Source organism: Staurois parvus, unplaced genomic scaffold (assembly GCF_062004578.1).
Source record: "Staurois parvus isolate SC_StPar_1 unplaced genomic scaffold, SC_StPar_1.0 ptg000149l, whole genome shotgun sequence".
NCBI lineage: Eukaryota > Metazoa > Chordata > Amphibia > Anura > Ranidae > Staurois > Staurois parvus.
Window position 1 is genome coordinate 6,374,092 of NW_028317945.1, and position 62,556 is coordinate 6,436,647.

The following is a 62,556-nucleotide window of genomic DNA, read 5'->3' on the forward strand; positions in this document are numbered from 1 at the left end:
TTTAGGCCTGGGCCCCCCAGGTCTGACCACCAACATTCTCCAGGGTCCAACCACTGGCCATCCCACGAGTCCTTTCAGTGCACTCACTTTTATTTTAACACTTTACAACTTAATGTATGAAAATGAAAGCTGTATGCTATGAAAGTTGTAGTCATCAATCATCAGTGCTTTAAAAATTTAACAGTAGGGAATTATATTTTGGCCAAAGAGCAGCAAAGAGAAAGCCCCATATATTCAGCAAAGAGATGGCCCAAATGGCGCAAGGCAGTAAAGAGACATCCCAAAATATTCAGCAAAGAGATGACACAGCCCCATATATTCAGCAAAGAGAAAGCCCAATCCAGCAAAGAGACATCCCCATATATTCAGCAAAGAGACATGCCAATCCAGCAAAGAGATGGCCCGGTCCAGTAGAGAAATCCCCATATTATCAGCAAAGAGACATTCCCATATAGCAAAGAGACAGCCAAATCCAGCAAAGAGACATCCCATATAGCAAAGAGACAGCCCAATCCAGCAAAGAGATAACCCAATCCAACAGAGAGACATCCCCATATAGCAAAGAGACAGCGCAATCCAGCAAACAGATAGCCCAATTCAGCAAAGAGACATCCCCATATAGCATGCATCAGTATCCCCCTCATTAGAGGTCCCTCCATCAGTGTCTCTCTCATTAGAGGTCCCCCATCAGTGTCCTCTACATTCAATCACTTTAGTCCGCCCTTACCGAGGGTTGGATAGCAGTAGTCGGGACTCTGCGGGCAGGACTTGGTAAGCAGGATTTGGTGGGCTCAGGAGCACAGTATTTTTTTTTAAATGCAGTGCAGTTAGTGCAGTCCTGTCTGAGTCCTCAGCTACACTTGAAGCAGGGAGACAGGCGGGGCACAGGTAGCAGCCAGATCTGGAGAAGGAAGTTCTGTTGTCTTCCACTAAATGCTGGTGGTGGACCAACCACGTATATATAAAAAACCTCCTGCGCTAAAGTGGAAAACTACCGAGTAGCTGCTATCACCTGACCTGACTAGGTAAAATACAATTCTTAAAGAAATGGTGAAGCGCTAGCAATATACTGCAAAATACAAGAAATAATAACATATAAAATAAAGCATATAAAAAAACAAAATATGTTCATCACGTGACATGGAACAGTGCAGTAAACACTCAGTGTGCTGAACCAATCGGATCTCATAAAGTGCTGCTATAGGTGAAACAGGTAAAACCTGTAGCCATAAAAGTGGACCCTTTTTCCTGATGGGAAAAAACCACACACCAGCCTCCCCCTGTCCACATAGGGGACTAATAATAGATGATTACGTGACCCCTCAGGGGGTAAAAACACAACACAATGTGACAAATGCCAGTAGTGAATGATACAAACAGTACCATACACTATAATACATACACATGCATAAACATAAATGTCCAGAAAGCACTATATGCCAACGCAAGAATGCATGTAATCAGTATAAACGTCCAAAATGCAGAATACCTGCAAGCCAACAGACTGGTGCTCATGATAAGGTGATCTTCACAATAGGTGACAGGAATCCTAAATAGCAGAAATGCCCCCTCACCACAAGGGCCAACTCGCCTTATAAATCTCACCACGATCCCAGAGAACAGGCCTCGTCCAGATAAAAATGTTGTATAGGATCCTTCCCTATCATAATCTCAGGTCACATTCCCATCAGAGCCATGCCATCAAAAACATAAGCAAAGAACATCCTCCATAGTGTAATATGTTTATTAAACGTTAAGAAGTAAAATAAAATTGCCTACTCACATGAGATAATAGTTAAAATAGCATTGCTACCACTTAGTATGGGTGTACTGCATGGATCCTCATACCAAGCCAAAAATGGCGTCCAATCAGAAGTGCGTCACCACAACTGACATACCGGCGCGTTGCGTCACGATCACGTGACTTCCTCCGGGTATACCAACCACGTAGTTGGTCAATAGACGCCAGGTGGCCCTAGCAACCAGCCACTAATACTGACAGGTGGAAGCCAGTAAGTGGGACTGCACCAGCAGAGCTGCAGCTAGACCAACAGAAGAATCATTGAAGATTGAAGCACATCCCCCCCCCGTTACTCCTACTAGAACAAATCTTAACCCGTCACCCCCCCAAATACCCCCTCCCAGCACAAATCCTTCCCCCCACCAGAGTCCCTTTCTAGCACAAATACCCCCCACACACCTAGAAGTAATCATGTTCTCCCCCTCCAGTACAAATATTCTCATCCTTACCACAAATTAATTTACCATCCTCCCCCCTTGTATCCCCAGTGCATTTCTCCGTTACCTCAAACACACAGACCTCAGACACAGCACGGCAAATAACTGTGTAATGCCCTTCTTCCTAGGCTCCTCTTCATTTTGACAGGTCAGAGCTGAGGACGAGCCTAGGAGAAAATGATGTCTAGCCACTTGCAGGCAGCTGGTGGGAGAGATGCCGCTGCTGAAGGGGAATAGGATTGCGGCTCGGGGACACCGCTGGATGTGAGATTGGGATTTTACAGAGTTTATTTACCTGCCTCCAACCTCTTTGCTGGGAGGAGATGGGGGCTGGTAAACAAACTGCAAAATCACAATTTCACTGTCCCGATGCACCAGTAGTGTGAAGCAGGAGAGGAGAGAGAACACATTCCGTACCTCCTCCGCTCTCTCCTCTTGTCCCAGCTCTGCTCCGAAGACATGTGGCCTGGCAGCCCTGTGTGCCCTGTGGCCAGTCTGGGCCTTCCAACAGATACAGTTGTGTCCAAAATTATTCAACCCCCACTGAAATTGAGTGTTTTGGCCAGTTTGACATTGCTTTTGATCATTCAGTCATCTTGCTTACATTTACATTAAAGAGGCACTTGTAGGTCAGACAAATATAACATAACAGTTATAATGAAATAACCACAAATGTCTTTTCTGTGCTCACAGCATTATCAGTTTTATTCAACCCCCAAGTGACATTCAATCTTAGTACTTAGTACAGCATCCTTTTACAGTTATAACAGCTTTTAAACGTGAAGCATAGCTTGACACAAGTGTCTTGCAGCGATCTACGGGTATCTTCGCCCATTCTTCATGGGCAAAGGCCTCCAGTTCAGTCACATTCTTAGGCTTGCGCACTGCAACTGCTTTCTTTAAGTCCCACCAGAGGTTCTCAATCGGATTTAAGTCTGGTGACTGCGATGGCCACTCCAAAATGTTCCAGCCTTTCCTCTGCAACCATGCTCTAGTGGACTTGGAGGTATGCTTGGGATCATTGTCCTGTTGAAAGGTCCAACGTCTCCCAAGCCTCAGGTGTGTGACGGACTGCATCACGTTTCCATCCAATATCTCCTGGTACTGAAGAGAATTCATGGTACCTTGCACACGCTGAAGCTTCCCTGTACCTGCAGAAGCAAAACAGCCCCAAAGCATGATTGACCCTCCACCATGCTTCACAGTAGGCAAGGTGTTCTTTTCATCATAGGCCTTGTTCTTCCTCCTCCAAACATAGCGTTGATCCATGGGCCCAAACAGTTCTAATTTTGTTTCATCAGTCCACAGAACACTATCCCACAACTTTTGTGGTTTGTCCACATGGCTTTTGGCATACTGCAGTCGACTCTTCTTATTCTTTGGAGACAGCAAGGGGGTACGCCTGGGAGTTCTGGCACGGAGGCCTTCATTACGCAGTGTGCGTCTTATTGTCTGGGCTGAAACTTCTGTACCCACATCTGACAAATCTTTTCTCAGTTCCTCAGCAGTCACACGGGGACTTCTCTCCACTCTACGCTTCAGGTAGCGCACAGCAGTCGAAGTCAGCATCTTCTTTCTGCCACGACCAGGTAGCGTTTCAACAGTGCCCTTTGCCTTGAATTTGCGAATGATGCTTCCTAAGGTGTCTCTTGGTATGTTTAACATCTTTGCAATCTTCTTATAGCCATTGCCCTTCCTGTGAAGAGAAATCACCTCTTCTCTTGTCTTCCTGGACCATTCTCTTGCCTTCACCATGTTTGTAACCACACCAGTAAATGTCTAGAAGGAGCTGAGTATCACAGTCATTTTAAAGCTGCCTAATTGGTGCTTATTATGCTTGATTGCTGCTCGGTGACATCCACAGGTGTTTTCAATACCTGATGGAAAGCACCTGTATGAACCTCTGTTCTTCAGAGTGGTAGTCTTTAAGGGGTTGAATAATTGTGGCAATGAAGAAACCACATAAGAACCATTTACTACTGTATTACATAAACAATTGATGTCATTTTAGTTGCATTTGGGTAGTTACAACGTCCTTGTAGGATTTGATTCTGAATACAATTCCAAATGTACACTATAGTCCCTAAACCCCTTTACAGCATTGGGGGTTGAATAATTTTGGACACAACTGTATATGGCAAGTCTATTTCTGTGTCCTGATGTTTGGGCCTGATGATGTGTATACTGCCATAATGAAGCTGCTCCTGAGGCTGCTCGGAAACATCATTACTAAGAGTGGAAGTTACTGCTCACTGCTCCTTGCTGCTTAGCCTGCTAAACTCTGTTATCTACTGGACTGGATGTGGCTATGCATAAGGTCACCCCCATCAGATGCTGCTGTCCCACCACTGCACACTACAACACTGAATGCTGATGTGCCCCCAATTCTCATTCACCCAAACAAGCAATGCTGCCCCTACCTCAACCCATCCCTGGCTTCCCCATTTCTTATTAGGCTTCCTTTCTCCCTCATCCTGGCCAACTCCCTCACCCAGGCCTACTCTTTTATTCTGGCCTACTTCCTCACCCTGACCTCCTGCCTCAACCTGCCCTCCTTCCTCATCCTAGCCTCCTGTCTCATTCTGGTCTCCTGCCTCAACCTGACCTCCTCCCTCGTCCTAGCCAACTCCCTCAACTTGGCCTCCTGCCTCAACCTGGCCACCTCCCTCATCACGGCCAACTTCTTCACCCTGACCTCCTCCCTCATACTGACAACCTTCATCATCATAGCCTCCCCCATTTCCCTTTGCTTTCCTCTCCTCTGCTTTCTGAATTATGTCTTCCAGTTCTGCTGCATTCTTCTTGCTCTCTGTTTTCATCGCCTCCTCTATTCTCCTGCTCTCCTCTCTCAACCTGGCCAGCTCCCTCAAAGCCGCGTCATCCTGGCCTTTTCCCTTATTCTGGCCTCCTCCCTCATGCTGTCCACTTCCCTCATCATGGCCTAATCCATTTCCCTCTTTGCTATCCTCTCCTCTGCTTTCTGCATTATTTCTTCTTGTTCTGCTACAGTCCTCTTGCTAAATACTTTTATTGCCTGTAGTATACTGTTAATTCTTCTGTAATCCATCACTATCCTCTCTCCATATCTCTTCACCTCCACTTTCATCATTTGTTCCTCACTTATCATCACTATTCTACTGCTCTCCTTTCTCAACCTGGAAAGCTCCCTCAACCTGGCCTCCTTCATTTCCCTCTTTGCTTTCTTCTCTTATTTCTGCATTATTTCTTTGAGTTCCACTACATTCCTGTTTGTCTGCTTTCATTTCCTGTAGTGTAATGTCAATTCATTTGTGCTCCATCACTAACCTTTCTCCTCCTCCTCTTATATTCTCACCTCCTCTCTCACCCTATGTTCCCCTTATCCCCACCGCCTCCCTTATCCTGGCAAACACCCTCATCCTGGCCTCCTCGCTTATCCTGTCTATATCCCTGATCATGGCTTCCTTCATTTTCCTTTTTGCTTTCCTCTCTGTTATCTGTATTATTTATTCCAGTTTTGCCACATTGCTCTTGCTGTCTGCTTTCATTGCCTGTAATGTACTGTAAATTCTGCTGTATTCCATCACTATCATCTTTCCTAATATACTCACCTCATCTTTCACCTTTTGTTCCTCTATAATAATCTGCTCTTTTCTGCTCTCCTCCCTCAACCTGGTCCCCTCTCTTATCTTGGCCTCCCCCCTCGTCCTAGTCTTCTGCCTCATTCTGGCCTCCTCCCTCATCCTTGTCTCTTCCCTCTACCTGTCCACCTTTCTCATCATGGTCCCCTCCATTTCCCTTTTTCCTTCCCTCTCTTCCACTTTCTGCATTTTTCTTCAAGTTTGGCCACATTCCCTTTTTATGTCTGCTTTCATGCCTGTAGTATACTGTCAGTTCTTCAATTTGCCTTGACTCCTCCCCCATCCTGGCGAACACCCTCACCCTGGCCTCCTCTATCATCCTAACCTCCTTCATACTGGACAATACCTTCATCCTAGACTCCTCCCTCATCCTTGCTTTCTCCTCTATCTTGCCTCCTCCCTTCTCCTGGCCTCTTCTTTTATCCTGGCCTCCTTCCTCATCCTTACCTCTTCCTTCTTCCTAGCAAACACCCTCATCCTAGCCTCCTCCCTTATTTTTGCATTGTCCCTTATCCTGGCTTTCTCCCTATTTTCAGCCTTTTTCTTTATCCTGTCCTCCTGTCTTATCCCTCTCTCCTCCCTCATCCAGGCCTCCTCCTTCATCCTAGTCAATACCCTCCTACTGGCCTTCCCCCTCATTTTGGCATCCTCCCTCATCCTGGCTTCGTCCCTTATTTCGGCCTCTTTCCTTATCCTGGCCTCCTCCCTTATCCTTGCCTCCTTCCTTATCTGGGCATCCTAACTTATACTGGCCTCTTCCCATATCCTGGCTCCTCCCTTATCATCGCCTTCTCTTTCATCCTGGCGAAGACCCTTATCCTGGCCTCCTTTGTCAGACTTACCTCCTCCCCTATCCTGGCTCCTTTCTCATCCTGGCCTCCTCCTTCATCCTGGTATTCAGCCTTTTCCTGGCTCCTTTTTCATTCTGGCCTCTTCCTTCATCCTGGCATTCAGCTTTTCCTGGCCTCCTCCCTCATTGATTTCCGCAACCCACATCATGGCGTCCCATATTTGCCTCTGTTTTTGGCATTATTTCTTCTATTTCTGCCACATACCTCTGACTGTCTGCTTTCATCGCCTGTAATATACTGTAAATTCTTCAGTATTCCATCACTATCCTCTCTCCGTACCTTCTCATCTCACCCTTTGTTCCTCTCTTCTCCTGCTCTCCTCTCTCAGCTTGGCCAACAACCTTGACCTGGCCTCCTCCCTCATCCTGTCCTTCTCCTTCATTCTGGCATCCTCCCTCATCCTGGCCTCCTCCCTAATTTTGGCCTCTTTTCTTATCCTGTCCTCGCTTATCCTGATCTCCTGCCTCATCCTGGCCTCCTCCTTCATCCTAGTCGATACCCTCACCCTGGCCTCCTCCCTCATCCTGGCCTCCTAACTTATACCAGCCTCTTCCCATATCCTGGCTCCTTCCTCATCCTGGCCTCCTTTATCCTGACCTCCTCCCTTATCATAGCTTCCTCTTTCATTCTGATGAACACCATCATCCTGGCCTCCTTTGTCATCCTTGCCTCCTATTTTTTTCCTGGCTTCCTCCCTTATCCTGGCTCTTTATCATCCTGGCCTCCTCCTTATTCCTGGCCAACACCTTCATCCTGGCACCCTCCATCATTCTGGCCTCCTCCTTCATCCTCACCTCCTCTCTCATCCTGGCCTCCTAGTTCATCCTAGCCGACACACTCATCCTAGCTTCCTCATCCTGTCCACCTCCCTCATCATGCCTACTGGTTTACCTAACCCATACATCACATGCCAGTCTATTCTTGTGTGCCCAGAACACGCTAAGAGATGATAATGAGGTTTTTACACTTCAATAATAATACCCAATGTTCTCTTTGAAATTATCCTGATTATGACAAGCTGTTAAAAATTCAGCCACTAACCAACTTTTTTTGCATTAAGTTCAAGGAAATGTTCACTCCCAACAAAAATATTTGTGTAGATGAGTCTTGCGCCCACTTCACCGGAAGGCTTCGCATTAAACAGTACATCCCTAGTAAATAGGCCAAATGTGGAGTAAAATTCTACAAGATATGAGATAGGGCCACAGGATATACTTCAAAATGTATTAGGGAAAGGACAGCCAACTACAACCCCCTGGATGCCCTACCTGTATAGGGACTAGAGGCAAAACTGTTTGGCAACTTTAGAACCACTGTCTAAAGCACACTGGGGCCTGTGGGACAGCGCAGGCCCACCACAAAGGCTTCCTGCAAAGTTTGGTCGCTACAACACTAAAATGAGGGGAAACAACCAGTTTGGGGAATGAAGTGGAGAGATAAAAGAGATGTCTATATCCTTTCCTCAATATATGATGACACTTTGGTGGAACTTTAGATAAGGTCCTGTCCAGAAAATAAAATGCACACACAACTATAATCAGTTCATGGGGGGTGGATATGAACAACCAGATGTTACAGCCCTACTTATCTACCAGGAGATCAAGGTATTGGTATAAAAAAAGTAGTCATCTACTTATTTCAGTTAGCACTGTACAATTCTTATGTTATCTTTTCTAAGTGCACACAAATATCCCTATCCTATCTGAAATACCGAGAGGACATTGTTACAGCACTTCTCCATCTGTATGGCCCTGCTCCTGAACAAATTTGCTCTGATTCAGTGACCACACTTCATGAAATACATTTCCTCGATATCCTCCCTCTTACCCAAAGAGGCCGCAAACCCCCCCAAAAAATGTCATGTATGTTCCAGTAACAGAATTTGCCGTGACACCCAATATTACTGTCCCCAAAGTCCCCCCCAGCCAGGCCTCTGTATTGAAGAGTGCTTCAGGATTGATCATACATCACTAGACTATTAGTGAAGTATATGTGAAGTTAAGATATTTTTCCAGTGTCCGCTATCTGCTATTTCCCTGTATGACCTGGACTGTTTATCGACAATGCCTCTGCCTGCCGCCTGATCTGACCCTGGACTGTTTGTTGACAATGCCTCTGCCTGCCACCTGAACTATCAACTACATTTCTGCCTTACACATGAACTGACCTTTGCCTCTTAATCGATCATGCTTTTTTCCTGCTGCCTGAACTGATCTTTTGACCTGCCACTGTATTAGTGGGATTCAAGATAACACAGGGGTCTCAGGTATGTGAGGGGCTCCAGAAGAGTTTTTCAGAGTGGAGAAAACAAAATTTTTTGTTTTCTCTGGGTTTGTAATTCTCCGATTAGGGTCTGCAGAGGCTTCAAAGAGATTGAGTGTCCTACCTGACCAAGTCCCTAAGCCTGATCTTTCTGCCGGTTGCCATCTGACCCTGGCCAACCATGCCTCTGCCTGGACCCTGTACTGTTCATGGACCATGTTTCTGCCTGCTTCCTGCATGTCAGCCTGCTGCCTGTACTGTATGGATCATGTTCCTGCTTGCTGCCTTGACCAATCCACTGACTATGCGAGACACCAGTCCCAATCATCCTCTGCCGACAACTGCACTACTAAAACCACAGATAGGTGTTTGCTTTCCAAAATGTGGTTATTTTGTGGGTGTTTCCATTGTCCTGGTGCTCCAGGGCCTTCAAAAATGTGATAGGTAGTCAGGAAATTAGATGTGTAATTTATGGCCCTAGAATGGCTATGCTTCTTAGATGTTGGGCCTCTCTATGTGGCCAGGCTGTGGAAAAGTCTCACATGTGCAGTATCACCATACTCAGTAGTAGCAAAACATATTTTAGGGTGTAATTCTTAGTATGTACAGTACATGCTATGTATTAGAAATGTCTTATAAATCAACTTTTTAAAAAAAAAAAATAAATCAACAATTTTTTGTAAAAAAAATATATTTTAATTTTCTTTCCACATTTTCCAAAAACTTGTGGAAAAAAGTATGTTCTAAAAACTCATTATGCCTCAGAATATACATGGGGGTGTTTTCTGTGGGTAATCCATTGTCTTGATGCTCTTGATTGTCTTGATATAACAAATGTGGTAGGTAGTCAGGAAATTAGATGTGCAATTTATAACGCTAGAACGCCTGAAGTTGCTGTTGGGCCTCTGTATGTGGCCAGGCTATGAAAAAGTCTGACACGGGCAGTGTCGCCATACTCAGGAGTAGCAGAATGTATTTTGGGATGTAATTGCATGAATGCTTTTGCTGTGTGTGTGAAATAACTTATTAATATGACAATTTTTGTAAAAAAAAAAAGTCTTCATTTTCCAAACAAATGTGGGGGGGGGGGGGGGGAATTACAACTTCTAAAAACTCACCATGCCTTTTACAAAATACCTTAGACTTTCTACTTTCATAAAAGGGGTCATTTGGGTTGTATTTTACTGTTCTGACATTTTATGGCCTCAGGAAATGAGCTAAGCCATCCTTACATCAGGATTGATCAATGATACTTAGCATAGCTTATAGACACTATAACTTTTACACAAACCAATATACACTTATTGGGATTTTTTTTACCAAAAACATGTAGCAAAATACATTATGGCCTAAATTTATGACGAGATTTGATTTTATTGGATATTTTTATAACAGAAAATATAGTTTGTTTGTTTTTTCAACATTTTCGCTTTTTTCAATTATCACAAAAAATAAAAAACCCAGTGGTGATAAATACCAGCAAAAGAATGCTCTATTTGTGTGAAAAAAAAAGATAAAAATTTAATTTTGGTACAGTGTAGTATGACTGAGTAATGCAGCATACCCCTGAAGAAAAGATATTCTCTCGAAACCCACTGGGTGCTGCTCACAGCACTCTACTTTATAGGTTCCTTTGAGGTATACAAATACTGATCATTGTTTTCTATTGTATGGTCACCTGTATATGTTTGTTTGGGTCTTCATTTCAAGAGATTTTTTTATATTACCTTAATAAACATACATTTTTAATATTACTGAATTAAAACTAAAAATTGTGGACATCTCACTGCACAAAAAGTCCCTTTAAGAGGGCCAATTCTTTGGTATACATGACTGTCATTTAAAGTGTGAGAGCACTGAAATCTGAAAATTGGTCAGTGTCGTGTTGGGGAGATATACCTTTACTTCCTGTCCCACAGCCAAAACAAGAAGTGAGAGAAAATCCCTGCAATTTAAGGAAATCCTTTGGCTTCCCAGGTCACCAGAACTAGTGTCCCCATTGGAAGGATTTCCCCTCAATTTCTTTTCTGGGGACAACCCAAATTTTGGGATCATATTTTACTGTCAATGATAATGGTAAACAGGACAAATAGCGAAGGCAAATCTTCCTAATGGGGGCACAGACAGTAATAAAAATTGAATAGGTGTTCTAGTCCATCTTCACTCTATCCAAAAAAAAAAAAAAAAGTAGTTTTACTTTTAGGTATACACTCTCCGGTCACTTTATTAGATACACCTGTTCAATTGCTTGGTAACACAAATTGCTAACTAGCTAATCACTTGGCAGCATCTCAATGCATTTAGGAATCTAGACCTGGTGAAGACGACTTGCTGAAGTTCAAACTGAGCATCAGAATGGGGAAGAATGGGTATTTTAGTGACTTTGAACGTGGCATGGTTGTTTGTACCAGACAGGCTGGTCTGAGTATTTCACAAACTGCTGAACTGCTGGGATTTTCACGCACAACCATCTCTATGGTTTACAGAGAAAAAGTGAAAATATCCAGTGAGTGGCAGTTGTGTGGGTGAAAATGCCTTGTTGATGTCAGAGGAGAATGGGCAGACTGGTTCGAGATGATAGAAAGACAACAGTAACACTCGTTACAACCAAGGTATGCAGAATACCATCTCTTAATGCACAGCACGTCAGAACCTTGAAGCAGATGGGCTACAGCAGCAGACCACATCGGGTGCCACTCCTGTCAGCTAACAACAGGAAACAGGCTACAATTCACACAGGCTCATCAAAATTGGACAATAGAAGATTGGAAAAATGTTGCCTGGTCTGATGAGTCTTGATTTCAGCTGCAACATTCAGATGGTAGGGTCAGAATTCGGTGTAAACAACATGAATGCATGGATCCATCTTGCCTTGTATCAGTGGTTCATGGATGTGCATCCGACAAATCTGCAGCAACTGCGTGATGCTATCATGCCAATATGGAGCAAAATCTCTAAGGAATGTTTCCAATATATTGTTACAAATTTGTCACAAAGAATTAAGGCAGGTTTGAAGGCAAAAGGGGGTCCAACCCAATACTAGCAAGGTGTACCTAATAAAGTGGCCAATGAGTGTACTTTAATTAGGTTTAGTCAAATACCTTAAAAATGTTTCTTTCCTCTTTGTCCAACAGATCACAAAGCTGCTGGTGCCCCCGTCTCTATTTGCAAATGCCTTCTTTAGAAATCTGCTGACACCCGCACATGTGCACTTCTACCTGCCATGCTATGCTCCTGCTCCCTTCTTCTCCTCCCAACAATATGACTGATGGCAGAAGGAGCCTATTGTTCAGTTGCCCTCAGTGCTCATTTAACTTGTGACAGCCCTTGCTGCCACTCTCTTTTAGAGAGCATTTAACAGGCAGCTGGGAGACAATACGATTATATACACTGCTCAAAAAAATTAAAGGAACACTTTGAAAACACATCAATGGGAAAAAATATCATGCTAGATATCTATACTGGTATGGACTGGGTAATGTGTTACGAAGGTAAGGATGCCCCATCGTTTGATGGAAATGAAAATTATCAACCTACAGAGGACTGAATTCAAAGACACCCCGAAACTGAAAGTGAAAAAAAAGCAGCAGGCTACTCTATTTTGCTGAAATTTCATTGCAGCAACTCAAAATGGTGCCCAGTAGTTTGTACGGCCCCCACGTGCTTGTAGGCATGCCTGACTACGTCGGGGAATGCTCCTAATGAGACAACAGATGGTGTCCTGGGGTATTTCCTCCCAGATCTGGACCAGGACATCACTGTGCTCCTGGACGGTCTGAGGTGCAACATGGCGTCGTCGGATGGACTGAAACATCATATCCCAGAGGTGCTCTATTGGGTTTAGGTCAGGAGAGCATGGGGGCCATTCAATGGTATCAATTCCTTCATCTTCCAGGAACTGCCTGCATACTCTCGCCACAAGGCTGGGCATTGTGCACCAGGAGGAACCCAGGACCCACTGCACCAGCGTAGGGTCTGACAATGGGTCCAAGGATTTTATCCCAATACCTAATGGCAGTCAGGGTGCCATTGACTAGTCTGTAGCGGTCTGTGCGCCCCTCCATGGATATGTCTCTCCAGACTATCACTAACCCACCACCAAACTGCTGAACAATGTTATAGGCAGCATAACATTTTCCAAGGCTTCCAGACCCTTTCATCTCTGCCTTGTGCTCAGGGTGAACCTACTCTCATCTATGAAAAGCACAGGGCACCAGTGGCAGACCTGCCAATTCTGGTGTTCAATGGCAAATGCCAATTGAGCTCTATGGTGCTGGGCAGTGAGCACAGGGCCCACTAGAGGACGTTAGGCCCTCAGGCCACCCTCATGAAGTCTGTTTCTGATTGTTTGGTCAGAGAAATTCACACCAGTGGCCTGCTGGAGGTAATTTTGTAGGGCTCTGGCAGTGCTCACTCTGCTCCTCCTTGCACAAAAGAGCAGATACCAGTCCTACTGATGTGTTAAGGTACTTCTACAGCCATGTCCAGCTCTCCTAGAGTAACTGTCTGTCTCCTGGAATCTCCACCATGCTCGAGACTGTGCTGGGAGACACAGCAAACCTTCTGGCAATGGCACGTATTGATGTACCATCCTGGCGGAGTTGGACTACATGTGCAACCTCTGTAGGATCCAGATATCACCCTCATGCTACCAGTAGTGACACTGACCCTAGCCAAATGCAAAACTAGTGAAAAACAGTCAGGAAAGATGAGTAAGGAAACAAATGTCAGTGGCCTCCACCTGTAAAACCATTCCAGTTTTGAGGGTTGTCTGATTGTTGCCCATCTAGTGCACCTGTTGTTAATGAAATTAACATCAAAGCAGCTGAATCTGATTAACAACCCCCTCTGCTACTTACCTGACCAGATCAATATCCCAGGAGTTTAATTAACTTGATGCTATACTATGATTAAAAAGTGTTACATTTTTTTGAGCAGTGTAGTTTCCTCAGAACCTGTGTTAACCCTGCAACCCTTTAGTACTGTGCTAACCCTGCAACCCTTTAGTACTGTGCTGACACTGCAGACATTGCATGCAGTTGAAGGGCGGTCTCAGCATGGCCCCATTCACCAGAAAGGGTTGCGTTCAGCTGCAAGCATAACAATTGTGGCTAAAGCTTCAGCTATGAAACAAAGCATTATATCATGTGTACAACCTGCCTGGCTGCCTTTGTAATTTATGCGGGTTTGGTAAAACCGCTGCTCACCTGTTTTTCCACCCTTTTGACTGCAAGTGTAAGCTATGCCTTAGTGTCTACTGCACAACAAAGAAGTTTGGGGAAAAGCACAGATAGTCTTGGAGCTGGCAGCAGTGAAAAAAAGACCACAGGTGTTTGGGGAAGAGGAGCTGCAAATCTACAGGAATGTTTTTTACCTTAATGCTGTGAATGCATGAGGGCTTATGCACACAGGCACTCAGCCCAATACACTGTAAGGAGCCCTTTGGTTACTTTTCTTCTTAGGCCCCATGTACACGGGACACTTCTGAACAATGGAAACTGACTGCTGGAAAATGTAGGTTAAAAAACGTGTTTAGCCGTGTCTGCATAATGCGTTTATGCACATTTGCGTTTAGAAGTGTTTTTTAAAGATAAAACACAGGAGAACCTCCCAAATGCCCAGAATCCACTGAAAAGTGCTAAACTATTAACTATTTCAGACTGTTTCAGAAAAATACAGAGAGTAGAAGCAGAGACAGCAGTATGTGTTGAGATTAGCTTAGGTGTGAGTGCTCATTAACATTTCTTTTGTTTCCAAGGGTGGGAAAGGTGTCTGCTGGAGTGAGTCATTAAGACCACCTGGCAGGGGGTCTTCATGAGGAATTTGAGGTGTGAATGGTCATTAGCATATCTTTTGTTTCCAAGGGTGGGGGAGGTCTGAGGTATGAATTAATCATTACAATGTGTGACAAGCTTGGTAGGAACATCCTGTGTTCAGTGTTTTGTCCATTTGAGTACCATGAAAACGCTTTGCATGCATTTTTCATGATGAAAAAAGGCTCTGGATAGCATCGGGAACTGGAAGAGTTAAAAAAAAAAATTTCAAATGCAAACGTTTATAAACGCGATTTGCCAAGTTTACAAGCGTTTTGCGTTTGAAACGCTGATAAAATTGACTGCTGAATGCAAGTTTTTGCATTCAAAAAAACGACTGTACACCCAAATGCCTGGAAACAACTGTAAATGAAGATATGTACATGGACACATAGGAAAACATTAGGGTGAGTTCAGAGGCTGCTGAAAAAAAACCGCTGAACAGCTCCTAAACGTGAGTATCAGATGCATGATCTGAGTGCAACACAACCTGTATTCGTAAATGGACATGCATTGGCTTTAATGCTCACCCAAACAGCTGAGTTTGACAGATACATAGGAACGTGTACATGGACCCCGATGTAGAACCTGTGCATCCAGGGCCATGCCACACCAAGTACTGGAAGTGCTTGTTTATTGCAATTATTTGTTGGAAGTGCTTGGGTAATTTGATAATCATTTTTCTTACCCTATAAAAAAGGCCTGGTCCAAGCATTGATAATCAACTGCATCTGTTCAAAGGCTGAGTCTGGAAAAATCCTCAACAGTGCTAGCTGTAAGCAAGTTAAAGTGGTTGTAAACCTTCACATATGCCCAGTTAAGTGAATGGCCTCAGGTAATACACAGATGCAACAAATCCTCCTACATAAGTTGTACCTCTTTATCTGCAGTCATCTCTTCTCTATAGCCATTGAAAGTGCAGAATTTACACAGGATCTCTCAGCTCTGAAAAGCAGGGGGCGGAGAGTTGTTTTTACTTTTGAGGAACTGAAGAGAGCTTTAAGCCCTAATTGGAGGGAATAGACATGCTCCCTTCACACAGCCCACAGGAACAGAGTTGAGACTGTTAATCACATACTGCATCACTCCCGTCACCTTTTTTTCTCTTGGTGTTACAAAAACTTGTCAGAAGTGACTCATGCTGATAGAGGAATAAGGCAGCAGACAGAAGTTACACTGCTCTGGATTGAGAGAAGTACAAACTTTAGAGGGATATGCTTTATTCATATTTCATGTCTGAGGTTTACAACCACTTTAACCACATGCCGCCCAGCCACTGTATAAACACAGCGGAAGGGCGGCACGGCTGGGCAAAAGCACGTTTTAAAACGTGTGTTTTGTAAACAGGTAGGGGGCGCGCCGCCGCCCTACCTGTCCTGCCGATCACAGCCGCGGATGTCAGTCGCCGGGTCACAACCGGTCGTTACCGGCTATGTCCTGGCGATCATCGCTGACAGAGAGCACAGCTGCAGTAGCTGTGCTTTCTGTCAGTTCCCTGACAGCTCCAGGACACGCTGATCAGGACAGAAGAGTTTCTCTCTCCCGATCAGTGGTGTTGCCTGCAGTACACAACCCCGCCCCCTAGTAAAACACTCCCCTCACACAGTTAACCCTTTCCCTGAATAATAAACTTAACCCCTTCCTCCCCAGTGCCATTAGTACAGTGTCAGTGGTTTTTTTTTGCACTGATCACTGTATTGGTGTCACTGGGGATGTCAGTGACCCCAAGTCAGTACCACCCAATGTCAGAATGTCCGCCGCAGTCCCACCATAAGTCGCTGATCGCCGCCATTATTAGTATAAAAAAACCCCTAAAAATCCCAGTATCTTTCCTGCCATTTGTAAACGCTATAACTTTCATGTAAACCAATTAATTTACACGTATTGGGTTTTTTTTTTTTAGCAAAGACATGTCGCAGAATGCATTTTGGCAGAAATCTATGATTAAATTTGATTTTTAAATTTTTTTTTACTGGACAAGTTTTATAGCAAAAAGTCCAAAATATTGTTTTTTTTCCTCAAAATTGTCAGCCTTTTTTTTTTATAGCGCAAAAAATAAAAACCGCACAGGCGATCAAATACCACCGAAAGAAAGCTCAATTTGTGGAAACAAAAAAGGATGTAAATTTCATTTATGTACCGTATTGCATGACCACACAATTGTCCGTTAAACTAGCGCAGCGCTGTATAGCAAAAAAATGGCGTAAATTGCACTATCTATACCATAGTTTGTAGACGCTATAACTTTCACACAAAGCTATCAATATACACTTATTGGGATTTTTTTTTACCAAAAACGTAGCAGAATACATTTTGGCCTAAATTTATAACCAACTTTGAGTTTACTATATATTTTTTATAGTTGAAAGTAAAAAATATTGTTTTTCTTCAAAATTTTCAGCATTTTTTTGTTTATAGCGTGAAAAATAAAAAGCGCACAGGTGATCAAATACCACCGAAAGAACGCTCTATATGTGTAAAAAAAAAAAGGACGTAAATTTCGTTTGGGTGCAGCATTGCATGACCGTGCAATTATCAGTTGAATTAGTGCAGCGTCGAGTAGCAAAAAGAGGCCTGGTCATTAAGGGGGGTAAATCCTCTGGAGGTCAAGTGGTTAAGTAAAGGTGGGGAAGATTTCATTGTGTCATTCATGAGAAATCTGATAAGTTACGACTGTCCTTGCTTCATTTAGAAAAACACACAAGTAGGATTGTAATCATTTTCATTTATTGGTTATAATGCTTTCGGACGCACACTCCCCTCAACAAAACAGAACATGCACATTATATCCTTTCAAACCATTTCATTGATAAATATTCAAGTTACCTAGTAAAATACATAGGGGAGTAACATTTACCTCCATACACAGTGTGTAATGAAATCTGTCACTGAAAAGGCTGCATAACCATATTTAATACAGCAGACCGATAGAAATTTATACAAAACATATTTCCAACTTACAACTAATACATGTTATCACAATGATAGATTGTTATATGGAAGTGCAAATTTGACAGTTTTGCTCCAGAAAAAGTGTGTTAAAATTATACTAAATATCATCCTTATAGGAGGCCTGCTTTGGGAGTTCATCAAAGACTGGAAGCACAAGAGAAAAATCCTCCAAAGATTCACGTTATGTTTAACTTGTAGTAGTGCATTCTGAGTGGAATTTACTAAAACTGGAGCAGACAAAATTGTCTGCTATTAAAGTGGTCATATCGGTGCTGTTCTGACTTCGCCGAAGCCGCACCGATTTCTAAAGTAGTGCTTGCACTAATTTTGTTGCCCTTTGCATAGACATCTGTGTCAGATGTCTTGCAAATCGCAACTGAAATCGGCAGGTCACCCGATTATGAAATCGTGCAACTTCACTGTAAGTCACACAATTTCAAAATCGGCTTTGATGTGACCAGGGGCTTAAGCTTTGAAACAGATTCCCTACCATGCAGAACTGCTCCCGATTTTGTTTGCTCCAGTTTTATTAAATTCCCCATGTATTTTGGAACACGTTTGAAAAAAAAAAAAAAAAAAGGATAAACTTGGCTATCAGTTAAAAGGACCACAGCCAACCTTGACAGCTGCCGCTCCTCCACCAGACTGAATAGAGATGGATAGAGACAGCCATGTAGTAGAAATAAATTGCGGACAAAATAGTAGCATTTGTTAGAATGAAGTGCTCTTGTACTGCCAGCTGATCTACCAATGCTAAAGCACTTAAAAGGGAATTTTAAATTTATGTTTTACACAGGTATGCAAGGCCTCGCCTTAATGTAACTAATGTTGTCAATGTCTAGTGTCTTAAAAGTCAGGTTTATTTATCTAATTTGTAATTCTTTATATGGAGGCAGCCATATTTGCTCATTTCATATGCATTCCTTTCCCTGTGTAATAGTGCTCTACAATGATTGTACTTTGCAGATACTTAAAAGTGTATATGAAGTCAAAACCATTTGTTTTCAGTTTTGGATTCAGCAAAACTTTTACTGCTTGATCCAAAGACACAGCAGAAAGTAATCTTGCAGTAGGTAATCTCTCAAAAGCAAGGGAATATCCCCTCTCACAGTTTTCACCAGGACAGGTTTCCCCACTGAAATATTTCCTTTCACCCTCTCTTCCTGTGCCTGCTTTATTAGGGCAAGGTGTGCTTGGACATTAAATTTTACACAACTATAAATTGCAGGGCAAAGTAATATGCTGGCTTAACGGCTGCCATCTCATTTCATATAATCATTATATATTTTACACTCCAATGACTTATAGAGAAAAAAAGGGAAATGTGTGCAGATTTATGTGCTGTTGGGTCAGAGAGTGAGGCTGCCATCTTGGGCCTACTAATTACAATATCATTATGGCCAATTTTAGATGGAGACAATAATTGTGGGAGGTAACTGGAGTAACCCAAGGGCAAGCCCACTATATCTCCATATTGTCAAACAAATCGACATACCCTAGTGTTGTACTTCAGCTTAATAATACCTTCCTTAAAGCAAACTTGTGATTGGTCCATGCAGGGCAAAGCAGCAGGTTTGATTAATACTCCCCATAAGCAGATAGCTTCCAGAAGTGAGTAAAGCAGCTTTTTGTAAACTTCAGTTCGCTCTGGTAAAAGCTTACACAGAGCTAAGGTCTCTCACTCTCCGTATGTGACAACAAATAGCTAATCAAGTCCCAAAGCTGTCACATGGCAGAAAGTGGAGCAAGTCATATTCCACCATGCATAGAAATATCAGGTATTTTCTCCACTCTTGGTAGCTAAATGGAGCAACAGAGGAGCAAATTGAAGGCACATGCTGCTGAGGTGCTGGGCATTAAGTAAAAGTAAGGTTTGCTTCACCTGCTTCTTTATGTATTCTGTATCTAAGGATGACAGCATTAGATTTTTAGTATCTCAAATTACTCAAGTTATCATTTCAACAGAACATTAGGATTGAGTATACTACTTCCTCAGCACTAATGTAAGAACAGTCATTGGTACATCAGATCAAGCTGGCAATAATTACCAGAGTAAAAAAGTCTTTCTAGCACCAGAATCTCACAGTCTGACAATATGAATAGGGCTTGGGACAGTTACATTGTCATGGCATGGTTTATCTAGCTGTTATGTAAACTTAGAAGACATAGTTTGCATAAAGAACAAGAAATAATTGGTGGCACACCACACTGTTATTTTATGATCAACAAAACACTAGAGGGTCATACAAACGGTGAGGTAATCAATAAACATCTATATGAACTTATCACACACAGGAAACAGATATGCACAGTGTACACAACTGTAAAAGAAAAGCTCTAGAGCCATGAATGAGAAGAAAGGAATCCGGTTTTAGGAAAAAGCAGGAGGATGTAATGAAAATGCCAGGTGCCCAACTGTCATGCAATGATTTCAATGCTTCTCGAGTCACAGACATCAAACAAGCATACAGACAAGGAGTTTTACTCTACTTTCAATATGCTTGTCTTTGGTCAGTTACTCATGGACAGATGTCAGAGATGAGCTGCCAAGCAAATGGCATTTTTAGGAGGAGGTCAGCATGACACTTCTTCACTGCTTCTTTTAGCAAAAAATTCAGAAAAATCCTTTACTCCACTACAAGTTGGAAATCAAGCAGATTTTGTGGGACAACAGTGAGATGGAGTGAGTGTGCTTCCCACAGAAACCAACTGTCATTTCTGGTGTGCACATCTCATAACAAAAACACAAGAACTGCATTGGGATCTATATGTAACATCTGCAATAAAGAGAACACCCTTACACCTTCCTTTCCATGACTTTTATACCAAAGCCATGTACATCTGGTAAATACAAATTTTGGCAAAAAAAATAAAATAAAAAGCATAATCCAAACTACATGGACTGACACTTGACAAAGAATTGTTTCCTGAACTGCACCTGAAAATGGTCATGCATACACAATTTTCAAAACACAAAAAATCTGGATAACATTCCTGCTACAGAAGGAAGAGAGGTGTAGGTAAAACATATTTTGGTGAAATCGTGATTGTCACAGACATGACATATAGATGTGGGTGTCAATAAGTCAGATTTAACAGCTGTGAAGCAAACAAGTGTGTATTACCATCAATATTCCCATCTTCAGGCTCTGCCATAGCATTTGATTCACGTCAACACAAATGTTCCTTATTCGACAGTTAGGTTACACAATCTACCTGATGTTTTCTGTTTGTCTTCTCATAATAAAACAATATTTAAAAACATCATAGTACCTGGCATTCACAATGCCAGCTTTCTACAAGAAGAAACAGACAAATATTTAAAAGAATACAAAATCTAGTTGTTGAGGATCTCAAGTCAATGACTGTACACTACAACATAATTAAATGTGCGATTGGCATGTTAGAACATAAGGTGAAACATATCTTTCTTTTCTATGGAAAGAAAAAGGAATTTTCACTCTAGGAGCATATTTTAGAAAGCTGCTCACGCAATATTTACCATATAATTCACTGCAAGTGAATCTTCCTGGTGCTAGTGTTTTAAATTACAGGAAATGCTTCACCTGCAGTGAATGTTTGGTAAATGTCACACATCAATATGCCCCAAAATGAAAACTGGATCTCTGCTTCAGACTGATCTATATACCAAAACAATGGACTACTCAATGCTGCAACTACTGACTTGTGTAGCAATTCAACATCTAGTCTAACATGTGAGGGACAACAGAAGTGATTAATTACTACATATTACATCACAACCAGCAGATATTTAAGTAAATATCTGCCAGCACCAAAAAATCTCCCATGGTGCAAAGCCAACTGGTCAACTGATAAATAGCCCAGGTAATGACATCTTAAAATGGACCTAAACTCATTGATCTAATAGATTCCCAACACACTTACATTCAAGGCATGGCTTAAATGAAACCGGTCACAGCTGCTTGTGCTCTTGACTGAACTGTCAAGCTATCATAATGGTTGGTGTCATAGCTGATCACATGTACAGCACCATAGGAACTGCACATCAGACAGAGGCTAAGATGGCAGCTCCCTTAGCTGTAAAGGATAGGAGGGTTTAGTACCAATTCAAAGGACAACTGTACTTTCAAACCACTATATTTGGACTTTACTGTCCAGTCACCCCCCTTTCCTCAAAGTCATACCTACCCTCATTTCTTGCCAGACCAGCCCACTGGAAATCTCACAGCTGACCCTTATTCTATGGATGCCCATACACAGAAAATCTTTATTAAATCCATAACTTTTATGTATGAAAAAGTAAGAGACAAGCCAAAAGAGCTTGCAGCTGTGCAGCTCCACAGACGAGAGAATGGAGAGGTAAGTATGAGACTGCAGGGGGTTAAATAAAGGTATAATGCTCTAAATAACTACAAAAGAAACCCACTCCAGAGGCCTCAGTTTCATAGGAGTTTTTATGCAACTATTCACTTTTAGTTTCATTAACCTTTAAAAAGATATGGTAAATTAGGGTCATTGCATGAAACTACATCTGGAGGTTTTCTGCTATGCATTTTAAAAATGAGAAATTATGAGACAGAAAACAACTGACAAACACTGATAAAAATACCATTCTAAATATAGCCTTTTTTGGAGAGAAATCAGCTAATACACTTCCAACAGCATTCATACAAACAAGGACAAAAGGAAAGCAAGGATGTTACCCACAACAAGCCATCAAACTCCACCAGCTGTTTTGATAAAGCAGGTTAGAAAATGAAAGCAGACAATGGTATTCTGGAAAAATGTCACTGAATAATATGGAAGAATTCAAGTAAACAAAATCTGGAATTTAAGTGAGAAGTCCATAAACACTTACGTGAAGGTCGAATCGCTTTTCATAAACTTCATCGCTAATTACGTAAATAGGATTATTATGAAAAAAAAAAAAACCCCAATAGAACATTTTAAGGTTTATTTAAAATATCCACAACTGGTGCCTCCATTGCCTTTATTAAACACAGGAATTTATATATAGCACAAACAACTTACTCAACTCTTTACCTACTGTACATTCAAATCATTCCCTGCGCTTAGGGACCTTAAAATCTAAGGTCCTTAACTCACAAGGATACATTCACATTCTAGGGTCAAGTAACATACCAGCATGTCTTTTGAGTGTGAGAGGTAACTGGAATACCCAAAGAAAACCACATAACACAGGGAGAACATGCAAATTCCATGCAGTTAGTGTCCTGGTTGGGATATGAATTGCAAGGCAGGAGTGCTAACCACTAAGCCACTGTGCTAACCTTCAAAATGTTCTTGTAGAGCTAGGGATGATGCTAGAATCTTCACCACTCAACACTTTGGAAGCCTCACTCGTCCAGCTACTACAAAGCTACAGGAACAAACTGGTGAAATATTGGCTGGGGGATGGAACCACAGTGCGCAAATGTAGAATGTGTTGAATGCTTTAGATACTAGCTACACCTCTATCTCAGCAACAGCAAAAACTGGAGTCAATGGAGACACTAATGTAGAGTATTTTAAAAGCTCCTGATAATGGTGTATTTGGTTACTTTTTTTTGTTAATGACAGTGTTTTGTTACAGACAAAAGCATGAAATTAAAAGTTGTTTGCTATTATTTAGATCTTCAACAAAGACACTTCCCCCCCAGAGAGCAGCTGTGAACAAACTGAAAAGAGCCAAGCTAAGTCCCTAGGAAGTAACATATGAAAGTATTTTGGCATTGTGTAATAACAGTATTGTTGCTAGCTGGATTTTTGACTGATCCTTCAAAGTTTAGCAATGTGACAACCCTGTAATGTCTACTCCCCATTACCACCTTCCCCACCCTACATTCTCATTCTCCTGTCCTCAGCAGCACCTCTGGCTCTGATAAGGAGCAATAGAGAAAATAGCCCATCTCATCCACCTCTTCTGGTGTGAGTTCTGAAAATAAGTTCACTTTGGGGTCCAAGGCTGAAGGTAACTCTCCTTTTTCTAAGTAGCAAACGGTCTCTCGGAGTGCTTGAAGGAATCGATCTGCTAAAGAGCCCTGTGACCAGTCGTCCTCCTTTTCACAAATATGTAAGAGTATGTTGGTGAGGTGGGAAGCTGTGAGATGGGACAGAGGCAGATTGTATCGACAGATGGCCTTTAATATTTTTAGGCAGAGGCACCGACATCCTGAATCCTGTTGATCTCGTCCTATTAATGCAGCAGTTTCTGCTCCACGTTGACTTAATCGCCACATGTTTCCATAACGTTCCAGTCTATGAGATTTAGCAACTGCTAGGTGCTCCCCGAGTGCAACTAATGGCAAAAAGTCTATGAAGAGCTTCCTGTCATCCTCATACTGAACTTCCAAAATAAGGCTTTCAGATGGCACTACTGGCCGAATCACATATCCCAACATGCTGCCGATAGCTGGCCAGTTGATTGAACCAGCTACAACTTTCTCAAATGTGGCTACCATCATCTTTGGACATAGGTAACCCCCTACAACACAACGGTCCCAGTAACTGGTCCCACGAGGAAAGTACTCAACGTTTTCTCTACGCAAAAGGCAAAACCCTGGTAAGCTGAGGATAGTCTCTTCTCCAGGGACACATGACCATAAATTATTTTCCACTAAGAGTGGTACGATAAGCTGAATGTGATCTGCTCTTACCACCTGAAATATGAAAAGAGCACAAAGATAAATATTTTAAAGTATGCAAACAGATTTAGTCATGCTTAATTTGTGTAAAATTCAACTAATATGCTTATAAATAAATGAGTTCAAAACACAGCACTAACCCTCCTATTATGTATCCCACTTTATCCTATAGGTTAACTGTTTGGGATATACTGAGAGCTAGGAAACTGCTTCACTCTCCTCATATTCCTCTTGCTCCCTTACTAAATAAACCTGAATTTTTTTCTGGGGCTACTCCCACGCCTTTTTTTGATGGTGGGAAAACAAAGGCCTCATACAGATTGGTGATTTTATCTGATATGATATTCAGAGTCTGGATTACTATAAAAAGAGTCTACAATTACCCTCCTCTGAAGTGTTTCGATACCATCAAATCACATCCTAAGGTGACACATGCCACCCAGCCACATGAGCTTTCTTGCAAAACCAAAGATTTTACAAAGGGCCGTATTTCTATACTCTATAATCTTTTAGTGGATCCGACCTATAAACTTCCATAAATTGAACAATGTGAGCGCAATCTCAATATACATACAATACTCACTGGACTTAACTGAATGGCAGGATAGCTAACAATTTATCTAAATGTCCATTAATATGACCCTGGTTGAATCGAACTATAAAACTTTACTTATATGGTACGTTTCCCAATAAGGTTGTTAAAATTTGCCCACAAGCATCATCCTACTGTTTCTGACAATATGCCAGGTAGGCACTAGGTTTCCTGTTTAGTGTCAGCGCCCTAAGGTAAAGGACTTTGGATTAGACTTTTTAATGTAATACACTCTATAATGGGGAAGAACAAACAGAGCTCCAGAAGTAGCACTTTTCCAAAAATTAGATATTGAACTCCTCAAAAACTCGAAAAGCTTAATAACTGACATTATCTTAGCAGCCTGTATCACAACTGCACAGAAATAGAATCAGTTGATGTTCTTTGAGTTTATCATTAATCATGATCCAATTTGGTTTCTGTTTAACATAATAAAACTAAATTTAACAAAACATGGGACCCTGAATACAATACCTGGCAACGGACTAGCGAGACCTTGGACGCACCATTTCTATATTCTCTGCTTTGTTTTTCTACAGGTTGCTTTATCTCCATTTTCTTTTTCCCTTCTAGCTCCTAAGCAGGGAGTTGGTTTACCATTACTATTTTGTCATAACACTTATGTATAGGCTTTCTGCAAGTACACAGAAAGTTTTTTTTACCTTCATGCACATAATACATGAAAGTAAAAAACCTTGCGCTTTTTGATATTTATTCTTGCACTTGGAATTGCCAACTTCATTTTCTGTTAGGATACTCTGATTCCTATCAGTCCCAAATTGTTAACTGGTCCCCCATGTAAAAAGAATTGTTCTTTACCCTTTATATGATAAATCAAATAAACAGATTGTAATATAAAACACACAATTGTGCTACCTATTCTCCTTCTTTCTTCAGAACCAGCTATAGACCAGAGATTTCCAACCTGTGTGCGGAGATATACACAGTATATATGTGTCGCACACATGTCAGGAAGAGAACTATCATGATACAGACTTGCACAAAATGCCTGTTGGGAGACCACAACTGTAAACAAACTTGTATATAATAGTAGCTAAAACTAGTGAGCAAAAAAATTTCTAATTGCAAACTCTGGCAGTGAAATTGTGGCAATCTGCATGCCAGCTGGAAGCTGTACTCCTCATTGGACCCTCTGGAAGGTACAGGAATACTTGCTTAGTTTTTGAACAGCCAGGAGCTAAGTCTCCACTAGCAATCTGCACAACCTGGGAGAAGAAAAAACAGCCCTCTTTGAGGACTATATCAAAAGGGACCATAAAAGGAACTCCCCAACAATTAGCAGGCATGCTTAACTAAATGAACATGCTATCAGGATAAGAACTAAGATTTTAGATATTTCCCTGGCTGCATTCTTATCCAGGTTAAGACATCCTTACATGGCTAGATTTTTCTTGTTAAGGGATGAGCAAATAAGAGGAGTTCACTGTTGAGGTTTACATATACAGTGGGGCAAAAAAGTATTTAGTCAGCCACCAATTGTGCAAGTTCTCCCACTTAAAAAGATGAGAGAGGCCTGTAATTGGCATCATAGGTAGACCTCAACTATGAGAGACAAAATGAGAAAAAAAATCCAGACAATTACATTGGCTGATTTGGAAAGAATTTATTTGCAAATTATGGTGGAAAATAAGTATTTGGTCAATATCAAAAGTTCATCTCAATACTTTGTTATATATCCTTTCCTGGAGGAATGGGCCAACATATCAGCAACAGTGTGTTTCCTGTAAGTCTTCACAAGGTTGGCACACACTGTTGCTGATATGTTGGCCCATTCCTCCATGCAGATCTCCTCTAGAGCAGTGATGTTTTGGGGCTGCCGCTGGGCAACACGGAATTTCAACTCCCTCCAAAGGTTTTCTATGGGGTTGAGATCTGGAGACTGGCTAGGCCACTCCAGGACCTGGAAATGCTTCTTACGAAGCCACTCCTTCATTGCGCGGGCGGTGAAATTGAGCTCTGCTCTTTCTTATTCCGGGTCACAATCATGCACAATGTCCTTTTTTCCTCTTTCGGTCAGCTGACCATGTCAACTGCGCTCATCAGACAATGTTTTCCCATAGACTGTCTATGCCGTCATAACACTAGATACTTACCTCGCGACACGGCAAATAAATTGACAACTTCAGTCACAGAGGCACCAGCTAAGCAGGCACCAACAATTTGCCCTCTGACGCTAGGTAAGCTCTGACATGACTTTGTATTAATAGCAGCACGCTCAGTGAATGGTGAAAGCGAGGCTTCCCAGCTGTTAGCTAGATGTCCCCTCACACAGAGGAAACAAAAGAATGTTACATCACTTTCACTTTCAATGCAAAACATGTCCTTACTGTCACACCTGCAAATAATGTAGTGTTTCCATTTTTTTCTCTTACCTCTATACATTTCATAGGCAAGCCAGTGATCTTGTCCATGAACCAGATTGCTTAGCAGTTAGCTTGAGTAGCCTCTTCTCAGTTTCAACCAGTCACTGCTTTTCCAATAGTCACTTCACCATGACTAAAGGCAGGTTCTGTCCAAGCTACTCTAGTCCATTTTTATAACCTTAGAGCCACTCAAAGGTGTTTGCGGATCTGATTGGTAGCTATTCACTTCAGATTAAATCCCCACCTTAACTGAGAGGGTCGTTGCTTTAAACACGAACTTGCAATGTGTCCCTTTGCATGCAGGAAGCACCACTTTTCCACAGAAACGGCTAAGGTCTCAGTGAAAGGGCAATACCAGTGGGCTGAGGACAGTGTACTGTATAATAGCATATATTTAGTAAAGCAAAAACTACAAGCACTGCATGTATTTTCTGCTCGTTATATAGTCTGGTTGAAAAAAGACAAGTCCATCTAGTTCAACCAGGGGAAAAAAAAAATAAATAAATAAATTAAATTATACAATCCCATATCCACAATCTTACACCCACAGTTGATCCAGAGGAAGGCAAAAAAAAAAAAACCCACAGCAAAGCATGATCCAATTTACTCCACAAACAAGTCACTATTGAGCTGATCTTCTGAAAAAAAAAACCCTCTGGCTGGTATTTATAAGTATTTATAAAATGGAAGGGAGAACATCCCATATTGCCAATTTCAGCGTTTGAGTAGAAATTGTTCCAACACCTCTGATTATATCACACAATCTGAGATCCTCACCCAAAAATTCTTGGACAAGGGTTATGATCAAGTACAGATTATGAAGGCCATGGACAGGTACAAAAATGGCTTAAGAACCAAGATAACCATGAAGATGGTAACGAATTGTATAAGCCTGCTGAAACCCTTCTTATCACTAAATTTAATGATCAACATTGGGTTAAAAAGGGCTATTAAGAGGCATTGGCCAATTCTCCAGCAGGACCCCGTTCATAACACAGTACTCCTCAGTATCCGTACAGTAGTTTTTAGGAGGGCTAATCCTGTTAAAAGTATTGTTGCCCTTAGTCACATTAAAGACAAACGGGGTGTAGTGCAGAATATTCCTAGTCTTTTTCATATAACAGGATCCTGTTAAATGTAAGTCTAAAAAGTGTAAGGCCTGTTCGTTTATCAATCATGGACAATAAAGGTAATGTAAGGGATTTCATAATAAATAATTTATTTGTTGTGGGACACAATTTGTTATATATGGTCTGAGATGCCCTTGTGGGCTATATTATGTTGGCAGGATAATGCTCACTATACGAACAAGATTTATTGAACATCGACGCCTTATAGAACAGAAGGGTGATAAGCATAGTGTTCCTCGCCATTTCTGTACCTTACATGGTGGGAGTACTCAGGGCCTAGAATTGTTTGGGATAGAAGCAATTCCTATGTCAATACCTGAAGGTGAGAGATTTTTCAGACTGTGCAAACGCAAGACATTCTCGATTTTTTACACTCAATACTATGTCCCCCCAAGGGTTAAATGAGGAGCTTGAAATTAACACTTTGATCTAAAATTAATTAAAATTCTACAGTTAGGGTGTTATTGGGACTAGGTCTATCAGTCATGACCTTAAGTTGCAGAAGATGGGATTGGAATCCAGGATATAGTATCATACTATACACCACTTGGTGAAATGACTACCCCCAGAGAATTGTTGTATATAACATAGGTGTTTCAGTGCACTGTACTGTTAAACTATTATTATATTATTTTATAGTGATATATATATATATATATATATATATATATATATATGGGATGTGTACGTGTGTATATACAGTTAGGTCCATATATATTTGGACAATGGCACAATTTTAGTTTTTTTCAGTTATTTACCAGAACATATTCAAGCTATAGTTCTATAATGGATATGGGCTGAAAGTGCACACACTAAGGTTTAATTTGAGGGTATGTGCATCCAAATTGGAGGAAGGGTTTATTACCGTATTTTTCGCTCCATAAGACGCACTTTTTTCCCCCCAAAAAAATGTCAGTGCGTCTTATGGAGCGAATATAAAGCGGCTGGTCCGGTATTTCCGCTGCCACCATGTCAGAATACTGGGCCGGCCACTCAGCTGTTCTCTGCGGCAGGAACTCACCTGTTCCTCGCTCCAGCGCTGTAGTCATCCCGCGCAGGCTTCTTCCCGCCCCGGCATCTGTAACAGCCGGGTGCCCACTGCGCATGCACGAGAAGTGCTGCGCTTTGGAAATGGTCCAGTGTCTTCTGTGACACGACAGGTCCCAAAAGACGCCGGGCCATTCACAAGCGCAGCACTTCTCGCGCATGCGCAGTGGGCACTCGGCTGTCAAAGTCGGGTGCCCACAGTATAAGAAGGAGAATTCCGCGGAAGTAGGAGCGGGTACCTGTCAAATTCAGGTATCCGCTTCCCCTCCCTCCCCAAAGGTCCGCAGTGTCTGGTCATCTCCCGTACTGTCTCCGCAGTCTCTTGGTCCATCTCCCGTACTGTCTCCGCAGTCTCTTGGTCCATCTCCCGTACTGTCTCCGCAGTCTCTTGGTCCATCTCCCGTACTGTCTCCGCAGTCTCTTGGTCCATCTCCCGTACTGTCTCCGCAGTCTCTTGGTCCATCTCCCGTACTGTCTCCGCAGTCTCTTGGTCCATCTCCCGTACTGTCTCCGCAGTCTCTTGGTCCATCTCCCGTACGGTCTCCGCAGTCTCTTGGTCCATCTCCCGTACGGTCTCCGCAGTCTCTTGGTCCATCTCCCGTACGGTCTCCGCAGTCTCTTGGTCCATCTCCCGTACGGTCTCCGCAGTCTCTTGGTCCATCTCCCGTACTCTGTCCGCAGTCTCTTGGTCCATCTCCCGTACTCTGTCCGCAGTCTCTTGGTCCACCTCCCGTACTCTGTCCGCAGTCTCTTGGTCCACCTCCCGTACTCTGTCCGCAGTCTCTTGGTCCACCTCCCGTACTCTGTCCGCAGTCTCTTGGTCCACCTCCCGTACTCTGTCCGCAGTCTCTTGGTCCACCTCCCGTACTCTGTCCGCAGTCTCTTGGTCCACCTCCCGTACTCTGTCCGCAGTCTCTTGGTCCACCTCCCGTACTCTGTCCGCAGTCTCTTGGTCCACCTCCCGTACTCTGTCCGCAGTCTCTTGGTCCACCTCCCGTACTCTGTCCGCAGTCTCTTGGTCCACCTCCCGTACTCTGTCCGCAGTCTCTTGGTCCACCTCCCGTACTCTGTCCGCAGTCTCTTGGTCCACCTCCCGTACTCTGTCCGCAGTCTCTTGGTCCACCTCCCGTACTCTGTCCGCAGTCTCTTGGTCCACCTCCCGTACTCTGTCCGCAGTCTCTGGTCACCTCCCGTACTCTGTCCGCAGTCTCTGGTCACCTCCCGTACTCTGTCCGCAGTCTCTGGTCACCTCCCGTACTCTGTCCGCAGTCTCTGGTCACCTCCCGTACTCTGTCCGCAGTCTCTGGTCACCTCCCGTACTCTGTCCGCAGTCTCTGGTCACCTCCCGTACTCTGTCCGCAGTCTCTGGTCACCTCCCGTACTCTGTCCGCAGTCTCTGGTCACCTCCCGTACTCTGTCCGCAGTCTCTGGTCACCTCCCGTACTCTGTCCGCAGTCTCTGGTCACCTCCCGTACTCTGTCCGCAGTCTCTGGTCACCTCTCGTACTCTGTCCGCAGTCTCTGGTCACCTCCCGTACTCTGTCCGCAGTCTCTGGTCACCTCCCGTACTCTGTCCGCAGTCTCTGGTCATCCCCTGTACTGTCTGCAGTCTCTGGTCATCTCCCGTACTGTGTTCGCAGTCTCTGGTCCATCTCCCGTACTGTGTCCGCAGTCTCTGGTCCATCTCCCGTACTGTGTCCGCAGTCTCTGGTCCATCTCCTGTACTGTGTCCGCAGTCTCTGGTCCATCTCCTGTACTGTGTCCGCAGTCTCTGGTCCTTCTCCTGTACTGTGTCCGCAGTCTCTTGTCCTTCTCCTGTACTGTGTCCGCAGTCTTTGGTCATCTCTTGTACTGTGTCCGCAGTGTCTGGTCACTTCCTGTACTATGTCTGCAGTCCAATGGTTCAGAATATTTTTTTTCTTGTTTTTCTCCTCTAAAACCTAAGTGCGTCTTATGTTCAGGTGTGTCTTATGGAGCGAAAAATACGGTAATTACAGCTCTTAATATTAGCCATTCATCTTTTTCAAGGGATCAAAAGTAACTGGACAATTGAATATAATCCTAAATAAAATGTTCATTTTTAATATTTTGTTGAGAATCCTTTACTGGCAATGACTGCCTGAAGTCTGGAACCCATAAACATTACCAAAGACTGGTATTCCTCCTTTCTAAGGCTTTGCCAGGCTCTAACTGCAGCTGTCTTCCGTTGTTCTTTGTTTGTGGGTCTTTCTGCCTTTAGTTTTGCCTTCAGCAAGTGAAATGCATGCTCAATTGGGTTGAGATCAGGTGATTGACTCGGCCATTGCAGAATATTCCACTTCTTACCCTTCAAAAGCTCCTGGTTTGCTTTTGCAGTGTGTTTTGGAGCATTTTCCACCTGTACTGTGAACAGCCGTCCAATCAACTTTGCTGCATTTGGCTGAATCTGGGCTGACAGTATATCTCTAAATACTGCAGAATTGATCCGGCTGCTTCTGTCTTCTGTCACATCATCAATAAACACCAATGACCTAGTGCCACTGGAAGCCATGCATGCCCATGCCATCACACTGCCTCCACCATGTTTTACAGATGACGTGCATTTTGGTTCATGAGCTGTTCCAAGCCATCTCAACACTTTTTTCTTCCTGTCATTCTGGTACAGATTAATCTTAGTTGTATCTGTCCAAAGAATGCTTTTCCAGAACTGGTCTGGCCTTTTTATATGTTTTTTGGCAAAGTCTAATCTGGCTTTTCTATTCCTCAGGCTTGTGAATTGTTTGCACCTTGTGGTGAACGAACCCTCTGAATTTGCTCTCGTGAAGTCTTCTCTTGATTGTAGACTTTAACAATGATACGCCCAACTCCTGGAGAGTGTTTTTCACTTGTCGGGATGTTGTGAATGGGGTTTTCTTTACTATAGAAAGGATCATGCGATCATACACCACTGTTGTCTTCCATGGACGTCCATGCCTTTTTATGTTGCTGAGCTCACCAGTGCGTTCCTCTTTCCTCAGAATGTACCAAACTGTTGATTTGGCCACTCCTAATGTTGCTGCTACCTCTCTGATGGACAGCAACTTTGAACGCGTGATGTAGGTTCACAGCAATAGATTCCAAATGCAAATAACACACTTAGAATCAACTTCAGACTTTTTACCTGCTTAATTGATGAACAAGTAACGAAGGAGTAGCCCACTCCTAGCCATGAAACAGCTTTTGATTCCAATGTCCAATTACTTTTGGTCCCTTGAAAAAGAGGGGATGGCTACTATTAAGAGCTGTAATTCCTAAACCTTCCTCCAATTTGGATGTACATACCCTCAAATTGAACCTGAGAGTGTGCACTTTGAGCCCATATCCATTATATAACTATAGCTTGAATATGCTTTTGTAAATACCTGAAAAAAATTAAAATTGTGCCGGTGTCAAAATATATATGGACCTAACAGTATATGTATGCATGCATGTATATGTGTGTGTATATATTTAAACATTTCCCAATAGTATTAGATTGCTGTTGTCCCACTGTAACGCTTTAAAGACCTGGAGGAGGTCCGAAAAGGACCTTTTATAAAAGGGCATTGGGGCCGCAGGTGGCCATGACTTGACAAAGGTGGCCACGCCACTGAAACATGTCGTCATAGCAACCACATCCTTCTCTTTCCCCTTCAGTAGCTGTGAGAGGTATCCATCGAGCATGAGCCGGCTGGCCCAAGAGCATGCGCAGTAGCAGCGGTACGCTCTGTTAGGCCGTTCCGGTCATCAGAGGAGAAGCTCAGCCACCAGCTGATTACTACAGTGATGCTGACGACGATAGGAGGAAAATGAGGACTATTACCACATTGAGAGTGCTTTATTATTGTTGTACCATGTGAGTGCAATCATTTTTAAGTCTTTTAATTACAATTAAATGGAGTTACACTAGGGCAGTTGTGTGCTCTCTGTTCTTTCCATTTTACTATCCAATTTTCACCAGCAGGGGAAAAAAAATTCCTTCCTGATCCCCAAGAGGATATCGAACATTCATGGATCAACTTTATGTATAATTGCTGAATAGGCATAGTGAAAACATAAACATTTGAATAATGTTGACGTGTACAAATAGTGATACAGAAATAGAAAAAGTGTTAACAGGATGAATCAGGAAGCATGTTTCAGTGGCAGAGGGAGCAAAGTGTGGATTAGTGCAAAAGTGCATATGAGCTAAATGGCAGTGGCGTCAGAACTGCACAATAGTGCTGGCACTACATGTGAAAAGTGGAGTAAAAGTGTGTGTTAGCAGGTGAAGTGGCAGTAGGTTCAAAAGTGCACGTTAGCGTAGTGACGGTGGGTGCAAACACCATCCATGCAGAAGTGTAGGTCAGCTCAGCGGCCAATGCAGGAATGCATGTCAGGTCAGAAGAGTGTGTGAGTGCAGTGCCTGCTCTACATTCTCTGGCTCACTGCTGGCCCCCCCTCTTACTCATCAGCTGTACGTGGGGGGGGACAGGAGGCATTGTCCCCAATTCCCCACACGTATTCTCTGCCCCAACTCACCTTTCTTTCTCCAGCATCCTTTCCCATGCTCCTTCACCTATATTTTTCCACTTCAGAATTCTGCCCTGTCCTCCAACACCTACCTTTGTCTCGCCAACACTTTTCCCCATCCATCTCACTCCCTTTTCTTTCTCAACATTCTTCCCCATCCCCCTCACCTAACTGTTTCTCAAGCATTCTTCCATGTCTCCCACCACCTAGCTGCACCTCTTCAGCAGTCTCTCCCATCAGCAGCGTCACTTTCAAGTTGATCAGCCTAGAAATTGTTACTTTGAATGAGCAGTAACAGCGCTAGCTTTTGGAAGTCAACAGGAATTGCCTAGCTGGCAAGCATAGCAATGGTGCCATTTTGTGGGGAATGCATCCTGCATGCTACTGAGCATGCACTCATTTTGGCATCACATTAAGGGAGACTGGATGTGGAACTGAAACTATGCATTTGTGGAAAATAGTACCATGTTAAAAGGAGACAAACTGCAAAGAGTATACAGAGAGCAGAGAAATGTGCACACAGTAAAAATTAGCATGATGAACATTTATCGTGTGTGACTCCATCTTGGCATAGAAAACCTTAACAGGGAATGGGTGGTTACAGAACCACATTTAAAGTGGTTCCAAAGGCAATTAATTTTTTGTATGCCTTCCCAGCATTAGGATAAAAAATGTCCCCGCTGTTGTATCGCACGCTCCCCCCCACCCACCTCCCTAAATACTTATTTGAGTCCTATCTACAGTAGCTCTCTCTTCGAAGGACATGGATGCAGCAGCAGGAGTCAAATCCTATAAGGAGGGAGCGGTGGTGGAGCTGAGCTGCACTGTGGGTGTCTGTCTATAGACACACACACACAGCCGAGCGAGCTCAGAGGTGCGGCACCATAGGAAGCAGCTTCCTATGGTGGAGCACAGAGAAGAGGAGGATGCGAAAGCACTGGCGGAGGACACCAGAAAAAGAGGGTTCGGGGGCTGTCTGTGCAATACCATTCCACAGAGCAGGTAAATATACATTTTTTTATTATTTAAAAAAAATATTGTTTACAACCATTTTTAAATGGTCTAAATTTATTTATTTTTTTAAATTTAGCTTTCAAGCTAATGTTTTTATTTACTGGCTTTTTATATTTGTCTTTACAATCAATTTAGGATTTTTGACACAATGGCATCATCTTGCACCTACAAACCAATAGAAATGACTAAGGTTTAAATGCTCTTAGCCCATTAATGCAAGTTTATAGTAAAACCTGACATGGGATGAGGTGAACCTACTAATGTCCCAAGGACAGATTGTTACTTAAAGCAGCTGCAAGAGCACAACAGAATATTTTTATGAAAAAAAGCAGGGAGGAACAATTAAAGTGGAAGGCAAGTCAAAACTACCTAAGCCTAAATCCACTAGCACCCCCATTCTAAGCATATTCTATTAACCTTGTAAAAGGAAGTTCCGGTCCAGTCACATGATCTCTCTAGCGCCAGCTTCAGTGTAGAGGATAGATCGCTGACAATGGCTGCAGAGCCTGGGCAATAGGCGTTCTCTGGGCATGCACTGTTGGTTGCCCCTCTTGTACACTAAAGCCAGCACTGGAAGCCAGTCATGCGACGGGACTCGGGCAACTTTAGAATAGGTAAATATAGGCTTAAAATGGGAGTGGGAGTAGATTTACGCTTAGTTAGGTTTTGAGTTGTCTTCCACTTTAAATATCTATTCTGTGCTTAGACGTTTAAACACAGTCAATTTGCTTTAATGCGAAATTGGTTAACCGAACTTGTATGCTTTAAAATCTAAAAGGTTAACATGGTTTCCAAAAACCATTGATGGCAATTAACTATGTTGACTGCATAAAGGAAACTAAGCAAATTCAAGAAAATTACCTGCAGATCATCATACAGGCTTCCGCTAAGGTGCATTTCTTTCAATGGCATGTCTGGAAACTTGCTGTGGATAAAGTTGCGCAGTTCAGCACAGATGTCTATCGCAGCTTGCTTTGCACAGCTCTGCTCTGCAGGTTGAATAGCAACATGTTTCTTGTAATAGCTGAATAGCTTCTCCTGAAGAGAAAGCTTTAAGCGTACTTTTTTCAGATCCGACTGGGACCGGCGATTAGGGGGTTTAGGGCGAAAGGATTCTGTGAATAAAAAATTTAAAAAAAATCAGAAAAAGAGTTAATATATAAAAATTCAATGAACATTCAGTCTGGAATACAATATACACCAAACAGTAAGGGGCAAATTTTAAAACCCCTAAGTGAAAAGGTCCAAATTGGGCTCAATTCCCTCCCCAATGTCATGTGACTCAGTGTTACAAGGTCTCAGGTATGAATGGGGAGCAGGTGTGTTAAATTTGGTGTTATCGCTCTCACTCCCTCACACAATGGTCACTGGAATTTCAACATGGCACCTCATGGCAAAGAACTCTCTTGAGGATCTGAAAAAAAGAATTCTTGCTCTACAGAAAGATGGCTAATGCTATAAGAAGATTGCCAAGACCCGGAAACTGAGCTGCAGAACGGTGGCCAACACCATACAGCGGTTTAACAGGACAGGTTCCACTCAGAACAGGCCTCGCCATGGTTGACCAGAGGTTGAGTGCACGTGCTCAGCGTCATATCCAGAGGTTGTCTTTGAGAAATAGACATATGAGTGCTGCCAACATTGCTGCAGAGGTTGAAGGGGTGGTGGTGGGGGTCAGCCTGTCAGTTCTCAGACCATACGCCGTACACTGCATCAAATTGGCCTGCATGGCTGTCGTCCCAGAAGGAAGCCTCTTCTAAAGATGATGCACAAGAAAACCTGCAAACAGTTTGCTGAAGACAAGTAGACTAAGGACATGGATTACTGGAACCATGTCCTGTGGTCTGATGAGACCAAGATAAATATATTTGGTTCAGATGGTGTCAAGCGTGTGGCAGCAACCAGATGAGGAGTACAAAGACAAGTGTGTCTTGCCTACAGTCAAGCATGGTGGTGGGAGTGTCATGGTCTGGGACTGCATGAGTGTTGCCAGGACTGGGGAGCTACAGTTCATTGAGGTAACCATGAATGCCAACATGTACTGTGACATACTAAAGCAGAGCATGATCCCCTCCCTTCGGAGACTGGGCCGCATGGCAGTATTCAAACATGGTATCGACCCCAAACACACCTCCAAGATGACCACTGCCTTGCTAAAGAAGCTGAAGGTAAAGTTGATGGACTGGCCAAGTATGTCTCCAGACCAGGAGTGGACTGACCATTTGGAAACTCGGGCACTGCCCAAGGGCCCGGGGTCAGTAGGGGGCCCCATGAGATGCCCCTGGTATCTTTTTCATAGGCTTTTTTGAGTTTGGGCAAGGACACAGGGGCCCCATGATCCCCTATTGCCCGGGGGCCCCATGAGTTTCAGTCCGCCCCTGCTCCAGACCTTGAGCATCTGTGGGGCATCCTCAAACAGAAGGTGGAGAAGCGAAAGGTCTCTAACTTCCACCAGCTCCGTCATGTCGCCATGGAGGAGCGGAAGAGGACTCCAGAGGCAACCTGTGAAGTTCTGGTGAACGTGATGCCCAAGAGGGTTAAGGCAGTGCTGGAAAATAATGGTGGCCACACAAAATATTGACACTTTGGGCCCAAATTGGACATTTTCACTTAGGGGTGTACTCACTTTTGTTGCCAGCGGTTTAGACATTAATGGCTGTGTGTTATTTTGAGGGGACAGCAAATTTATACAAGCTGTACACTCACTACTTTACATTGTAGCAAAGTGTCATTTCTTCAGTGTTGTCACATAAAAAGATATAATAATGCGTCTACATAATAAGTCTTCAGCTCCCCCAGCTGCATTCTATTGTTATTACTCACCCTTGATTTTATCATTGACTTGGCACAATACAAACCATTAAAAATATCACTGGTGGTGTGCATTTCTGCTTTGGTGAAATGTTAATAGCACTGACAGCCTTTTCTATGGAAGTCTCATATATACTAAAGTGCAAGTTCATCTTTACAGAAAATATGTAAGGTAACTTTACACTGGACCTCCCTCCCCATCCCCCCTGGCTCCACGGTACCAGAGTGCCACAATCCTGCTCTGTCAGACATGACATACCACTTCACCAGTCCTAGGGATTTGAAATCCCTGCTGCTTCATATTCATATTTCTGTGTCAGAATTTTCTGTTTGTGTTCAGACATGATACTTACTGTAAAGAAATTATACATCTAACAATACCTGGGCCTCTCTCAGCAGTGCAGGGGAGAGCTAAACAGTAATTAGATCTGACACAGGCACAAACAAGCAGAGCATTTAACAGAGCTAACTCATCCAGTTTTTCATCACATTATCACTCCCACATTTGTGATGCAACTCCATGCTTTGGATGCTGCGTGATCCAAAATAGGTTGCCTGTCCTTTTGGCAAATGCAGACAAAACACTAAAAACTCTGATAAAAAAAAAAAAAAAAAAAATCTATCAAGGTATTTATTCTAAGCTCAAAAATGACCTTCCATTGCTCAACGCCTTCTCTAAATCTCCAAATTCCTTTTTTCTGCTGCTGTGATCCAACTTCCTGTTAGAGGGTGGCTATGTTTGTTATCCATGTTCCCACTGTATGTAGGAACAATGCCACCCTCCCTTGCTTGCTCCTGAGATGAACTAGGGATTATGGACTGTGAACTACGGACGTTTATAGTGTACATAGAGCAGTGTATATGAGCGCAATTAACATGCGCTGCTAGTTCCAAACAAATGGAAGGGGAAAAAGAGGCTCATGTAGGAGGTTACAAAGAGGCAGAAAAACACAGTAAGAAACACTTTCATGAAAAATAGATTACAGAGCCATTAAGTAGTTGATGCATATAGATTATTTTTTGAGAAAACGTATATCAATTAGTGTCACTTTAATACACAAACATAGGGGAATCAAGCAGCCATCATACTGCAAACTGCAGCCACAACATCTGAGCCCAACATTACAAGGGGCTCAAACTTTTTTCTATAAGATGCTGAATCTGGTTCTCTTGTTCAGTTACTGTCAGATGTGCTATGGGACTCAAACACTGCATCACCAATACATCAGAGATCTTTACATACTGTATCAGAGTCCATATCTGAGTCATGGACTCAAGGCAAAAAAAAAAAAGACTTTCCTCTCCATTGCTGATCATGTAGTTTTCAGGTGTTTATTACCTAGGGCCTCAAAATTCCATTTGAGCTAGGAATAAACTACAGTATAAATTTTGTCCTGACAACAAGCATCATTGTCTTTTAAGGATGCTGTAAGGGTAATTTGCACCTATTTCTGTGTGTTTCATGAAAAAAGGAACATGATGGCAAGCATGAAAATGTCCACTTTGGAATGGCAAGATAAATTAAACAAAAAGGTACTAAAAATCTTAAAATGGTCTATTAGAAACTGCATTTCACGGCCTCGTTTTTTCAAAGCCTTTTAATTAGCTATACAAATTGTTCTAAATGACTATTAGCCTGAAACCTAGTAAAGAAGCCTTTACCTGGTTCAAATACTGAATTGTCTGTTGGTAGGGTCTGCAAACTGCGACTCATGGACGTCTTCATGTCTTGGTTCAACAGTCGTGTAGATGAGCCCAACCAACTTGGCTCTTCCCAGCTTCTTTTACCAGACTGACTGGAACGGGAAGGACTGGCAGGAGCACTGATAGCACGATCATACATCTAAAAAAAACACACATACAAGTTAATAGAACTAATGTGGACACAGAATATGCATTAGCAGGGTAGTTACTTTATTTTCAATGCATTTTTAAAACCTTTGATGCTGGAATTAGAATTAACATAAACATTTTAATTATTATACTGTTATACACACCTGCACTGCATGGGTTAACTGCTTGTTTCTGTCTAGGGAGCCGAGAAATAGTCACCTCTAGAATCAACATGTAGAATTCCGGGGCAAAGTAGGGACCATATATGAAGGGGCAATTCATGGGCCCTAGATTTTATCAAATACACTTGAATGACCCCTATTTTTTTACGTAAATTTTACAAAGCAAGTATGGAGTTTATTTTTTGCAAACAGTTAATATCAGCTCCATTAGCAGACCAAGTAGACAAACCTGTGGGTTAAACATATTGAAGAAACCAAAAGGAGTCAGCAATAAAATCCATTATTTTGTGCCAGTTTTCAGCTCTATATTAGCATTGATAGAAAACATGAAAGAAGTCTGCACTCACTGGGCAGCCTTTGAAACAGTGGTCTGAGGAGGATAATCCAAGGCATTGCAATTTTGGAATGGCGAAATAAATGTAATTAATTTTTAATTGAGTAACGGTCTCTAGAGAACATTGTTTGCACATAGGTTTCATAAAATAGTTTTGCAGTTCGGTTGTCGATGGTACAATTTATATCTTTGGGTGCTGCTGCAGTCCTATTACTGAAAATGTTTTAGTAATTTACTTGTAATTTTATTGCACAGCATATAAAACCACTGTGTGATTTATATGTACTTCAATGTGTGACCTGTTTTCCTCGAAACTGCATGTTATAATGCACTAAAATGTGAACAAAACTACAAGAAATGGTAAAATGTGCTCCAATTTCTCTTTAACCGCTTCCATACAGGGCACTTTTACCCCTTCCTGCCCAGGTCATTTTTCAGGTTTCAGCGCTCTCACACTTTGAAGGACAATTGCACGAACATACAACATTGTACCCAAACTAAAATGTTATCATTTTCTTCACACAACTAGAGCTTTCCTTTTTTGGTATTTAAGCAACACTGGGGTTTTTATTTTTTGCTAAATTAACAAAAGAAGACCGAAAATTTAGAAAAAAAAACAACAAATTTTTCTTTGTTTCTGTTATAAAAGTTTGCAAATAAAAAATTGTTCTTCATAAATTTAGGCCAATATGTATTCTAATTCATATCTTTGGTGAAAATAACCCAAATTAGGATGTATTTTTTAGTTTGTAGGAAAGTTATAGAGTTCACAAAGTATGGTATATATCTGAATATTGATCAATCCTGAAGTACTGACGGCCAATCTAATTTCTTGAGGTCCAAGAATGTCAGAACAGTACAGATATGCCCCAAATGACCCCTTTTTGCAAAGTAGACAGTCCGATGTATTTCATAAGAGGCATGGCGAGTTTTTTGAAGTTGCAATTTTTTTGTCATAATTTTCGGAAAATAAAAAAAAATGTAAAAAAGTATTTTCACAATTTTTTTTTTTTTTTTTTACATACTGTCACCAGTGCAGTACAGCGTCATCATATAACTGGCATGGCGGTGATCAGGGACACTGACTGGTGACAGTACGAAAAAAAATATTTTTTAAATTTTATTAGTTTTAATTTTTTATTACATTTCTTTCTCTAAGATTTTTTTTTCATATTTCACTATGACCAAAGTAGTGCAATGTTACCATAGTAACAATAGTTGGGGAAGTGATCAGTATTTTTTTTTTTTTTTTTTTTTACACAATTTGTTTACAGCAAAGAATTACTTTGCTATAAGCAAGCATTTACTTGAATTACATCGATTCATTCAGGGTTTTTTTTTGTGCTTAGCTGTGATTTGGCCACGGCTAATCACATGACACAGCTGGGCTGTCATTGGCCCAGCTTGTGCATGTGAACGCTGTGACCATTCACAGCTAGACACACTAGTATAGAATGGATGGCAAGAAAGGAAGCCATCCATTGTATACAATGTCATGTGACCTGCTGTGATTGGTCACAGCAGGTCACATGGTACTGGTTATATGGCCGGTACACAGATCTGTTATCGGCCGTGTCCGAGGTACATGGCCGGTGACAGATCGTGCCGCAGAGCAGCCCTACGGGCAGGCAAACTGCACATGCCTGAAAAGGAAGCCATATGGCATCCACCCGGAGGGACGAGCTGCTCGCCCGGCCGCCTTTGTGCTATTGGCTGGGCGGAAACTGGTTAAAAATGCAAATTTAAGCACAGAAATGCCAATGAGCCTCTAGAAGGTAATGATACCAATTAGGTTAATAAAAAACACAAATATACAGGTGCATCTCAATAAATTAGAATATAATCAAAAAGTTAAACTATTTCAGTAATTCTAATCAAAATGTGAAATTCTTATATTATATAGATTCATTACACACAGAGTGATATATTTCAAGCGTTTCCTTCTTTTAATTTGATGATTATGGCTTATAACCAATGAAAGCCCAAAATTCAGTAACTCAGAAAACTAGAATATTACACAAGACCAATAAAAAAATAAATAAATAAATAAATAAAAAAGGATATGTAATACAGAAATATTGGCTTACTGAAAAGTATGTCCATGTACAATATAGTATGCACTCTTGGATTCTGTGCCTCTCCATTCTTCTGCCAGACTCTGAGACCTTGATTTACAAATGAAATGTAAAATTTACTTTCATCGGAAAAGAGGACTTTGGACCACTGGGCAACAGTCCAGTCCTTTTTCTACTTAGCCCAGGTAAAGCTTTACACAAGGAATGCGACAGTTGCAGCCCTTGTCTTGGATATGTCTGTGTGTGGTGGCTCTTGAAGCACTGACACTGGCCGTAATCCACTCCTTGTGAATCTCCCCCAAATTCTTGAATAGCCTTTGCTTCACAATCCTCTCAAGGCTGCGGTTATCCCTGTTGCTTGTGCACCTTTTTCTACCACACTTTTTCCTTCCACTCAACTTACAATTAATATGCTTGGATACAGCACTCTGTGAACAGCCAGCTTCTTTAGCAATGACCTTTTGTGACTTACCATTTTTGTGGAGGTTGTCAATTATTGTCTTCTGGACAACTGTCAAGTCAGCAGTTTTCCCCATGATTATATAACCTACTGAACTAGACTGGGAGACCATTTAAAGGCTCAGGAAACCTTTACAGGTGTTTTGAGTTAATTAGCTGATTAGAATGTGACACCATGAGCCTACCATATTGACCTTTTTCACAATAGTCTAATTTTCTGAGACACTGAATTTTGTGTTTTCACTAGCTGTAAGCCATAATCATCAACATTAAAAGAAAGGAATGCACACTCTGTGTGTAATGAATCTATAGAGAATTTATTTCAGTAATTCAATTCAAAAACTGAAATTCATATAAACTTTTTGATGATGTTCTAATTTATTGAGATACACCTGTACAGTGGCCATCCAGTATTAAAGCAGTATTAAACCCTAAATCAAACAGTTATTATATTGCAGCTCACCATTTCTTAGTTGTGATAGCTGCATTAGTTTTCTTTTTTAGACTTTATTTCCACTTGGTGATATTATTATTATAATACAGGATTTATATAGCGCCAACAGTTTGCACAACGCTTTACAAAATGAAAATGAATAGACATTACAGTTACAATACAATTTGTTACAAGAGGAAGTAGATGGCCCTGCTTGTCAGAGCTTACAATCTAAGAGATAACGAGTAAGTCTGTTTTTCTGCAGAACAAGCTGTTCTGCAGAAGAAGCAGTTAGAGGGCTGAGACAAACCATTTACTACTGGCAGGGGTGGCTTACAAGGGTCAGATTTTATTTAAGGCTTTAAGCACCATCTCTATGCTGATGACACACAAATCTATCTTTCCACCCCTCACCTCACCCCTTCAGTCTCCTCTCGCATTACTAACCTACTAAGCGACATATCGGCATGGATGTCACTTCCTCAAACTCAATCTTTCCAAAACTGAGCTCTTCGTATGCCCTCCAGCCCTTGCACCCTCCCCTGACTTCTCCATCAAGATCAATACACAACCATCAGTTCCTCCCCTCATGCCAGGGTACTAGGTGTAATCCTGGACTCCCATCTGTCCTTTCAGCCCCAAATCCAATCGCTGTCCAAATCTTGTAGACTTCACCTCCACAACATCTCCAAGATGCACCCGTTCTTAACCTCAGAAACCACTAAGCAACTTATTCACTCCCTGGTCATCTCTTGCCTTGACTATTTTAACTCCCTCCTCATTGGCCTACCTAATCGCAGGCTATCCCCGCTTCAGTCTATCATGAATGCTGCTGCCTGACTCATCCACCTTACTAACCGTTCTGTATCAGCCACCCCTCTCTGCCAATCCCTCCACTGGCTTCCCATTGCCCAACGGATAAAATTCAAAACATTAACAATAACATATAAAGCCATTTATAACTCTGCCCCAAATTACATCACCAATCTTGTCTCCAAATATCACCCAAACCGTACTCTCTGCTCCTCGCACGACCTCCTGCTCTCTAGCTCCCTTGTCTCCTCCTCCCAAGCTCGTCTCTGGAGCTTCCCCTATCCTCTGGAACTCTCTACCCCAATTTATCAGACTATCGACTACTCTGCTCACTTTTAGGCGATCTCTGAAAACCTCTCTCTTCAGGGAAGCCTATCCTACCCTCAGCTGCTAATGGAATCTTCTACTCTTCCTACCTTTCCATCCCCCACCATTACTACCTTTTGTACCACTAGCCCTCTTGTATTGAACTGTATTGTTGCTGTATTGTCTCCTGTTATATTGTAAAGCACTGAACAAACTGTTGGCACTAAATAAATCCTGTATAATAATAATTTATGTAAAACCTTTATAACAAAATGAAAAAAAACTGATGTAACTGCTTATAAAGTCTGAGCTAGAGTTCAGCTTCAAAATCTGTCAATACATCAAACACTCCCCTTCCTCCAGATCAGCGATACTGCTGTCCAAAGAGGCCCATGTACGCCTTCATCCAGAGTGGAGACACTATAATACAGGAGGTGTGTTACTGGCAAAAATCACCAAGAGAAAACAGAGGGGGGGGAAAAGCCTAAAAAAAAAACTGCAGCCACCACATCTAATGATTGCTAAGATGCAATAGATTACATTTTGGTTTAATATTACTTTAAATACCAATAAGGTGAACAATCAACATCTCAACATACTCGCTTCACTGCAAGAGTAGCTATCCCCAGCATCGCAGCTCCTCCCACTCCAAGAACCAGACGGGCATTGGATAAGACAAAGTCTATGGCAGTCCCAATGCCATTGTCATCCTTCCTGCCTTTCTTCTCACCAGCTCCTGCCATGATGTCCTGTAAGAAAAAGAAACACAAATTTAAAAATGTTACATAGGGGGCACAATTCTTCTATGCTGAGGAATAAATTATTCTCTATATCTTAAAGTGTTACTAAACTCAGGACACTGCACTCACTCTGTCTCCCAAAGTACATACTACATTGAAATGCAATTATTTTATTAAATATAAACTGCTAAATACCTTTTCTCATCAGCATTTACAGTCTTGTGACTTCTATCAGTGTCCAGCAGAGCACATGTTAAAGCTTGTAGGAGGAGTTTTCTTTCTGCTCTAGGAGGATGCAAAACCCCTGACCTCTGTCTGGACAGTGCTGATTGGCCCTGTGCTGATCACATGCACTCTCTAGCAGCAAAAAAAAAAAACCCCTCTCTAGCAATACACACTAAACTGAGCATGTGCAGAGTGTCTCCACACGATATGTCTTATCAGGAGATAAGGGGTGCACTGGAAGAATGTGAGGATCAGAGAAGTCAGGATCAAACAGCGTTTTTACACAATGCAGAGGATTAAACCCTTAGGTTCCACAGTGAGTATAACAAGCATGCTTTACTGCATATACAGACTGATTTTACTGTTGTGGGTTTAGTAACACTTTAAATAAGTAATAAAATACCAATATGACTAACATTTTAGGGTCTGTGACAATGGGCTTTTGTTCTCTTCAAACGTGTTTTGCATTCCTGTACAAGTGTATTTGAAAGCAGGTCAGAAGGAAGACAACTGCAGGTCAAATGCACCTGTCAATGAATTGATTATTATACAGGATTTATATAGCGCCAACAGTTTGCGCAGTGCTGTACAATATAAAGGGAGACAATACAGCAAGAATACAATTCAATACAAGAGGGTTATGAGGGCCCTGCTCTTTGGAGCTTACAATCTAAGAGGGAGGGGCTGGTGGTACAAAAAGTAATAACTGTGGGAGATGAACTGATAGGAGGAATAGAAGATTCTGTTATTAGCTGAAGGCAGGATAGACTTCCCTGAGGAGATAGGTTTTCAGAGATTGCCTAAAAGTGGGTACAGTAGGCAACAGTTGGATAGATTGGGGTAGAGAGTTCCAGAGGATGGGAGAGGCTCTGAAGAATTCCTGGAGACAAGCATGGGAGGAGACAAGGGAGCTAGAGAGCAGGAGGTAATGGGAGGAGCGGAGAGTACAGTTTGGGAGATATTTGGAGACAAGATTGGTGATGCAATTTGGCCCAGAGTTATAAATACCTTTATATGTTATTGTAAATGTTTTGAATTTTATTCGTTGGGCTATGGGAAGCCAGTGGAGGGATTGGAAGAGAGGGATGGCAAATATGGAACGGTTAGTAAGGTGGATGAGTCTGGCAGCAGCATTCCTGATAGACTGAAGAGGGTATGGCCTGCGATGAGGTAGGCCAATGAGGAGGGAGTTACAATATTCAAGTCGAGATAACAAGGGAGTGAATAAGTTGCTTAGTGGTTTCAGAGGTTAAAAAAGGGCATATCTTGGAGATGTTGTGGAGGTGAAGTCTACAAGATTTGGACAGTGATTGGATTTGGGGAAGAAAGGACAAATGGAAGTCCAGGATTACACCTAGTACCCTGGCATGAGGAGAGGAACTGATGGTTGTATTATTGATCTTGATGGAGAAGTCAGGGGAGGGGTCATGGGCTGGAGGGAATAGTATGAGCTCTGTTTTAGAAAGATTTCATTTGAGGAAGTGGAGTGACATCCATGCTGATATGTCACTTAGTAGTTTAGTAATGCGAGAGGAGACTGAAGGGGTAGGGTGAGGAGTAGAAAGATAGATTTGTGTGTCATCAGCATAGAGATGGTACTTAAAGCCATGGGAGTTTATCAAGTGCCCAAAGGAGGAGGTGTAGATGGAGAAGAGAAGGGGTCCAAGGACAGAACCTTGAGGGACCCCTACAGAAAGAGGAAGGGGAGAGGAGGAAACAGAGTTATACGTAACGCTAAAGGAGAGCTGCGATAGGTAGGAGAACCGGGAGAGAGCAGAGTCTCGGAGGCCAAGAGAGTTTAACTTTTTGAGGAGGAGGGGATGGTCAACAGTATCAAACACCGCAGAGAGGTCAAGTAGTAAGAGTACGGAGTACTGGCGATTGGTTTTAGCAGTTAGTAAATCATTAGTGAGTTTTAGTAGGGCAGATTCAGTGGAGTGTAGTGAGCAAAAGCCAGACTGGAAAAGATCAAGAAGGTTGCTGTCAGTGAGGTAGGAGCTCAGACGATTGTAGACTAAGCATTCTAAGATTTTAAAGGTAAAACTGGAGCAGGGTGATGGGTTTTAAATTGAAATAATGCCATAAGCATCTAAAATTGATAGCCTTTATAAATTGTCCAGTAATACCTATAAGAAGTTTAAAGCAGAACATTGCTCTCTCAATCCAGTTTGCCTTGTCCATGTGTTGGGACTGCGTTAGGCAAGGCTGCCCAGCACAGCTAAAACATATATGGTGTGCATGGGCCCTCATAGTAAAGAAAAGTCCATAAAAATTTCATGAGTCTTATCCTTTAAGTGTTTTTAGCATTCAAGTCGTTTTTAAGTGCCACCATTTTGCACAGCATTGCATAAATATATTAACACACAATTCAATAGGACAATATGATTTAACACTTATAAACAATAACCATGTAATACAGGCTAAGCAGTAAAGTCCTAGTTCACAACAGAGTACAATCTACGGAAGGGAAAAATTAGTAAGACAGATTTGATAAGATCTATGTAAAACCCAAACTTTGTTTTTTACTTTTAAATAAAGTAGGGGGATGGATAAGAACTCCCGTCAGTTTTTTTTTTTTTCTGTCCTGTCAAGGTGATCTCCCTTTACTGCCTGTCCCAGAGGTACAACAAGAAGTAAAAGCAAATCTCTCCAAAGTGATGTGAAATTACCTTAGAAAGTTATCACTAAAAAAAGATGTCTCCACTGAAAGATTCCCCATCATTTTTTATATAGGAGTCAGTGGTCACATGACAAATAGAGAGGATGCATCTTCTCAATGGAGACAGACAGTAATGAAATCCGGGGGTTTTAACACTTCAATACTCTTATCCAAAGCAAAAAAAAAAAAAAAAAGTTTGGCTTTACATACAATTTACCGAATACCAAACAAGTGGCAGCTTCATATTTTTTGCCAAGGCGTATGCAAAATCTTGGTATGTTGATTATATGTGGTGGAAGTTACACAGATAACGTCTAGTAGCTCTAACTTTTACAGACTTTAAAGACTTGAGGGTTATTTTTTGCATCAGAAATTAAAGTATATTACAGCAGAGATGCAACTGAGAAACATTCTAGGATCTGGTTGGTGAGAAAAACCAAATTACATAGGAAGAGGCAGCACTTCCTATGAAGGACAAAAGGTTAAAATAGATGAGTGTTTAGAAATAACAGCATTATTGCTTTGTTGATGGCTTTTTATAAGATGAAATGAAGCATTAAGTTTGATTTTACATGGAACAATCAAGGAAGGATGGAACCAATACGGTGGAGTAGAAGAATAGGTGTTGCACCAGTCTTGTTGCTACATTCATGACAACAGCTAATCTATAAAAAAAAAAAAGCATAGAGATTAGTGTCTTGTCCAGCCAGAGATAACTAGTGTGTTCAAGACAAGAACTACAGCTTATTTCTTGTTTGAGGAATAAGCAGATAAGAGATATGAGCTTTAAATGAAAACAAGAAGTGACATAATGTGAGGCCCAAAAGGAGTGGGAAGGGTAAGATAACAAATAGACAGCAAGCATGATGGAATGTCTCTATGTAATGTACTCAGCCCTGTTAAAATACCATTAGTCCTCAGGATTTTGGGTTGCCTGAGTTGATCACCATATATCATCGTGCATATCCAAAATAAATAATAAAACCAAAAGTTTGTTTAAAAAAAAAAAATTACAGAAAAATATAAACAAATTATTTTTTGGTTCCATGTAAAATAAACAAAAGCTTTAAAGGTGCTTGGTCTATAGTGAACATATTGGAGGACGACTTTGATGACCACATGCTTAAAGGTTAAAATATACAGGTGCATCTCAATAAATTAGAGTATCAAAGTTAATTTATTTCAGTAATTCAATTCAAAAACTGAAATTATTATTATTATTATATAGATTCATTACACACAGATTGATATTTCAAGCATTTAATTATTTTAATTTTGAGGATTATGGCTTACAGCTAGTGAAAACCTAAAATTCAGTATCTCAGAAAATTAGAATATTGTGAAAAAAAGGTTAATATGGTAGATACAAAACTCATTAACTCAAAACACCCGTAAAGGTTTCCAAGCCTTTAAATGGTCTCTCAGTCTGGTTCAGTAGGTTACACAATCATGGGGAAGACTGCTGACTTGACAGTTGTCCAGAAGACAGTCATTGACACCCTCCATGAGGGTTAAGGCGGCCATAGATTTCCAATTTTCTTGCCGAATTATCGGCCAATATTCGTACAGTTAGTGGGGAAAAATATTGGCCGTTTTTCTTGATTTTAAGAGATTTTGAAAATCGTCCAAGCTGGAAAATCCTGGGATTTTGGATCCGCCGATTTGACAATAAATTGACTATGAAGAAAATGAAATAGATTTTGTAGGAGAAGAAGAAATAGAATATCAAGAAGAAGAATAGAAGAAAAGAGGAGAAGAGGACATAGATTTTGCAGAAGATGAAGAAAAAAAGTTGCAACATTGTATCTATTTGTATGCATTTCGGATACAGATGTTTCTATTCAAGTAAAAATAGGTACAATGTTGTTTCTCTTCTTCTTCTGCATAATGTATTTCTTCTGTCAAATATAATAGCGGGTCTCTATGCAGGGACACCGCTATTATATTAATTGACGGCCATAGATGGGACTAAAACCCGACGACTTTTTTTTTTTTTTTTAATTAGTGGCAACGTCGGCCGTCTGAACGACCGATTTACGACTTAAAAAAAAAAAAAAAAAACGCAGATTTTCCCCACGTCTATGGCCTGCTTTAATCACAAAAGCTCATTGCTAAAGATGCTCCCTGTCCACAGAGTGCTGTATCGAAGCATATTAATTGAAAGTTGAGTGGAAGGAAAAAGTGTGGTAGAAAAAGGTGCACAAGCAAAAGGGATAACCGCAGGCTTGAGAGGATTGCAAAGCAAAGGCCATTCAAGAATTTGGGGGTGATTCAAAAGGAGTGGACTACGGCCGTGTCAGGGCTCCCGGGTATGACCAGAGGTGTGTGACTGATGCAGGGAAACGCAGACTTCAGATATGTGATAAACAATACAATTTATTAACACTAACCATACAAACATAAACGCAGTGCAATACTAAACATAATACAGTGCAAACAAACCAAACCAAACCACCCACAGATAACAGTACATACAAGCAAGCGTCGTCAGGCAGGCCGGGTCAATATCAATTGGGCAGGTAGGTACAGGGGGAGCAAGCAGAGAATGGTCGGGGTCACAGGCCAGGTTCAGCAGGTAGCAAGCAGCGTAGTACAGAGGGTCAGGCAGAGGGATGGTCAGGGTCACAAGCCAGAGATCAAAACAGGTAACAAGCAGCGTAGTACAGAGGGTCAGGCAGAGGGACAGAAACAGGATGCAGGACAGATACAGGGCCCAGGACAAACACAACACCAAGGCAGAGTCTGTGGGTCTGGCCATCCCTTAAATACCCCAGCATCATCAGTTCCAGGTGTTAGCTGGCTGAAAGGTTGAGTCTCTGATTGCTGGGAGCACCCGCTGGCCAGCCCTGGTACTGCAGATCAAAAGGCAGGTGAGTCCCACCATTGCTGGCCAGTCCATTCCTAACAGTACCCCCCCCCCCCCCAAGGAGCGGCCTCAGGACGCTCCAAACAGTCCTAGCTGGGCAAAATGTTCCACCGCCCGGGTCTGGTAACTGGCGGGATATCAAAGACTGGCACACCGGGCTGGACTCCGGGCAGAGGCACACCGGGCAGAGGCACACCGGGCAGAGGCACACCGGGCAGAGGGACTCCGGGCAGAGGCACACCGGGCAGAGGGACTCCGGGCAGAGGCACACCGGGCAGAGGGACTCCGGGCAGAGGCACACCGGGCAGAGGGACTCCGGGCAGAGGCACACCGGGCAGAGGGACTCCGGGCAGAGGCACACCGGGCAGAGGGACTCCGGGCAGAGGCACACCGGGCAGAGGCACACCGGGCAGAGGCACACCGGGCAGAGGCACACCGGGCAGAGGGACTCCGGGCAGAGGGACACCGGGCAGAGGGACTCCGGGCAGAGGCACACCGGGCAGAGGGACTCCGGGCAGAGGCACACCGGGCAGAGGCACACCGGGCAGAGGGACTCCGGGCAGAGGCACACCGGGCAGAGGCACTCCGGGCAGAGGCACACCGGGCAGAGGCACACCGGGCAGAGGCACACCGGGCAGAGGCACACCGGGCAGAGGCACACCGGGCAGAGGGACTCCGGGCAGAGGCACACCGGGCAGAGGGACTCCGGGCAGAGGCACACCGGGCAGAGGGACTCCGGGCAGAGGCACACCGGGCAGAGGGACTCCGGGCAGAGGCACACCGGGCAGAGGGACTCCGGGCAGAGGCACACCGGGCAGAGGGACTCCGGGCAGAGGCACACCGGGCAGAGGGACTCCGGGCAGAGGCACACCGGGCAGAGGGACTCCGGGCAGAGGCACACCGGGCAGAGGGACTCCGGGCAGAGGCACACCGGGCAGAGGGACTCCGGGCAGAGGCACACCGGGCAGAGGGACTCCGGGCAGAGGCACACCGGGCAGAGGCACACCGGGCAGAGGGACTCCGGGCAGAGGCACACCGGGCAGAGGGACTCCGGGCAGAGGCACACCGGGCAGAGGGACTCCGGGCAGAGGCACACCGGGCAGAGGGACTCCGGGCAGAGGGACTCCGGGCAGAGGCACACCGGGCAGAGGCACACCGGGCAGAGGCACACCGGGCAGAGGCACACCGGGCAGAGGGACTCCGGGCAGAGGCACACCGGGCAGAGGGACTCCGGGCAGAGGCACACCGGGCAGAGGCACACCGGGCAGAGGGACTCCGGGCAGAGGCACACCGGGCAGAGGGACTCCGGGCAGAGGCACACCGGGCAGAGGGACTCCGGGCAGAGGCACACCGGGCAGAGGGACTCCGGGCAGAGGCACACCGGGCAGAGGGACTCCGGGCAGAGGCACACCGGGCTGGACTCCGGGCAGAGGCACACCGGGCTGGACTCCGGGCAGAGGCACACCGGGCTGGACTCCGGGCAGAGGCACACCGGGCTGGACTCCGGGCAGAGGCACACCGGGCTGGACTCCGGGCAGAGGCACACCGGGCTGGACTCCGGGAGGGGCGACAGGCATCGTGCCCCCAGGCGGGGCGACAGGCGCCGTGCCCCCAGGCGGGGCGACAGGCGCCGTGCCCCCAGGCGGGGCGACAGGCGCCGTGCCCCCAGGCGGGGCGACAGGCGCCGTGCCCCCAGGCGGGGCGACAGGCGCCGTGCCCCCAGGCGGGGCGACAGGCGCCGTGCCCCCAGGCGGGGCGACAGGCGCCGTGCCCCCAGGCGGGGCGACAGGCATCGTGCCCCCAGGCGGGGCGACAGGCATCGTGCCCCCAGGCGGGGCGACAGGCATCGTGCCCCCAGGCGGAGCGGCGGGCGCCGGACCCCCAGGCGGGGCGACAGGCATCGTGCCCCCAGGCGGAGCGGCGGGCGCCGGACCCCCAGGCGGGGCGACAGGCATCGTGCCCCCAGGCGGAGCGGCGGGCGCCGGACCCCCAGGCGGGGCGACAGGCATCGTGCCCCCAGGCGGAGCGGCGGGCGCCGGACCCCCAGGCGGGGCGACAGGCATCGTGCCCCCAGGCGGAGCGGCGGGCGCCGGACCCCCAGGCGGGGCGACAGGCATCGTGCCCCCAGGCGGAGCGGCGGGCGCCGGACCCCCAGGCGGGGCGACAGGCATCGTGCCCCCAGGCGGAGCGGCGGGCGCCGGACCCCCAGGCGGGGCGACAGGCATCGTGCCCCCAGGCGGAGCGGCGGGCGCCGGACCCCCAGGCGGAGCGGCGGGCGCCGGACCCCCAGGCGGAGCGGCGGGCGCCGGACCCCCAGGCGGAGCGGCGGGCGCCGGACCCCCAGGCGGAGCGGCGGGCGCTGGACCCCCAGGCGGAGCGGCGGGCGCCGGACCCCCAGGCGGAGCGACAGGTCTCGGGCCCTCAGGCGGAGCGGCGGGCGCCGGACCCCCAGATGGAGCGACAGGTCTCGGGCCCTCAGGCGGAGCGGCGGGCGCCGGACCCCCAGGCGGAGCGGCGGGCGCCGGACCCCCAGGCGGAGCGGCGGGCGCCGGACCCCCAGGCGGAGCGGCGGGCGCCGGACCCCCAGGCGGAGCGGCGGGCGCCGGACCCCCAGGCGGAGCGGCGGGCGCCGGACCCCCAGGCGGAGCGGCGGGCGCCGGACCCCCAGGCGGAGCGGCGGGCGCCGGACCCCCAGGCGGAGCGACAGGTCTCGGGCCCTCAGGCGGAGCGGCGGGCGCCGGACCCCCAGATGGAGCGACAGGTCTCGGGCCCTCAGGCGGAGCGGCGGGCGCCAGACCCCCAGGCGGAGCGGCGGGCGCCGGACCCCCAGGCGGAGCGACAGGTCTCGGGCCCTCAGGCGGAGCGGCGGGCGCCGGACCCCCAGGCGGAGCGACAGGTCTCGGGCCCACAGGCGGAGCGGCGGGCGCCGGACCCCCAGATGGAGCGACAGGTCTCGGGCCCTCAGGCGGAGCGGCGGGCGCCAGACCCCCAGGCGGAGCGGCGGGCGCCGGACCCCCAGGCGGAGCGACAGGTCTCGGGCCCTCAGGCGGAGCGGCGGGCGCCGGACCCCCAGGCGGAGCGACAGGTCTCGGGCCCACAGGCGGAGCGGCGGGCGCCGGACCCCCAGGAGGAGCGACAGGTCTCGGGCCCACAGGCGGAGCGGCGGGCGCCGGACCCCCAGGCGGAGCGACAGGTCTCGGGCCCTCAGGCGGAGCGGCGGGCGCCGGACCCCCAGGAGGAGCGACAGGTCTCGGGCCCTCAAGCGGAGCGGCGGGCGCCGGACCCCCAGGAGGAGCGACAGGTCTCGGGCCCTCAAGCGGAGCGGCGGGCGCCGGACCCCCAGGCGGAGCGACAGGTCTCGGGCCCTCAGGCGGAACGACAGGTCTCGGGCCCTCAGGCGGAACGACAGGTCTCGGGCCCTCAGGCGGAACGACAGGTCTCGGGCCCTTAGGCGGAACGACAGGTCTCGGGCCCTTAGGCGGAACGACAGGTCTCGGGCCCTTAGGCGGAACGACAGGTCTCGGGCCCTTAGGCGGAACGACAGGTCTCGGGCCCTTAGGCGGAACGACAGGTCTCGGGCCCTTAGGCGGATTGACAGGTCTCGGGCCCTTAGGCGGAACGACAGGTCTCGGGCCCTTAGGCGGAACGACAGGTCTCGGGCCCTTAGGCGGAACGACAGGTCTCGGGCCCTTAGGCGGAACGACAGGTCTCGGGCCCTTAGGCGGAACGACAGGTCTCGGGCCCTTAGGCGGAACGACAGGTCTCGGGCCCCCAGGCGGGGCGGCGGGCACCGAGTCACCAGGCACAACCGTGGGCTCCGAGTCAACTGGGATGACCGCTGGCACTGGGTCAGACATTGGATCGTCTGGCTGGACAGCGGGCATCGGGTCACCAGGCAAGGCAGTGGGCTCCGAGTCAACTGGTATGACCGCAGGCACTGGGTCAGACATTGGATCGTCTGGCTGGACAGCGGGCACTGGGTCACCAGGCATCAGGTCATTTGGCTCGACAGCGGGCACCGCGTCATCTGGCAAGGCAGTGGGCTCCGAGTCAACAGGCACGACAGTGAGCACCGGGTCATCAGGTACCGGATTGTCTGGCTCGACAGCGGGCATCGGGTCACCAGGTATGACAGCGGGCACTGGGTCACCAGGCATCAGGTCATTTGGCTCGACAGCGGGCACCGGATCAGGTACCGGATCATCTGGATCAACAGCGGGCATCGAGTCAACTGGCCTAATAGGATCGTCAGGCTGGATCAGTTCATCATGCTGGGTAGAGGCATCAGGCTGAATGCCGGCTTCAGGCCGAGTAGAGGCTTCAGGCCGAGTAGAGGCATCAGGCCGAAGAGAGGCATCAGGCCGAAGAGAGGCATCAGGCCGAAGAGAGGCATCAGGCCGAAGAGAGGCATCAGGCCGAAGAGAGGCATCAGGCCGAAGAGAGGCATCAGGCCGAAGAGAGGCATCAGGCCGAAGAGAGGCATCAGGCCGAAGAGAGGCATCAGGCCGAGTAGAGGCATCAGGCCGAGTAGAGGCTTCAGGCCGAGTAGAGGCTTCAGGCCGAGTAGAGGCTTCAGGCCGAGTAGAGGCTTCAGGCCGAGTAGAGGCTTCAGGCCGAGTAGAGGCTTCAGGCCGAGTAGAGGCTTCAGGCCGAGTAGAGGCTTCAGGCTGAACCACGGAAGGCAGGCTCACCGGTTTGGATACTGGCAGGATGGTATTGGTTGGAAAGAATTTTCGCTTTTTTCTGGTTTTAACTACTGGAGCACTGCAAGTAAACGCAGGTCTGCAAACGAATGGAGCAGCTGGAGACAGAGAAGAACTGGAGGATGGAACAGGAGAGGGAGCAGTTGCTACAGAGGGCTCTTTTACAGGGATAAAGGCAGGATAGGTGCAGCGAGTGGGAACAGGGTACTGACATGCGGTAGATAGCAGGGCAGGAGGAGCTGTTGGGAATGCAGGAATAGAGTTTTGAGGAAATAGATTAGAAGCAGGACTGGGTCTTTGTAAGCTGACTGAGGCTGGGTGCAACAAATCTGTCCATGTCTGCAGTAGGGGTTGAACAAAGCTGAGCTTACACAAAGCCTGTCTGGTCAATGACTGTACTGCGTTTATACAATCTCTTAGTGTCTGTGGTGAACATGTGGAATAACGCTCCAGAAAGTAACCCACATCATCCTCTAATAACCACACCAGGGACTCTACCTGGTCTGCACTAAATGGTGGCAAAAATTCATCCCTGCATTCGGGGGTACCAGATGAAACCAACTCAGCACAAACCTCAATCAAAGGCTGCACCTCAGAGAACTCTGTGCCCTGATCTACTAGAACATGAGCGAGCCGTATACATTCTAGCAGTTCATCCCGGGTATACTCCTTCAGAGTTTGATAAGCATACTCCCTGTCATCAAACACTAGCAGATATAAATATTCAACCTCATCAAGATCCATCCTTCCCATCAACAAGCCAAGATGGCTTCCCTGTGCAGCCACTTCTGGTCAGGATTGGCCTTGGTGTAATGTCAGGGCTCCCGGGTATGACCAGAGGTGTGTGACTGATGCAGGGAAACGCAGACTTCAGATATGTGATAAACAATACAATTTATTAACACTAACCATACAAACATAAACGCAGTGCAATACTAAACATAATACAGTGCAAACAAACCAAACCACCCACAGATAACAGTACATACAAGCAAGCGTCGTCAGGCAGGCCGGGTCAATATCAATTGGGCAGGTAGGTACAGGTGGAGCAAGCAGAGAATGGTCGGGGTCACAGGCCAGGTTCAGCAGGTAGCAAGCAGCGTAGTACAGAGGGTCAGGCAGAGGGATGGTCAGGGTCACAAGCCAGAGATCAAAACAGGTAACAAGCAGCGTAGTACAGAGGGTCAGGCAGAGGGACAGAAACAGGATGCAGGACAGATACAGGGCCCAGGACAAACACAACACCAAGGCAGAGTCTGTGGGTCTGGCCATCCCTTAAATACCCCAGCATCATCAGTTCCAGGTGTTAGCTGGCTGAAAGGTTGAGTCTCTGATTGCTGGGAGCACCCGCTGGCCAGCCCTGGTACTGCAGATCAAAAGGCAGGTGAGTCCCACCATTGCTGGCCAGTCCATTCCTAACAGGCCGGTGTAAGTGCTTCAGGAGCGCGCGCGCACACACACACACACACACACACACACACGAGGACATGGGCTACAACTGTCGCATTCCTTGTGTTAAGCCACTCCTGAACCAGAGAACGTCAGAAGTGACTTACCTGGGCTAGAGGAGATAAAGGACTGGACTGTTGCTCAATGGTCCAATGTCCTCTTTTTGGATGAAAGTAAATTTTGCATTTCATTTGGAAATCAAGGTCCCTGAGTCTGGAGGAAGAGTGGAGAGACACAGAATCCAAGTTGCATGAGGTCCAGTGTGAAGTTTCCACAGTCAGTGATGATTTGGGGATCCATGTCATCTGCTGGTGTTGGTCCACTGTGTTTTATCAAGTCCAAAGTTAGCGCAGCCCTCTACCACGTAATATTAGAGCACTTCATGCTTCCCCCCACTGGCCAGCTTTATGGAGGTGCTGATTTCCAGTAGGACTTGGCACTTGCCCACACTGCCAAAAGTATCAACACCTGGTTTAATGATCATGATATCACTGTGCTTGATTGGCCAGCAAACTAGCCTACCCTAAACTCCATAGAGAATCTGTGGGGTATTGTCAAGAGGAAGATGAGAGACACCAGACCCAACAATGCAGACGACCTGAAGGCCGCTACCAAAGCAACATGGGCTTCCAAAACGCCTTAGCATGACACAGGCTGATCACCTCCATGCAACACCACATTGATGCAGTAGTTCATGCAAAAGGAGCCCCGACCAAGTATTGAGTGCATACTATACTGTACATGGACATACTTTTCAATAAGCCAACATTTCTGTATTAAAAATCCTTTTTTTTTTTAATTGGTCTTATGTAATATTCTAATTTTCTGAGTTACAGAATTTGGAATTTTCACTAGCTGTAAGCCATAATCATCAAAATTAAAAGAAAAATGCTTGAAATATATCATCACTTTGTGTGTAATGAATCTAAATATGTGTTTCAGTTTTTGAATTGAATTACTGAAATAAATTTACTTTTTGATGATATTCTAATTTACTGAGATGCACCTGTATATACCAGCTGTGAAGTTTGTGGATTATATGCAAAGGGTAGATGTTGAGATTCAGAGATGACAGAATACACTCCATTTCCTGTTCTGGTGGTATAGAAAGTCAGTAGGTGTTTCATTTATCAGTTTAACATTATGATTAGAGATGAGCGAATCGAACCAGGCGAACCGGAATTCGAGTCGAATTTCAGGAAATATTCGATTCGCGGCGAAACCGAAATTTTGCCTACTTCGGGTGCGCGAATCGAACATTTCCCGATCAGCCGGCAAAAGTGTCCCTGCAGTGAGCTCCGCTATTTCTGACAGTTCTCTGACAGAAGGAACACATGTTTAGCGGTTGAAACATTGTATCTATTAGTTTACATTTAGGATACAGATGTTTCAACCACTGTTCATGTGAAGAAGCTGTGAGAGAACTGTCAGAAATAGAGGAACTCTGCACATACACTTTTTGCCGGCTTGGAATTATTCTTCTTTTCATCCTACTTCTTCTTCTTCATCTTCATCCTCAGAAGAAGAGGATGAGGATGAGGATGAAGAAGAAGAAGAAGAAGTAGGATGAAAAGAAGAATAATTCCAAGCCGGCAAAAAGTGTATGTGCAGAGTTCCTCTATTTCTGACAGTTCTCTCACAGCTTCTTCACATGTACAGCGGTTGAAACATCTGTATCCTAAATGGAAACTAATAGATACAATTTGTATCTATTAGTTTCCATTTAGGATACAGATGTTTCAACCGCTGTACATGTGAAGAAGCTGTGAGAGAACGGTCAGAAATAGAGGAACTCTGCACATACACTTTTTGCCGGCTTGGAATTATTCTTCTTTTCATCCTACTTCTTCTTCTTCTTCTTCTTCTTCTTCATCCTCATCCTCTTCTTCTGAGGATGAGGATGAAGAAGAAGAAGAAGCAGTAGGATGAAAATAAGAATAATTCCAAGCCGGCAAAAAGTGTATGTGCAGAGTTCCTCTATTCTGCAGATACACTTAGAGGAGCTCTGCACATACACTTTTTGCCTGTTTGGAATTAATCTTATTTTCATCCTACTTCTTCTTCTTCTTCTTCTTCTTTATCCTCATCCTCAGAAGAAGAAGAAGAGGATGAAGAAGAAGAAGAAGAAGAAGAAGTAGGATGAAAATAAGAATAATTGCAAGCCGGCAAAAAGTGTATGTGCAGAGTTCCTCTATTCTGCAGATACACTTAGAGGAGCTCTGCACATACACTTTTTGCCGGCTTGGAATTAATCTTATTTTCATCCTACTTCTTCTTCTTCTTCTTCTTCTTCATCCTCATCCTCAGAAGAAGAAGAGGATGAGGATGAGGATGAGGATGAAGAAGAAGAAGAAGAAGAAGTAGGATGAAAATAAGAATAATTCCAAGCCGGCAAAAAGTGTATGTGCAGAGCTCCTCTAAGTGTATCTGCAGAGCTCCTCTAAGTGTATCTGCAGAATAGAGGAACTCTGCACATACACTTTTTGCCGGAAACCGCTGTATGGAGGGAATGTCCCAGAACTGTCATAAATAGTCTATTTCTGACAGTTCTGGGACATTCACTCCATACAGCTGTTTCAACCGCTGTATGGAAGGAATGTCATAGAACTGTCAGAAATAGACTATTAATGACAGTTCTGGGACTGTCCTTCCATACAGCGGTTGAAACATTGTATGTATTTGTTTCCATAAATGGATCCATTTATGGAAAGAAATAGATACAATGTTTCAACCGCTGTATGGAAGGACAGTCCCAGAACTGTCATTAATAGTCTATTTCTGACAGTTCTATGACATTCCTTCCATACAGCGGTTGAAACAGCTGTATGGAGTGAATGTCCCAGAACTGTCAGAAATAGACTATTTATGACAGTTCTGGGACATTCACTCCATACAGCGGTTGAAACATTGTATCTATTTTTTTCCATAAATGACATTCTGCAGATACACTTAGAGGAGCGCTGCAGATACACTTTTGCCGGCTTGGAATTATTCTTATTTTCATCCTACTTCTTCTTTTTCTTCTTATGAGGATGAGGATGAAGAAGAAGAAGTAGGATGAAAATAAGATTAATTCCAAGCCGGCAAAAAGTGTATCTGCAGCGCTCCTCTAAGTGTATTTGCAGAATGTCATTTATGGAAAAAAATAGATACAATGTTTCAACCGCTGTATGGAAGGACAGTCCCAGAACTGTCATAAATAGTCTATTTCTGACAGTTCTGGGACAATCACTCCATACAGCTGTTTCAACCGCTGTATGGAGGGAATGTCATGGAACTGTCAGAAATAGACTATTAATGACAGTTCTGGGACTGTCCTTCCATACAGCGGTTGAAACATTGTATGTATTTGTTTCCATAAATGGATCCATTTATGGAAAAAAATAGATACAATGTTTCAACCGCTGTATGGAAGGACAGTCCCAGAACTGTCAGAAATAGTCTATTTCTGACAGTTCTGGGACATTCACTCCATACAGCTGTTTCAACCGCTGTATGGAGGGAATGTCATAGAACTGTCAGAAATAGACTATTAATGACAGTTCTGGGACTGTCCTTCCATACAGCGGTTGAAACATTGTATGTATTTGTTTCCATAAATGGATCCATTTATGGAAACAAATACATACAATGTTTCAACCGCTGTATGGAAGGACAGTCCCAGAACTGTCATTAATAGTCTATTTCTGACAGTTCCATGACATTCCCTCCATACAGCGGTTGAAACAGCTGTATGGAGTGAATGTCCCAGAACTGTCAGAAATAGACTATTTCTGACAGTTCTGGGACAATCACTCCATACAGCTGTTTCAACCGCTGTATGGAGGGAATGTCATAGAACTGTCAGAAATAGACTATTAATGACAGTTCTGGGACTGTCCTTCCATACAGCGGTTGAAACATTGTATCTATTTGTTTCCATAAATGGATCCATTTATGGAAACAAATAGATACAATGTTTCAACCGCTGTATGGAAGGACAGTCCCAGAACTGTCATTAATAGTCTATTTCTGACAGTTCTATGACATTCCCTCCATACAGCGGTTGAAACAGCTGTATGGAGTGAATGTCCCAGAACTGTCAGAAATAGACTATTTATGGCAGTTCTGGGACATTCACTCCATACAGCGGTTGAAACATTGTATCTATTTTTTTCCATAAATGACATTCTGCAAATACACTTAGAGGAGCGCTGCAGATACACTTTTTGCCGGCTTGGAATTAATCTTATTTTCATCCTACTTCTTCTTCTTCATCCTCATCCTCATAAGAAGAAAAAGAAGAAGTAGGATGAAAATAAGAATAATTCCAAGCCGGCAAAAAGTGTATCTGCAGCGCTCCTCTAAGTGTATCTGCAGAATGTCATTTATGGAAAAAAATAGATACAATGTTTCATCCGCTGTATGGAGTGAATGTCCCAGAACTGTCATAAATAGTCTATTTCTGACAGTTCTGGGACATTCACTCCATACAGCTGTTTCAACCGCTGTATGGAGGGAATGTCATGGAACTGTCAGAAATAGACTATTAATGACAGTTCTGGGACTCTGACAGTTCCATGACATTCCCTCCATACAGCGGTTGAAACAGCTGTATGGAGTGAATGTCCCAGAACTGTCAGAAATAGACAGAAACTGTCACAGAACTGTCCTTCTCATCCTTCTCCTTCTCATCCTTCTTCTCATCCTTCTTCTCATCCTTCTCCTTCTTCTCATCCTTCTCCTTCTCCTTCTTCTCATCCTTCTCCTTCTCCTTCTTCTCATCCTTCTCCTTCTCATCCTTCTCCTTCTTCTCATCCTTCTCCTTCTCATCCTTCTCCTTCTCCTTCTTCTCATCCTTCTTCTCCTTCTTCTCATCCTTCTCCTTCTCCTTCTTCTCCTTCTTCTCCTTCTTCTCCTTCTTCTCATCCTTCTTCTCCTTCTTCTCATCCTTCTCCTTCTCCTTCTTCTCCTTCTTCTCATCCTTCTCCTTCTTCTCATCCTTCTCCTTCTCCTTCTTCTCATCCTTCTCCTTCTCCTTCTTCTCATCCTTCTCCTTCTCCTGCTTCTCCTTCTCCTTCTTCTCATCCTTCTCCTTCTCCATCTTCTCATCCTTCTCCTTCTTCTCATCCTTCTCCTTCTTCTCATCCTTCTCCTTCTTCTCATCCTTCTCCTTCTTCTCATCCTTCTCCTTCTTCTCATCCTTCTCCTTCTTCTCATCCTTCTCCTTCTTCTCATCCTTCTCCTTCTTCTCATCCTTCTCCTTCTTCTCATCCTTCTCCTTCTTCTCATCCTTCTCCTTCTTCTCATCCTTCTCCTTCTTCTCATCCTTCTCCTTCTTCTCATCCTTCTCCTTCTTCTCATCCTTCTCCTTCTTCTCATCCTTCTCCTTCTTCTCATCCTTCTCCTTCTTCTCATCCTTCTCCTTCTTCTCATCCTTCTCCTTCTTCTCATCCTTCTCCTTCTCCTTCTCCTTCCTCATCTCCAAGGGCATTTAAATTAAAGGTACAGTGTTCTGCACTAATTTAAAGGCTCTCTGAAGCCTAGAAACCCTTTTTATAAGTCATCTTCGTAGCGAAGAAATTCGCATCGAATCGAATTTCACACTGGAATTCGCCGAATCAGCCGAATCGAATTTTTGAGAAATTCGCT

At 44.4% G+C, this 62,556-nt stretch overlaps 1 protein-coding gene across 1 annotated transcript; it reads right to left on the reverse strand.

The window, feature by feature from the left end:
• Positions 1-17,489: 17,489 nt before the first annotated feature.
• Positions 17,490-45,026, reverse strand: MIEF1 (mitochondrial elongation factor 1). The gene is made up of 4 exons (XM_089674283.1): positions 44,883-45,026; positions 39,511-39,691; positions 35,899-36,152; positions 17,490-24,377 (listed from the first exon to the last, which is right to left on the reverse strand). Exons 1-4 carry the CDS (start codon positions 45,024-45,026, stop codon positions 23,565-23,567), a joined length of 1,392 nt encoding a protein of 463 aa, XP_089530409.1. The 3' UTR covers positions 17,490-23,564.
• Positions 45,027-62,556: the final 17,530 nt, after the last annotated feature.

Excerpts from the sequence above, each read along its gene's own strand:
- MIEF1 (XM_089674283.1), bottom strand. The coding sequence starts at position 45,026 with ATGGCAGGAGCTGGTGAGAAGAAAGGCAGGAAGGATGACAATGGCATT. Across the intron at positions 39,692-44,882 it reads CTACTCTTGCAGTGAAGCGA|ATGTATGATCGTGCTATCAG; the intron begins GTATGTTGAGAT and ends TGTTTTTTTTAG. Across the intron at positions 36,153-39,510 it reads CAATTCAGTATTTGAACCAG|AATCCTTTCGCCCTAAACCC; the intron begins GTAAAGGCTTCT and ends TTTTATTCACAG.